Genomic DNA, 72089 nt, shown 5'->3' with positions numbered 1-72089 from the left:
TCTTTCGTCAGTCCACATCGGAGGGTGCATGTCACCTTGCCGTTGGCTTCTACTTTCTTTATCAGAGTTACATCCCAATTCTCGTATGGTATTGGCTTTCCGACGCTGTCAGTTGGGAGTTCCAGGCCAATTTTGACGATCATCCATACTTCAAAGTGCATTTGAAGGTACGACTTCATTCGACCCTTCTAGTAGCCAAATTCCTCTTCGGTGAAGAGAGGAGATCGGGCTGTACTGTAGCCTTCTTGGAGAGCCATAAAATCTTGGGCACAAAAAAAAATAGAGAAACTTATCCTAGGATTTGATCCTAGATTAGTAGTGCGGTTTAAAAAAAATAAACTATAATCTCGAGTGGTGTTGCACCAACTTCGAGGAAAATTTCGATTACGAAAAACTGGATCGGAAGGCGACAAGAATACCGATTCTGATCGACTCCGAAAAATTAAAAATCACCACAAAAAATAGGATTGACTGGTGGTTGTACCAAATTGAAGCGACCCCACTCTGATTCTAATTGTTGGATCGAGATGCGCTAGAGGGGGGTGAATAACGCTCGTGGCTTTCACTTTTTGTTCATTTCAAAAATCTCAAAATACACAGCGGAATGAAAAGAAACGCAAAGAATAAAGACACCAAGATTTTTTACTTAGTTCGGAGCATGTGGTGACTCCTTCTCCAAGGCCCGCACGTAAGAGTGCTTTAGATGGGCAATTACTAATCAATTCAGAATAGTACAGAGAATTACAATTGTTGTATAATAGCTTTTGAAATAAACAGAACACCGACAGCTCTTGTGAGAAATTATTCTAGAAGGATCGTCGTCAGAGCTTTCGAACGTCGTGGAGGCATTTTCTGAGCAGCTCGAAGAAGCGGAAGTTGCTCGTTGAGTCATTCTACAGCTTCTGGTCGAGGCTCCTTAAATTGGTCATTTCGGGCGTCCAGAACCCCTCCAGGCACCTAGACCACGTGGCTCGGCCACTCCACGTGCGCCACATCAGCTTCCTGATAGATTTTGGGTTCGGGGCGTCCGGACCAACTCTGGGCGCCCGGACCAACTGGAGGCACCCTGATCAGTTTCGGGTGCCCCAACCCCGGGTGCCCGAACCTGCTTTCTCCAGCAACTTTATTTTCTGCAAAACAAAGTTAGTTCAGGCATAAAACAATATAGAATATAAGAAATATGACAGCCTCCGACTGTCCGATTCTAACTTTGAGTTTCGTAGAAACTCTAGGTCGAACCGACGCTTAATGTTCCCTCACCGGGGAACGTGTCCTCACCTACTCTACCCAAGAGAGTCTACCTGTTGTCAGTTGATCCTCCATAGCAACTGGACTTTTGCTCGGTGCTCGAGTCTTCCGGTCTTCATACTGGGCATCTGCTCCACAACCCATCCAGACTTACACCTAGTTCGTGACACCAGGACTTTCCACCTAGGGTTACCGCCCTTAGGATTTTTTCCCCAAACTTCGACCCACCAAGACTTTCCTCCTAGGGTTACCACCCGCTAGGATCTAGGGTTACCACCTCTTAGGGTTTTCCTGCCTGCCTAACCACATCTAGGACTTTTACCTAAGATACCTCAGGACTTTTCTTGCAAGGCTCATTCAACATATCAGATAACAAAACACCTTAACTTTGAACCCTTTGACATAATCAAAATATAAGTTCGATCATCGATGCTTCCCGCACCAACAGGAAGAAGGTTGGCAAAAGAGGAGTCCGGGCATCGTGAAGGGATCTGGGTGCCCGAAGTCCAGGCGACCAAACTAGCTCGCCCGACAGGTGCCATGGGCACCTGGGCGGCTCGGGTGCCCGGAGTCGGTCTAGGTGCTTGGACCCGAAAACTCATCCAGAAGCTGAGGTGGAGCGCGTCGACTGGCCGAGCCACATCGGCTGGCATGGTCCATGTGCCCAGAGGGGTTCCAAGCATCTGGAATGGTTCTATATAAGGGTCTTCGATCAACAGCTTCAAAATATCAACAATTATGTCTTTCATATTCAAGTGATGCTCTGAAAAGGCTCCGATGATACCGAAAGGCTGCTCCAAAGTTTGAGGAATGACAGACTTCATTTTTCATTTCTGTTTATTGGTAACTTTGTTATTTTCAGTTCCTGTACTCAACTTTTGTAATACTTTTACAAACTAATAATGATTGCCCAACGAAAGCATTCGACGAGTGTGGGCCTTGAAGTAGGAGTCGTCAAAGGCTCCGAACCAAGTTAAACTACTTGTGTTAGCGTGTGATTTTCTTTCTTCTTCCGCTGCGTAATTCGCTCTCGATTTTCGAAAAATGCTATTCACCCCCACCCCTCTATCGTATTTATGGTCCTACACCTTCAACCTCCTCCAATGCGCTTCCATAAGCAAATTTTATCCCCTATCTTCGATGATGATAAAATTTACAATCTTTAGTTGTTATCCTCTAGAAAGTGCCTTCAAAGCTCTTCAAGGTGCCTCCAAAGCATGCGAGGCGCCTCCAACTACTGGTTTGACATAGCAATCTTCCGGAGGCTATATATTTTGACTCTGAACTCAGAATCAAGTTCTATCAGTTGCCTTACGTGCAAAATTCTGAGGTCTATGTTTATCTCTACAACATAGAGTTAGAAAAATATATGCATAAACAGTTTATATAGATTTATGAGTTAGATTCTATCTTCCTGAGACCATGATCTAGTGAGGGTTTCAATTTATGTTTCTAAAATGGATCTAAATTAGATTGACACCTATTGTCCCCTTAAACGGAACATATTCTCACTGAGTCACTCTTCTCCAGTGACTTACCTCCACTTACAAAATGTCAAGTTACCTCTTTGACGTCTAATCTGACCCACCAGGTATTCCTACCGAAATCACACATCTGGACTTCGCTCATCAGGAATCAAACATCCTGACTTCTTGCTGAAATCGCACATCCAGATTTCAATCAATCGGGAATCTAACATCCTGACCTCCTGCTAGAATCCCACATCTGGACTTTGCCAACTGGAAATTGCACATCTTGACTGAACTTCCTGCTTGCTATCTGGTCCTCTTGACCCGTCAAGTTAATCAACCCTGCACACACGGTAACAAGGTTAGATCAATAATACATCTAACTTTAATCCATTTTATAGGACCCCTGTGACCAAACACTTTTGAAATTAAATCAAGCATTACTCAAACTTTTGAAATAATTCAAACACTTTTATAAAAGAAATAGTAAGCTAACTAATAAAAGAGGCACAAAATTTACTTGCTTAGTAATCAGAAGAATGCTAATCCAAGACTATGAAAAAGCTCACTAGAATTCTCCTTCAGGCGGAATAGCCTCTTACAATGTTGACAGCTCACAATCAAAGTAGTAGAACAAAAAAGTAATTCGTGTACAAGTGATTGTTTGAACTACTAAGGCTAGGGCTCTATTTATAACCTACTAGTCGAATCTGACCTTTTGCTAACGTGGCAGCTCTCAGTGCCTGGAAGGGCTCTAGGCTCCTAGGTGTGGATAAAACTTTATCCACGTTGCAATAATTCGCAATGGATCATCTAGATAAAACTTATCTGGTCCGGGCGCTTGGAACAACTCCAGGTGCCCAGATCGTGTTGACCGACCTTCAAACAGGGCGCGTCGAGGAGGCGCCTTGGGCTGCCCCTAGAGGGTCCGAACTGTTCGGGCGTCTGGACTTGGTCTAGGCGCTCGGACAGTCAATAGCAGATTGATTGCCTGGATTCTCCTCTGTTTCAGCTTCGTTTGCTTGGGTGATTTCGGTCATCTAGAATAGGGCTCACCCAAACTCATTTTCTGCCTTTCTCCTCGAGCAACATTCCACTCCAACTTCTCTTCTCTTGGAAATATCGTGCGCTTCCTTCTTATCCGCCAATGTACTCTTCTGCAGCACCTCGTCCCTCAGACACACCGAGTCTGTCGACTCTCTCTCGTGCTGTCCTTCTCGCTAGCTACGTCTTTCGCTCGACTTCCTGTGATCCTAGGTTCCTGCACACTTAGACACAAAGCATTAAACACATACAAGACCTAACTTAACTCGGTTGACCACATCAAAATTACCTTGAGGTACCTACAATATTCCCCTTTTTATGTGCATCAACCCAAGTTATAGTTGAAGTAAAAACATATAACTAATAAAATCTAAATTAAAATTAGAATTTTGCTAACTTTAAAATTAAAAAAATAACCTTCCCCTAGACTTAAGTACTTATCATTCATTCTCCCCCTTTGATCACAGCAAAATAAAGCCGGGGAAAAAATAAAGTTAGATAAAAAAATTTGGAACTTGTTCTAAGGGTTAAGGAAACAAAATTCAAAGTAAAAAAAATTTACAAAGTATTTTTCTAAAAATATGAATTTCCAAGATTTAATAATAACCCTTGCAAACTTAATTTAAAAATAAGTTTAATATTTCAAAAAAAAATAAATTTTTTTCTTAAAGTTCAACCGAAAAATATGAATATCTAAAAAAAATTCACAAAAAATTTTTGTAAGAATTTTAGCATAAACAATAAATTTTGTATAGAAATATAGTTTTTGTAAGATAAATTTCAAAAGTTTACTTTTATTCAAATAAATCTCCCAAATTTGTCTAAGTATTGAGAACAAAATTCAAAACTAATAAAAAATTAAATTTTTCGAAAATAAGTTTTTCAGACTTTTTAGTTTTAAAAAATAAAGTTTTTGGTAAATAATTCATAACAAATTTATTATTTATCAAAAATTTATCAAAAAAATATTTTCAAGCAAAAATTCAATGATTCTATCACTATAAAAAATTTTGATAAGAATTTCAAACATAAAGATTGTACAAAAAATATTTTAAACATACATGATTATTTTTTAAAATTGGATATTTAAAAATAGTTTTATTAGCATAAAAATCAGACTGATTTTTTTCTTTATTTAAAATATAACGATAATTATTTAAAAAATTAGGTTTTTCAAAATACATAACCAAAAAATTTTAAATTTTATCTTATGATTTTTAATTAAAAATTCATTAAAAACAATTTTTAATAAAAAAATCTAAAATTTTTAATATTGTGAGATTTTTCATTCAAGCAACTGAGGAAAAAAATTTAGCAATAAATATTAACAGTAAGCATATGAACTTAACTTTGTAAGTAAAATTAATATTCCTAAATATAAGACATGCATAATCATTTATTTATACCAAGCAAGATTTTAGGATCCAAAATAAATTTTTACCTACAAGATTAAGAAGAAATTTCTTTAGAACATATTTTTATGATATTTTTCTAATTTAGCCTTTATGATATTTAAGATATCAATTTAGGCTTCTATAATTTCTCTAGGTATTTTGATTAACACATGCAGAATTTCTAGATTTTTTAATTTGGTCCTTTAATTTTTCATTTTTGTCCTTTAATTTATCATACATTTCTAAAGGACATGTATTTGCTAAAATTATTTTCAATTCTAAAATTTTATTTTTCAAATTATTATTTTTATACTTAAGTTTATATAGTGATCTAGGCATAGATTTGATACCTATATGTAATTGGTCAGGAGATAGTAAACATACTTCACTTACCAGATCCACTATGAAGTTTGTCTCTACCTCCTCGCTACAACTTTCTTCTGAGGAGCCTCCCCATTTGTCTATGCTCTTCTCCTGGTGACTTGCCATCGGTGTAAGTCCAGCGTACTCTTTTAAATCAGATTCTGATGGCGACTCGTCCCAAGTCACATTCAGGGTTTTGTGCTTTGTTGTGCTTGGACCTTTCTTGTTGTCCTTCTTTTTTAGCTTTGGGCAGCCCTCCTTGATGTGCCCCTCTTCATTACAGTTATAACATCTTATCTTCCTTGCTCTTCTTTTCTTCTCCTACAATTGATTAAACTTATTAGATCTAAAGAATTTTTTTAATTTTCTTGCCATATATGTTGATTTGTTATCGTCGAGGGAAGTGTTGGCATCTAATTCATTCTTCTTGGCTTTTAGGGTAATGTTGTTAGATTTTTCTATTTCCTGATTATTCACAATAAGACTCGAGAAATTCAAAAGTTGAAAATAAATTTTCAAGAGTACTTGTCTCGAGATCCTTAGAGATATAGTAAGCATATACTAAGGCTTACCACTCTTGAGTTCTTGAAAAGGTGTTAAGTGCATACCTTAAAGAGTCACGATTTGTTGCCTTTTCTCCAAGGTTGTTGAGCTAGGTGATCATATCTTTGATCCTTGCATGAAGTTGGGCTACGTTTTCTCCCTTGTTCATCCGGAGGTTCGTCAGTTGGCTTCAAAGGATGTCCTGCTTTGCTATTTTGGCTTCCAAAGTACCTTCGTGAAGCTTCAAGAATTTTTTCCAGAGATCTTTGGTAGAGTCATAACTTTCGATGCCGCTGGCCTCCTAGGACAGAAGAACACTAAACAGATGGAACTCTACTTTTCCATTAGCCACGAAGTCGGCTTGTTCCTTTTTAGTCCACGTGCACTCTTCTTTCTCAGCTCCGTGCTGATTTGAAGATGCTACAAAATCATATTTTATAATTTATAAGATTTCAAAATTGCTCTTGAAGAATACCTTCATACATTTTTTTCATATTGTGAAGTCTCTTAAATTTTGGCAGGTAGATGCTGGATCTGACCATTTCTTTTGCTTCGGATAGCGGTCAGTCCTTCTGAAGCAAACTTGGCTCTGATATCACTTATAGGATCCGTGTGGCTAGCAAGAGGGGGTAAATTGCCCCGAAAAACAAAATCAAATCTTTCTTGAACTTTTGAAATAATTCAAACACTTGTATAAAAAGAAATAGTAAACTAAATAATAAAAGAGACATCGAATTTACTTGATTTACAATCAGAAGATTGCTAATTCAAGACTATGAAAAAGCTCACTAGAATTCTCTTTCAGGCGGAGTAGACTCTTACAACGTCGACAGCTCACAATCAAAGTAGTAGAATAGAAAAGTAATTAGTGTACAAGTGATCGTTTGAACTACAAAGACTAAGGTTCTATTTATAGTCTGCTGGTCGAATATGACTGTTTGCTAATGTGACAACTCCAGGTGCCTGGGTGTGGATAAAACTTTATCCATGTCATAACGACTCATTTAGATAAAACTTATCTGGTCCGAGCGCCTGAAATAGCTCCGGGCGCCTAGATTGTGTTGGCTAGCTTTTGAACAAGGTGCGTCAAGGAGGCGCCCTAGGCTACCCCCAGGGGGTCCAAGCGTCCAGATAATCAATAGCAGGTTGATTGTCGGATTCTCATCCATTCTGACTCCGTTCACTTGGGTGATTTCGACCATCCAGAATATGGCTCACCCAAACCCATTTTTCGGCCCTCTCCTTGAGTAACCTTTCGCTCCAGCTTCTTATCCCTCAGAAATGTCGTGTGCTTCCTTTTTATCTACCAGCATACTCTTCCGTAGCACCTAGTCCCTCAAACGCACTAATCCTGTCGACTCTCTCCCGTGTCATCCTTCTCGCTAGTTGCGTCTTTCGCTCGACTTCTTGTGCTCTTAAGTTTCTACACACTTAGACACAAGTCATCAAACGCACACAGGATATAACTTAATTCGGTTGACCACATGAAAACTACCTCGCGGTACCTACACACTTGTCATTCGTCAAAACTTAAGTTTGATCATTGGTGTCAAATGCATCAACAATGTCTTACATTGAATATAAGTGGGATGGTTGAATAGAGAAGGGTGTATGTGATTGTAAAGTACATCTAAAACCTAAAGGGAAGTTCTACAAAATAACGGTTCAACTTGCTATGTTATATGACGTTGAATGTTAGGCTATGATTTGAATACATGAGTAGAAGATAGAGTTGCAGAGATGAGAATGTTAAGGTGGATGTGTGGACATACAAGAATAGACGAAATAAAAAATGAGAGTATTAGAGAAAAAGTCAGAGTAACGTTTATTGAGGGAAAACTTCGAGAGACACATTTAAGATGGTACAAACATGTCCTTAAACGTCTAATAAATATTTTGGTTAAGAAAACAAATACGCATATCAAATAAGGAAGAAAAAAAAACTTGGTTAGTAATAATCAAATTAGATAAAATTTATTTAAGTATAAATGATGATATAATAGAGGATAGAGCCCGATATCGTAGAAAGATTCATATAACTGACCACACCTAGTAGGATAAGGCTTGGTTGTTATTGTTGTTGTATCATACTAGAACAACTTTACCTGAGGATAGAAAGATATAAAATAATTTAGACAAGAACCCTAAGCAATTTAAACATATGCCTAGAAAAAGACATGATCAAGTCAATCATGAAAAATCAAAATTTGAGAATTTAATGATTAAAAATAAAGTCTTGAGATCAAGACTTAATAAACTAGAGATGACCCTTAGCAAGATGGAAAATATGTTTAAAGGGTCAAAGAAATAAGATTTAAGCTTAGATAGGCAAGAATTATCTAAGGACAAGATGGGTTTGGGATAAAACCTAAGTCCAAGGAAAGTGTATCCTCATACCATAAAGTTTCATATAGCTATGCAACTAACCCTAAGTATAGGAGTCAAGTCAAGGTTACAAGAGAAGTTATCCCTAAAATTGGCCTTGAGAAAATTAGTATGACTAAGGCTTAAAAGAAGCCTCGGAAAGTCATGAGAAAAATATCTAGGGAAGTTATCTCTAGTGAGTATCTAGTGCACCTAAGGAGCTTCAATAGGTATTAGGTTCCTAAGAGTGTGATATCTTCACACTAGATGGGTATATGATGTGTCAACTTTAATTAGAAGGATAGTTAACCCAACTATAATTAAGTTGGCATTTAGGGCATTGTGAGGTATAATGATTCTTTAATAATGAAATTTCAAATTTAATTTTGAGAATTTTATTGGGTGCCAATAAGAATTGAAATCTTAAGATTGATTAAAATTAACATCATAGGATAGAATCATGAAGTATGCTAAGTGAAAAAAAAAATAAGGATGAAAGTCTTTAAGTAATGTTAAATGAGGTTATAAACATCATTAGAGGTGATTAAGAAAAGTCAATGCAAAAGTTGAAAAAAAAATTACAAATCTTTTAGTAGAACTAACTAATTTACATGTTAGAAAAATCACAAATACTAGATTTTTATTTCCCAAACAACCCTATTCTTTATCTAGCCCATAAATTTTGTATTTTCAAATGAGGAAGTGAGAAGAGATATCTCATAATAGTTTAAGTAACAATTTTTATTGGTGGACTCGCGTAATTTAAAATATTTTGTAAGAATATTGTTAGTACCGTTATGAGTTAGGAGGGTAAATATCAAGTAAATTCTAGAGTTGTGCATTTGACGTCAGTATTGATTCAAGGTTCCATTGCACATTCAAATGACGAGCACAGGATCAAAACGAGTAACGATTGGAGCTATTCAACTCCCTAACCCGTCCCTCTATTTCACACAGGTCCTATCATTAATGCCCTTTTAAAATTGCTATTAAATTCAGCAAAGGGGAAGGCTCAAAGGATACCATTACAAATAGGTTAACATGGGGCAAATTTTATCCTTGTTTAGATCATCGTATCAAAGAAATATATAGTGGTAAGAGTTAAAATTAAAGATGAGAATAAGAATACTTAGAAAAAATAAGGATGAAAGGATCTCTAAGTAATGTTAAATGAGGTAATAAACATCATTAGAGATGATGAAAAAAGGCAATGCAAAAGTTGAAAAAAAAAAAATACAAATCTTTTAGTGGAACTAACTAATTTACTTGTTAGAAAAAATCACAAATACTAGATTTTTATTTCTCAAATAATCATATTCTTTATCAATGGTGAACTCATAAATTTTATATTTTCAAATGAGGAAGTGAGAAGAGATATCTAACAATAGTTTAAGTAACAATTTTAATTGGTGGACTCAATTAACTTTAAATATTTTGTAAGAATATTGTTAGTACCAGTATGAGTAAGGAGGTGAATAGCTCACTTCACTTCTTTAAATTTAATTGACAGCAAAAATTTGAAGTAAAACACAATGCTAACACCTTCGATTTACTTGATATTCACCTCCTTAAGATGACTAATCTAAGGATACACTCCTCACTCACAACTCCACTATACAACCTCCAAAACTTTTTGGAGGCGGAGAAGCTTCATATAAACTTTTCTTACAAGAACACAATAAGAAATGCAAATAAGATTATAAAAGAAATTGGAAATGATTTTACAACAATGAATCTTGCTTTACTTGCTCTTTTGTTGCTTTGGATTATCTCTTGGTAGTAGGAAATACAACAACATTTGTCTCCCAGACCCTCAAGAACTGGCATGTCAAAAACATCATGAAATTTCTTTTTTTAGGGTTTTTGTTGGGCTGGAAAATGCCTCCCAATTGATTAGCCTTTTTTCTAATCGATTGTCATGTCAAATCAACCGTTCAAAACTTGTAGAACGACTCTTTTTTGCCCGTCTAATCGATTGTGAGCTATACTAACCGATTACTAACTTCTAATTGATTCCAAAGCTTTCTGTTCTTCGTGAAAACACTCCAATCATTTGCGATTGACCTAAGCCCGATCCATTGACCAATTGATTCCAGCCCTTACTGTGCTATCGTGAAAACACTCCAATCAATTGCATCAATCGGTTAACCTATGCTCAATCGATTGCCCAATTGATTCCAGCCCTTATTGTGTTCTTGCAAAAAAAACTCCCAGTCAATTAGCCTAATTGATTGGCCTTGGGCTAATTGATTGAGTTAATCATTTACCCAACCTTAATGTCATCCATGATTCGTTAGGACTTCCTGTTGCCTAGCATCCAATCAACCTTACTTACCAGGGATTCTTCACTAAGTGTTTGGTTCTCCTTGATCCACTTAGACTTTTCCTTGCCAACTTTCCATTAGACTTCCGATAACCAAGTGTTCAGTCAACCTTTGACCCACTTGGACTTTCTCACCAAGTATCCAGTTCTCCTTGACCTATTTGGATTTTTCTCTTGCTAATCTTCTTGTTAGACTTCCCTTGTCTAATCTTCAGTTAGAGCTAGTCACTCGGTAGACTTCTCATCCTTATCTAACATCTAGTTAAGACTTTCCTTCCTAACCTCCAGTTAGGACTAGTCATTCGGTATACTTCTCAGGCTTGTCTAACCTCTAGTTAGAACTTTCCTTTACCTATCTCAGTTAGGACTGTCAATTGTCTAACCTTCGATTAGGATTTTTCTTTGCCTAACCTCAGTTAGGAATTTCCATTATCTAACCTCAAGTTAGGACTTTCTATTGTCTAACTTCCAATTAAGACTTCACAATCAAATAGCAGTCCTCCGTTGACCTACTTAACTTCTCTCTCATATATTATTAAACATCAACACTTAAGTTCAAGTCAATCTAAGAATAGTCAAATTAGTTAAGCTTGATCCGAGAATGATTGTATCAATAAATATATCTTCAATCTTGATTTAGAAAGGTATCTAAGAACACATGCATTTTGATATAATAAACATATCCAACTAAGCACACGAAATTTTCATTAATATTTTTTTATCTCAAAAAATGCAATAGTACTAATCTAGGGTGTTTTGAGTAATAGTCATAAGGCATGCATTTATATATAGATTGTAGTTATTTATGTAAAAATGAATAATTATTTTTAGATGTTTTAAATCTTTTACTACTAGTCATGTTTTTTATACTTGTCTTTTTCTTATATCGTTCATTTTTATGATATGAATTAAAAAAATATTTGACTATTATTTTGTAGTCAACTGCTTCATTAGGTTGAAACTCACAAAAGTTTTTTAGTTGACTAACCAATCGATTTCACTCCAATTGACTCATGCTTATATTCAATCGACTAGGATATCGTCTCAATCCGCTTTGAGTTTATGTAAGTACTTGCTTTCTAATTCCTTAGGCCCCCAAGGTACAAACCCTTCTTGTTAAGTTTATCTTGTTGATCACAAGAGGTTTTCCAAACTCCGAGACTTTCTCTATGCTAAGAGGTTCTTCACCTCAAGACTTTATTGACATGCCTACAATTCAATCCTCTTCAACTCATTGTGACTTCTCTTATGCCAAGTGTTTATTTATACTTTTTCATGCTAAGTCCCTACTTAGACTTCCATTGTGCCAAGAGTCTTCCTAAATTTTTGTTACTACATCAACAACTTATATTATGTTTTTCTATACATACACACTTAACACATATATATGAGATATCATATTGTTGTCCCCTTGGGATGAACTGTTGGCTAGCGTGTATACGATAGTGTTGTCATCATGAGATCTGAAGATCAAATCTTGACTAATAGTCGGATGTCTATTTTTGTCATGTGCTATTTAACTCTATAAGATTAGTATATATATATATTATCAGTAATATTGAGGAACAGGGATTAAATAAAAATCTCATTTATTAATTAATTGTACATATTAGCATTTAGTTAAGAATTCTGTGTAAAATAAATAGATTTTGAATTACATTATCTAACTATTATAATCTATAGAAAATGAGGATTTTCAATGTAAGATATAAAATATATCTCTTCATAAAAAAGGTAGATCCGCTACCTTAGCGGCCCCCCTAGTGCCGGCCCCACGGATATGGAGGGAGGTTCATAAAATATATCTCTTCATAGTACCTATGCTAAGTACTCTATGATATAGGTCTTTATTTCCAGAAGCTTTGTCATTTCCATTTTTTTATTCTAATTATTGATTATATAAAGAAATGAATAAAATCAGAGATACAATTATTACGTAACTCAAATTTCGAATTTCCTCTTTTTTTTCAATTTTTTTATTTAAGTTCTTTAGTTTTAGGATAGGAAGATAAATCCTCCTATCTTCTTTCTCGCGGAATCCTCTCTAGACTAGATTCACATTTAAATTTTAGATCTTCCAAATTCGATCTTCGATCTATCACATTTTTATTGAGGTTTCATACACTGCGTGTTGAACTTTTATGTTTACAGGCCCCCATGAAAATCGATGTATATACTTCATTCGATACAAACTCTATTTTTTTTAGAATCCACTATGATAGTGAGAATACTTTCTATATATCCGACCAAATTTATTAATAATATCACAATCCGTTAAATCGGTTCAAATTAATTTACTAATAGGATATCTAGATACGGAACAAAATTGAGTATTAAACAATGATTAAATAAGAGGCTAAGATACATTGTATGTATAATTATCCTTTAACTAATTTTTTCATTCATTCATTCCATGCTTTTTTATTTTTTTTATATTTATATCTTTATTTAGAGTTAAATATTTCTCATATTATAGAATAATATTTTATCTTGTCCTTAAGAAAAAGATGGGTTCGTGATATTGAAATACAAATTTAAACGAATCATTGTTAAGTAATTGAATTTATGATATTTTATAAAATACATATATTTGGACAAGGAAGAAAAATCATAATAAATATTTAAATTACTACTATGATTAGAAAAGTCCAGTAATAATCTTTAAATCAAACTAAATGCTAAACTTTTATGTTTACAAATACCTATGTACAAAGCCACAAACCATTCCAAGTGTTACATATAGCGAGACACACGTGCCTGACGTGACATAAACATTAAACGGATCATAATAAATAAACTGCGTAAACTATCTAATTTAATATCATTAAATTTTAAAAAAAAAACAGAATATATTCAATTTTATAATAAATTAAGTGTGTAATTTAAAAAATACAAAATAACTAGTTCCACATCCACGATTTGTGAGCGAAAGAAAGCCATAAAAACAAAGGGAAAAAAAAAGGAGGAAAATATTCATTAGAATTTACGAGCAGATTTATTATTTCAAAATTTTAAGGTAAGAAAAATGTATTTTGATCGGTTCATTCATTTATTAAAACAGTTTGAAAAAGGTCTGTAAATAAAAATAAAAAAATAATAATTTTCTGTGGAGGTGCTGTTTTAGTTGAAATTGTTGTGCGGATACCTGGGTGGCTGGGCCCCACCTTTGGATTTTGCGTTGGAAATTTTCAGACTTTTGAAGTGAAGTGTGCCCGTCCGATCCCGATCCACAGAAAAGTTCCTCTCACTTATCACTTTTCTCATCCTTAATTCGACGTCCCCACCATTTTTTCTAATTAAAATGTATTATTATTTATTCAGATTTCATAAATAAACTGAATGTTTATAAATAAATTTAATATTTAATTGGATATATAATTTAATTATAGATTTTTTTAATTTAATTATGCATTTTAAATATAGTAATCTCAATTTTTAGGTTCTTATATATTAAAAATAAGAAAAAGTACCAGTTTGATATATTAAATTAATATCTATCATGAGCGGATCCAGGATTTTAAATTTAAGAAGTGATGATAAAAATAATTATTATATGTTGTATATATATAACTTTCAATAATAAAAATATAATAATTTAAAAAATAAATAGAATATTAGTTAAAAAATTTGTAAAAGATATATTCAATTAAGTATCAAATATTGTAAGATACGGAAATTTTATAATAAGTGTTATTGGAGAAATAAACTTATAGAATTTTTTGAGAATTTTTAGAAATTTTCTGGGATTTAAACGGACTCCGTTTGACACGTTTGAGGAGATGAATCTATTGGGCTAGGAGAAAACCTATTTGGGATATCCTAATTAAATCGGGAGATGATTGGATTATTTAACCTACGTATATATTATTATAACCTAAGTATTCTCTTTATTTTCTCCTTATCTTCGTCGATCCCCTTTCTCCTCCCGATCTCCTCCCCTAAGCCACCTTCGTCGACTTCATCACCATCGCCCGACGTCGATCGTCGCCTCCTTGACGCTGGTACTCGAGAGCCCTCCGAGTACCGCCTCTCGAAGCAATGTTCTCCGTGCGAAGACCACTCAGCGAAGTTGTGGATCTATCGTCGACACCTCATTTGTTCTTCGATCGCGCCGGATCTTTGCTTGACGCCACAGATTTTCCATCGCGTCGGTGTCGTGCGACCACAATCAGCTAAGCCTTCTCATCTGCTAATCACAGCAAGCATCGAGCACCCGAGCTCCCTATTCGGTCGTGCCCTAGCCCCTCGTGCTCTAGCTGCGCTGCTCCAATCGCCACTGTGCGCCTTCATTGACATCGCTATCTCCTCCAGCATGCGCAATCGATAGCTATGGCCAGCCACTGCCAACGTTGATCCCTTCTCCCAACGAGCAGTCACCGCAGGCATGGAGTTTTGTCGTACCTATTGAGACGTCGTTGTTGAGTGTTGTCCCTCTCTTCATGGTGTGATCCCAGCACTCATCCGCATCTACTATAGTCATCATCTCCGGCACTCAGTCAGTGTAGGACGCTTTCCTGTTGCCAGAGGTCACACTCAAAGTAGCCAACTACCTCTAGTAGATAATTTGATTTGTTTAGTTGGATGCTTAGTTAAAGGTAAAACAGTGATATGGTTGATGCTGATTTTGGGGCATTGGATTGGTTGGACAGCGACTTCACTTGGTCTCGACCATCATTACCGATAGGAGGGTGTTTCGGTTGCGAGGCAACAATTGTGTGCACTAGAATTGGGTGAGTATATGGGATGATTATGTTAATTCAATTAGGGTTTTCTCACCCTAATTGGTATTGAGTTTGGTTATTCGAATTATAGTGGATTAGATTGATTGCATTCTATGTTGCAGAGTTTTGATTCGATTTAAAGCGGACTATTGGACTTGAAGATATTCAACACGACTTACATTTAAGGCATGTACTTTTTTTCTTGGTCTCTATAGTTCTTTGAACTTAGTGCATGGATTATTTGATGGATTAGGTTGCTTTACCTTGACTCCACTTGTATTTTATCTGCACTTGATACTTATATGCTTGAACTTTGAAATGTTATTTTTATTGTCTATACAGTCTCACCATTTGATATTCCTACTCTGTAGGGTACACACATGTATGGTGTGTACTGTAGGAGTCATCATACTAATTATGTTTATGTTAGTGTGCAGACGAGTATAGGTGTTGTTACCTATTGTACATCTTGTTGGTAGTCATGTTGGATCTTTTCATGCATACATATATATGTGGTTAATGGATCTTGTTTCTGGATATTTATGTGTAGTGTGTGCATACATGTTGGGTGAAATCTATTGGGAGTATCTTGTCGATTATATCTATTTTGTGTGTGCACACATGCCCAATATGTTGTATTAGAGGTATTATGTTGATTATACTCAAGATGTATGTGTATACATGTGGGGTGAGTATTATTAAAGATGTTATGTTGATTATACTTATGTTGAGTGTCCACATGTGTTTGGTATGTATTATTGGAGATATCTTGTTGATTATATCTATGTTATGTGTGCATATGAGTCTGGTGTGTATTATTGGAAGTATCTTGTCGATTATACCTATCTTGTTATATGCACATGTGTCCAACATGTTTAGTTGGAGATATCATATTGATTATACTTGTGTGGTGTGTGCACACATGTCAGGTGTGTTCTATTAGAGGTATTATGTTCATTATACCTGTGTAGTGTGTGCAAACGTATTTGGTGTGTACTATTGGAGAATCATGTCGATCATACCTATGTTGTGTGTGTTCACATGCCAGTTGTGTGTGCACGTGTGCTTGTTGTATTATTGGTAGTATCATAATGATCTTATCTACGTTGAGTGTCTACATTGTGTCGTTGGTTGTATATCATGTCAATTAAGTCTCCTATGAGTGGATGACTGACTATGATGTTGAGAGAGTTGATAGTGACCTGTCAACTAAGTCTCCTAGTGAGAGACCCACTATGATGTTGATAGAGTTGACAGTGATTGTGATATGTATACCCTGTCAATTAAGTCTCCTACGAGAATGTCACTGACTATGATGTTGAGAGAGTTGATAGTGACCTGTCAACTAACTCTCCTACTAGTGAGAGACCCACTGTGATGTTGAGAGAGTTGATAGTGGTTTTGATATGTTTGATGGGTTGTTATATCCATGGTTGCCCATAGTGATCTGTGGTAGAGTGATCTCTCGCATCCTGTAGATAGATAGCTACCTCCTGTCTGCCCACAGTGATCTGTGGTAGAGTGATCTCGTGCAGACAGGGACCCTGACATCTTCCGACTGCCCACAGTGATATGTGGTGGAGTGATCTTGCGCAGTCCCTAGCTAGATATCTAGATATCTTGGTCACTTGTGGTTTGTGGTGGAGCATTGCTCCCACATATTACAGATACATGTGATGGATTGCTAGTGGTGGAGCGTTGCTCTCACATATGTTGTATTGCTTGTAGTGGAGTGTTGCTCCCACATATGTTCTATTGCTTGTAGTGGAGCGCTGCTCTCACATACGATGGATTGTTAGTGATGGAGCGTTGCTCCCACATATGTTGTATTCTTGTGATAGAGCGTGGCTCTCACATTGAATGATCTATTGTTGTTTTTATTATACATGGTTATAACGTCATATATATTATCCAGTTGTTATGAGCAAGTATATTGCTTATCTATAGTATTTACTGATCATTATATCATATGTGTTAGATCGGTACAGGTATGTATGTTTATCATGTCATATATGATCATGCTCTTATTTCCCTACTGAGACTGTATATCTTTGATCGCCTTACACTTTTGTCCATGCACTACCATGTTCTTATTACCCATTGAGTGATCTACACTTACCACCCCTTGTACTGGTTTTCTTTTGTCAGGTAACAGGTAGAGGTCTGAGAAGTTACTTGGAGGATCCTAGCTGCCAGCCCCACATCACATCTGAGATCAGCTTTTCATGCTATTTGGTATTACGCTATTGGTACTCTATATTTGGTCTTGGTATTATGCTATGTTGTCTCGTTTATGGTTTTTGAGCCTTGTGGCTACATTTATTCGTTTTGGGTTTTGTATTGTGGTGTAAATCATGTCGGCATGCAATCAATGTTTTATCCTGCGTAGTTTGTGTTTGTACCAACTGTGTGGCTGTGTGGTTTTATTTGCTTCTGTTGTATTCTCTTTATTTCAACCGTGTGGGATGCCTATATAACTGCGTGGTTATGTTATTTTTGTTCCAGGCGTGTGGACTGAGTATATAACTGTATGGTTGTGTATGTTCCAGCCGTGTTAACTGTTGATTATTTCTTATGTGAGCTTGTGATCTTGTATACATGATTCACTTGTCACTGCTATAGGGGAGGTGCTGTCCGATTTTTGTCGGACAACCTTACTCTCGGGGCGTGATAAATATAATTAATTATGTGTTCTTTTGAATTTTTTGAAATTTTCGATGATAGCTTGTGAGCTCACATTCTAATAATTTCTTTTTCAATACCATTAACGTGTATGAGAGAGAAACATCCTTCATTTTACTCCGAAGCCTTATTTTCATGATATTTATTGTGGAAAATGATCATTCTATAATATCAGTGGAGACTAGAAGAGTATGCACAAGTATAATCATTCTAAAAATAATATTGTATATAACAAACTTGTTAGTCTTCATCAACCATTGACATAACTCTGAAATTATTGAAAAATTTTTGTAATCAGACTCTTTGACTACATTATACTTGTAATACTTTAATTGCACCTCCAATTGCTCTTTTTTATCTCTTGTAAAATCTTGGGCATAAAACTTTTAAATTAATTTATATATATCCATAATTCTAAAAATCTTGGGTATAAAACTTTTCAATTAATTTACATATATCCATAACTCTGAAAGACTCCTCCACGTTTTGAGGATTTAAAAAATGATGAATTAAGTAACACTGAACTTGGGACGACAGATTTGGCCCCATAGAAATTTTCCACCAGTTACCAAGGTAAATCGTAAAGCGCTCATGGTGGGCGGCCCAGAAGCCCAGCATCTCATGGTTGTGTGCTCCATGTAGAGGAAAAATCCCTACAAATGCACCGTAGTTGAGGATCGAACTGCGAGTGCCTGAGTGACAACTTGTGTGCTACATTTTAAGGATTTAAGACATTATTAAGAATGAGCAATTTCATAGCATTGTCACTAAAGCATCTATTAATTTCTTGCAATAGTGAATTTATTGAAGCATAAAAGAGGTCAACATTATAATGATGCTTCATAGTGAAATTGTCTTGACGATGATGGGTGCAACCTTGTCTATTAATATACGAAACACTAAAATTAAGAATGTCAATATTTGGAAGTTCACAAAAAAGATTTCACTTTTACAAGCAAATCATCTCATTAGTTATCTCTTATCTATTGAAGTAAATTCTTGGTAGATAATACAAGCTCCATTTTATTTATAATATCCTAAGACTTACTACAAAGCCTGACAAATTATATACATGATCCCCATAATCTCTTGTATAAAATGTAAGATGAATACAAAATAAAAAAAAATCATTTCATCATAAACATATGTTGCATCTACTCTTTGAGAAGGAAGTCCATCCTCCATACCCTAAGCAATATTGTACACGATACACTAAACATCTTAAATAGGTCTACCAACTACCTATTTGATTAAGTCCATGCTCTGTCTTAAGTTCACTAATAGTAATCAAATGTGCAATATCATCTGCATGGGCATTCTTCGATTCCTTACTATGCTTACATGAATAACTAACAATATTAACGATAAAAGTTAATCTCTCAAAAAAATGATGAATAGGCGTCATATCTTTTGATGCTGCAACTAAAGTCAATTGTAACCGATGAGCAAAGCAATGAACTTAATAAATACTTTTACAATTTTTATAATCAAAACTTGCAATCCATTAAATTCGCCTCTTATATTATTAGCACCATCGAAGCCCTAACCTCTAATATTTTGAACATCCAAATTGTAGTGAGACAAAGCAGAATATATAACATCTTTTAAAATCAAAACCACAGTATTAGATACATGAACAAGCCCCAAAAAAGTACTTAAATGAATCTATTAGTATCCACGAACCTTAATACTATAGATATTTGCTCTCTTTTTTACTCATCTCAGGCTTCATCAATAATCATGCAATACTCGACAACTCTAATTTCTTCACTAATTACATTTTTCACTCTTACTGAAAGCACATGAAGTATTTGTTTCTGAATATCGTGTCTTGTATACTTGGCATTTTTTTGGAGCTTTTGCGATTGTCTTTGAAAGTTCGTCATTGTGCATGGTTATCACATTCAAAAATTCAAGAAATTGCCACGATTAGATGAACTAGATTTCTCACCATGGTCTCTAAACAAAATTTCATAAAGTGAAAACAAATTTCCAAGATTAGATGAACTATATTTCTCCGTGAAAGACATGAGAGAAACAACTTATATCCTTGGGATTAAGATTTATAGAGATAGATCAAGAAAGTTGCTGGTTGTTCACAGTCTACATACATAGATAAGATACTAAAGCAGTTTAGCATGAAGGAATCCAAGAAAGGTTTTCTTCCCATGAGACATGAGATTCACCTTTCAAAGTCTATGTGCCCGAGCACACAAGACGAGAGAATACGCATGAGCGAGATCTTATATGTAACACCCGAAAATTCTCAAAACTATTTTAGAAATATTCTATGATTTTTCTGTAATTTTATAATATTTTTATGGAATTTTTAGAGTAGCGGAAGTAGCAAAAATAAATAAAAAACGAAAATAGCTTAAGCGGGAATTGAACCCGAGACCTATTGGGTCCTACAACTTATGGTGAACCATGGTAACTAAGTGAACCCAGCAGGGCCGTGCTGAAAGGAAAGGGAAATAATTTTATTTAAGTTGGAGTTGGGCCAGAATTATTACTTAATATAAATAGGAAATAATTAGGTGAAGAGTTATTTTTCTTGGATCGTAGCTTTCTCCACCCCAACCTAATTCCGCCGCCCACTTCTCCTCTCCCTCTCTCGGCGCCAACCATAAGGAAGGCTGAGGTTCGGCCCAAGGACACTTTCCGGCGACGACTTCGACACGAGGACGCTCCCCTCCGCGAGAGGAACGCATAGACGCGAGAAGATCGTCGAAAGGATCGTCTCCTCCGGAAATCCAGCGATTAGAATCGTAAGAAAATCCAAACAGGAGGTAAGAAACCCCTCACCTGCAGTATAAGTAGCTTCCGTGTGAATTCCATGTTTTAGTTTAGTAATATGTAGACTTTCGGCACAAGGATGCGAATTAGTGCATACTAAGTGTTCGATTAAATTATTTAGCACAGAAAAATACAACTTAGGCATTTTAATAGCTCAGTAAATGCAATAGAAGCATTTAAATAGTTTAGTTAGCCTTGCCACAGCATATATGGGACTACGGTCCAATGGGTGGGCACCCACAGTCGCCTCTAGGTTCAGATAACCTAGTAGAAGCAAGGTAAATTAAGTAGCTATGATTCAGTATTTTATTTTCAGTAGTGGCACTGTACAGGATTAGATATCCATTGGGCTGGGCTCCCATAGTCGGTCCCTAGGTTTAGATAACCTAGTAAACCTTGCTAAATTCGGGATTTGCAACCCCGGGTTTAATTGAGGATGCACGCATAACATGTACAATTGTCGGGCCTATTAGCAGTATGATTATGTATTTTAATCTATTATATTATAGTTTTTCAAAACTCACAAAGATCAGTTATGTTAGTTGAGTTTGAATTCAGTTCCAGACTAGTTTAATTCATGTTCAGCTCAGTTTTCCTTGTTGTTACACATGATAGTTATGGTTAGTTTTGTATGCCATGCTTTGGTGTTCATGTTCAGCTTTTATTACACATGTTTAGATGATAGTATGTCATGACTAGCTTTGATTTCTATGTATGATAACATGCCATGTTTCAGTCTAATCAGTGCACTTTCAAACAACATGTTTTAAAAGCATATTGCATCGAATGCATGTTTTAGCGAGGTAGATGATTTTTTACTAAGCGAAAGCTTATAGATACTTTCTTTTCCTTATACTGCAGATAAAGGTAAAGGAAAGATGGACTAGCGGAGGATGGAGGACAATGCTACGAAGATGTGTGTGGGCAGGAACTTGGAAAGAAGATCTTAGGGAACTCTAGCAAGCTTTGTTTAAACATTAGTACTTTTTAGTGTTTTAGCAATTTGCACTTTAGTATGTTGATCGCTATGAATTAGTTAACCATGCACTCTATTATGCTTAGAACATTATTCTTTATGATGTTAGAATGTTAGTTGTGGTTGTTAGAGTGTTTCCTAGCCATCTTAGAACATGTAATGTGATTGAGGCACGAAATAGTGCTGAAATCAAGGGTTCTGGTTCGAAATCAGAAACCCAGATCGATCTACAGATCGATCAGAATTGGGTTGTGCCACTGGATCGGTCAGCTGACCGATCCAGCCGCGAACAGAGAGTTAGGGACAGATGGACTAGCAGAGGAAGCTGGAGGTCAATGCAGCGATGGTGTGTGTGGCAGGAACCTGGAATGAGATCCTTACGGAGTTTAGCAGATTGAGAACTTAGTTTCTTATCTCAAGTAGCTTTATGGACGGTCAGACCTCTAGAGTTTTCTTCCTTATCATGTGGATCAATCACTGGATCGATCCGACAGCCCAATCGATTCATGGATCGATTGAAATGCCTGATTACAGCTAGCACGACATCCGAGAGGCATAGATTGTCTTCCCTAGCATGTGTACAACTCCTAGGTACACCTAGAATATTAAGTTCAGATTTTACAGTAATCAGTTTAGTAAAATTTTAATCAATCCAGATTTCCGTAATAGTAATTTAGCACAGCATAATGTAGCGATCGGCCTCACAGCCTAGTCAGTAGAAGGCGGGTCGTTACATCATATGCGTCAACTATAGGATTGATCATGTATGCTATGTTATGTATTAGACTCGATGTATCATACACTCTGAGTGTCACGAGCCGATATCAATTAGATCCAGACATGGATCATTAGGTGATCATCAAGGCAATCCTTAAGTACTTAAGAAGTGTAGGATTGATTGGATGTGAGAGAGGGGAGATAAATCACATGAATTTTTAAACTTTCTGATCAGAGATGAAAACCTTGTGGTTTAAGGAAGCCATCTTAAAGGTATCTCGACGTGAATACTAATAGAGGCTAGCCTTGTGAGGCTAGTTAAATGCTCTCTACAAGGTTCAATTACGAACTCGCATGTATATCTTCTAACGAAGTAATTTTGATCTATGGTTATGTTTTGCGCATATGTGTATCCTGTATGTATGTGATGTGCGTGTTATAATAATTTAGAAAATTATTAATCTTCTGCTAATTGTTTTTAAGCAAATTTTTAAAATACGCATCCAGAAACCCAACATGGCAGACGCAACACATGGTCGTATGAAAAACACACAGTTGGGCCTTATGTGATTCTGGAGATCCCATGGTTGCTTTGTTTTTGCTCTTTTCATCTCGAGCAATACGCCTGTGCCTTAGGACACGTCTAGAGTGTATTATTTGCTTGATGTCTTTGTTCCAAGGTTCTTTTAATTCCATCTTACCTCCAGTTCTTCATCCTATCAATGAAAAAGTACAAGAGTATATTTTCGAACAAGAAAAATAATAAAACAATACTAAAAGGGATAAACCATGTAAAATATGCTCCTAGAGTATCATAAGATTAGTGCAAAATACTAATAAAAATCTTATACGAAATGTACTCATCAATATATGAAAAAGGGATAGAAAGAGAAAGGGTTAAAAGTATAAAAAAATTATTTTATTTAAATTAACTTCTAAATTTAATTCCTTATATGATTAAAGGGGAGCAATAATTAAGGAGAAGTTGTATTTATTATATTTACGTATGATTGCACTAACTCAATTTTTAGTTATACATTGAATATAAATTCAAAAATCTAACTTTTATTATTATTATTATTATTTAGTAACTTTAAATTAGTTTTCATACTATTAACAAGGAGAGATTATTGGAACTAAGTGCACAACATTTAACTTAGAGTTTTGATATATGACTAAGGTTAAAGTTAGATTAGTTTTGATCTAACCAATTGAGTCAAGTTTGTAGGTTCATGTTACTTGACAAATGTTGAAGTCTTGGTTGTAAACTAGGCAGTGACTAAGTCCTATTAGATCTAAGCATCTGAAATCCCGATTGGAAATCAGGTATGAGCTAAGTCTTGGTTGGAAACCAAGCAGATAAATTTCTAATTGAAAGTTAGGTGAATCAAGTCCAAATGATTAAGACTTTATAGACAAATTCCTAGCCAGAGGCTAGGTGAATCAAATCTAAGTAATTAAGGTTTGACAGACAAATTCGTAGCTAAGAGGCTAGGTGAATCAAGTCCAAATGATTAAGGCTTAGCAAACAAATTCCTAATTAGGTGCAAGGTGAATCAAGTCTAGGTGGAGTTAGATGGGAGTTAAAGGCTTAGCAAACAAGTCCAAATGGAAGCAGCGGGGAGCTATGACTTGACAACTTAGTTTAGATGAGTCAATTAAAAGCTGAACATCTAGACCCAACGTAAGTGTGAATAACTTTACATTCTATATCCTACTTATTACGTGTAACAATTGTAGGAAAGTATATTTGATTGTTCCAGGCAATCGGAGGGGAGTCCGGGGGTGACTGTCGGGTGAAAACTCTCAACGAAGGGATTTTGAAGGGTCCAAGCAACTGTATTGAGTCTAGGCGACTGAACGATACGGGCAACCAGAGTAGCTTCCAAGTGTCCAAGAGATAGCGTTATCAAAAATCTGAGCGGGTCAAATCAAGATGAGATTTGACCCCTTTCCAGGCGACAGGAGGGTGTCTAGTCGGCCAGAGAGTTTCGTTAACATTATCGAATGGATAAAAGTTGTACCCACGTTAGCACTGATACAGGCGACTGGGAATGCTCTAGGCGATAGGAGGAGTTCTATATAAGAAGTTTCAAGGCAAAGTTTGAAATGACTCATCTTTATAGATCCACTCTTGTTCTCATACTTTAAGTGCTCCTTCGCCCGTTGTGTTATGACACACTACAACATGCACTTCATTTCAGATGGACAACACCTTAAGTACATTTTCATTTCTATTGTATTACTTTATTTTGTTATTGTGCTTCATTTTTATATCTCCACCTAAGAGAAATTTAGAAATAAAAATCATATTATTATTACTATTGTATGTGTTTGTTTCTGATTTGATTGATCAACTACTTACATGCTTAACTGTTAGCTAAATCTATTATATGCTTATTGTCTTGTCTTACTTGATTGAATCAATCTAAGTAAATTTTATTTTCGTTGTGCTACTCTGATTGATTTAACTATTTTATTTACTATCTTCTCATTTTTAAAATTCATAATAGCAATGTTATTCACCCCCCTCTAGCGTCAAATTCGATCCTATAGAATCATCATTTCTTGTAATTTGAAGGGCATATAAATTTATTAAATTTTTATTTGTGGCACTTTAGTACTACAAAGTAGATTGATACAGGCTGGACTAGTGGTGGATCCAGAAATTCAAATATGGAGGGACAATCATGAAAAACAAGGGGCGGTATCCTCCATCTCCACCGGTAGAACCCCATAATACTAGGGGTTCCACCGGCGGCAAAGGGGGGCGACCACCGATGCCTCCCTCCCTAGATCCACCCCTGGGTTGGACAGTTGGTTTATGTAAGGATATTACTATCAATAGGTCTGGGGTCAATTTCTAATGAGTATGAAATTAGTTGCCTTAACCCTAGGAAACCTCCTATAATTTACTTCTATTCTAGATAGTAGAGGATGATCCTAAAGGGGCTGCTATGGTGACTGTTTTATCTCTCTATTGCCAATTAATATTTTTCAAAATATTGGAAGAGAAAAACTTTAAATGAATTTGTTTATGGATATCATAGAACCTCTTGCTCGGCAAGTGGGGGCTCTCCCCATTTTAATTTTCGTTTTACACTAAAAGAGAAAATACATGTTAGAAAAATCTAGTTTTATTCTTGTGGCTTGTTATATATAAATATATAATTACTAACAAAATAGTAGTAGATGTTTAGAAAAGGAATTATTCAGAAGATGCTAGTTGCACGATAGATAAGTGACTACTTAATAAAAAAAAATAGTAAATCCAATCCGTCTATGATCATATGAATTTCTTTCATCGACTACTAGAATAAATCACACCACAAAGTGTTCATGATAGACAGCTAAGAAGTCTCGTATTCTTTGATTGTGCGTCTCATTTGAAAAACATATTTCTACAAATTCACTATAATTGAGAATCAAATTATGAGTACTTGAATAATAATTTAAATGTCCTATTACTATACCATAATCTCAGGAGCCACTCTAAAACCTAATAAGTATAGTTATTATAGAGGTAGTGATAATCAAGATCAAGCGTTCAGGGAACAAATAATTTAAAATATTAGAGTGAGGTACAAAACGATGGAAGCAATAATGATAGACATTTAGAATTTAGAAGAAAAAAAGTTTAAATTTTATAGAAAACAAATTTGGATTTAATATCATATTAAAAAATAAAAATATATTGAGATTTTAACTCTTTTATATATTAATTACATATTTATTCTTTCTAATAATTTTTAAAAATAAAACTAACTAAACTCTTTTAAAATAGTGAAGAACTCTATACTCATATTCAGGAGCAATGAGTCTGTATTAATCATAAAATTAAGAACTCTCTCTAGAAACAAACATCTAAATATGTTGCTCCTCTAATATAGAGTTGCCAGATGGGTGAGTGAGTTGGCTCATAAAAATTCATCATCTTACAAGGTGGGATAGACTGGGTTGCCATCTTATTAGACTGAGCAATCCTAACTCAGTCCAACCTAGAGTGGATTACAGGTTAGATAGTCAATCTATCAAAAATAAAAATAAAATAAAATAATATAAAAAAATCTCTACAATTCATTCAATTTGATTCTTAAAAAAGTAAAATCGTCACCTTTACAGAGTGACCCCACACTCTTTTGATACTTTCATCAATAAATTTTGATTTAAAGCATATTTCTATGTTGAGTTTTCTTATTTTTTTCTCCCATCTCAATCTCTCTTTACTCACAACCTGCGAACTAGTTTATTTAGGCCTATTTTAAATAAGTTAATAAAATTTTAATTTAATCTATTTAAATTATTTAGTGGGCTAGATCAGTCCAGTCCAACCCAAATTGAGGTATCACCAATTTTACAAGTGAACAGGAGTACTCATATTCACTAGTCAAATTATCAAATAGGTTTTCATATCAAGCGATAAAGCAGGAATTTTTTATTTTTATTTTTTTAATAGGAGGATAAATTTAAGAATGCCTAGATGGATTTTCTTCGAATCGGTCACCTAAAAAAAATTAACTGAATTTCCGTTTGTTTTTGTTTCGTTTATTTTCGTAACAGGTTGCCTCTATTTGATCAGCCGACTCTATTTGATATGCCGACGAACCGGAACGCTGCTTCTTTGCCCTACTCCTCTTTGCTTCTCTGTCCCGACTATGGACAACTACCAATCCTCTTCCAAGGGCGACGAAGCCGACGACCAGCGCTGGGGCTCACCTCTCAATCGCATTCCTTCCCCTCGATTACCGGAAACCGTCTCGCGGTCGCCTGTCGGCCTCCTCTCCCCTCCGGAATCAGTCTACGCAGAAGCATCCGGACCTAATCACGACATCGTCCATTCTTCGACCCTCCAGACCCCCCTGCACGCTGTCGCCTTGGCCGTCGCAGACGAACTGCCTCCCTCCTCCACCTCCTCTTCCGACGACGATAACGGTTCTGCTCGGAAAAAGCAGAGATCTTTGTCCTCCTTCGTGTCTCCCTCTCCGGCCTCCGCTCCCTCCACCGCTTCCCCGCTCCCGCCGCCGCCGCCTTCCGGGGCCGCCGCGGTGAAGAAACCTAAGAAGAAGGGCAACAATGTGTGGACGAAATCCACGTCGCGAAAGGGCAAGAAGAAGGGGAAATCTGGCAGTAATCACCACGGTGCTGCGGCCGAGGAAACTGTTGTGATGACCCCGATGCCCCGGTTTACCGACAGGACTGATGACACTCCCGACGCCGCGATCTGCCTCTCGAGGGTGTACAAAGCGGAGAAGGTGGAGCTTAGCGAGGACCGGTTGGCGGCAGGCAGCACAAAGGGGTACCGAATGGTGAGGGCGACAAGGGGCGTGCAGGAGGGCGCCTGGTACTTCGAGGTTAAAGTCGTTAGGCTTGGCGAGACGGGACACACTAGGCTTGGGTGGACGACGGATAAAGGGGACCTGCAGGCTCCTGTGGGTTACGACGGGAATAGCTTTGGGTACAGAGATATAGATGGCTGTAAGATACACAAGGCCCTGCGGGAGAAGTATGGAGATGAGGGGTATTGTGAAGGGGATGTAATTGGGTTCTATATTAATCTTCCGGATGGAGTTTCGTATGCACCAAAGCCACCTCATTTGATCTGGTACAAGGGGCAAAGGTACTCCTACTCTGCTGATGGGAAAGATGACCCTCCCAAAGTTGTGCCAGGTTAGCTCTTCTCTTAAAACTAGGTTGTTTAATCGCTGAAAGTTTTAACTTTTAATTTCTTGCATTCACTTTTCTATTTTGATTACCTACTTTGAATGGAAGATTAGCTAGAAGTTAAAAGGCACTTTCGTGTTTCAATTGACTCTATCTTAGAAAAACCTTAGGCATGCTTGTCTTCCAGCCTAGTAACTATTGTTACTTGTTTTTTCATTGGTTCCCAATCGTTCAAGTACATTGTAATCTAGCTTTGTTCTTGAACTTGTCATTGAGTTGCATAAATGATTCCTGTTGAAGTGCTTCTCTCTAAACTAAAGTTGTTTTTTTTTCTCTTTTGTTTTTCTCTACCTAGTGGGATAAGGCTTGGTTGTTGTTTTGTTTTTGTTGTTGTTTTGTTTTTCTAGCTTCATGTACTCTTCAGAAAACTAGTGCTGCACTCTGAGTTCAATTATGGTTTCAGCTTCATTTAGTCACATTCTTCTCGCTAATATCTTCTTATTATTTCTGCTTATTTGGCTTCATATGAACTTTATGCAGATGATAAAATATGCACTAAGTGATTGGGTGAACTGGTTTTTTTTTGCTTCATGAAAGGCTGTGCTAGAAATGTTGTTCAGATTCCTTGTTCTTTAATGATTTGTAGAGAAAAATTATCATGTGCTTGATGTATTGTTATCTCGAGCCTCTTGCTTTATTCATGCTTTCTATTGCAATTTTTACTGGAAATTAGCAGTTTGATTAGTTCAATTATATCTACTTTCTTTGTTTCAAGTTACAATATGTTTTAAAAGATGGAAGAGACTCTTTTTCCACATTCAATCCTCTGGGAAGAGTATACTTCTTCTTTTTTATTGTAAATCATTGATCCTATGGTGAGAAGTCCTGGCTTTCTTCTTGGTTCTGTTTTGTGATTTCATATAGCAAATCTTCTATAGCAATACTCTAAACATTTTTCAATTGAATGATGCATGATATTCATAAGAAATTATACATTTTTAGGGGCATTCGCTTGACATTTTTGTTTGTGAAAAGTAGCATTATTGTAGCATGAAGTCAAAGCACATAATTCAGTTTTTTTTTAAAAAAAAAACTTTTTATGGGTTATTCTATCAGCTCTTTGGTTTAGGATTATTTTAATCTGTACAGAAGACTACTAAATATAGTTAGCACCCAAGTTCCTAAGGAATGTGTTGAGGGAAATGGTTTCTGCTGTGGCAAAATTTTGAGAAAGAATGTGCAAACAGGATTATAATCTTATTGCTTCTAATGTTGAAGATTATATTGTTAGGTACTTGGAGCTAATAGTTGATGTAAACCTATAGTTTTAGGGAAATTGATTTTCAGATATGTTTGTTTCACCTATAAACCTTTTCGAACTCAATAAAAAATTTTATGATTTTTTCCCCTTTCTGTATATTTTTCCATGGTTGTCTCATTAAATAAATAGCATCCATGGTCGATCTTCTAGACACACTTAAATTGTTTTATAGAAATAGTTATTCCATGTCTTGTTTTCCCCTTTCACAAAATTTCATGTTATAAACTTGCCATTTTGACGCCTCTATAGCTTAAACAATTTGTATTGTTGTATATCACCTTTCTTTTCATAGATTGATATGACTCGTCAATTTATAACATTTGGTGCATTGTTTCCTAAAGTTAACTTTAGAACAATAATTCTGTATTCAACTTTCTTATCCTTATAATCCTTGCCTTACATAATTTCTATAGTTTTTTTAAACTTGTCCATTTTACTAAATTGTAAAACCTATATTTTCTATTTCTCTAACCTTTTCTCCAACCCATTTTGTTTACTGTCAGAATATTATATTAATTTTTAGTGTATTGTGTTTTGTTTACTGTAAGAATATTATATTGTTTTTTAGTGTATCGTGGCATGTATTATTTCTAGTTCTTTACCTGGAAACATTCCTATGTTCAAATTCATAGGTATGTGTAAGACTGGTTGAGTTGTTTCTTTCTGGTATTTAATGCCATATTTGCTCTTGTAAACAGTTCCAGAAAAAACAAAGATGCAATTTAATTGTGATTTTTCTCGAACTCCAAATGCTAAATATTAATTTACTCAGATTTTTTTACATTTTGTGCACCCTTAGATGATTTGCTAATTGTCATTACACAACTTTACAGGGAGTGAAATATCATTCTTCAAGAATGGGGTTTGTCAAGGTGTAGCTTTCACTAACCTTTTTGGAGGCCGATATTTCCCTGCCGCCTCAATGTACACACTTCCTAACCAGCCTAACTGTGAAGTTCGATTCAATTTTGGGCCAGACTTCAATAAATTCCCGCAAGATTTTGGTGGCCGTGCAATTCCACGGCCAATGATTGAGGTTGCTTACCATGGACTCGATTGCAAGGTTGAAGGTGCGGAAAATGGCTTCTCAGAGAAAACAAGTTAAGTGTTATTTTTTTTTCACCTCCACCAAATGCAAGTCTATGATTTTGGTGACAAAACCATGATGAATGATTATGAGGTCTGATTGTGCTGCTATTACTGACTCCAAAGCTGAGTACTTACGATATTCTAACGTTTATTATTGGATTATGTTGTGGTTTGGCATTGCTGTTCCATGAATACTGAGCTGCTTGACTCAGAGTGATCAGCAAACATCAACCTCTCTGATAGTACAAAGGTCTTAACATCTGCCACAATCCAGTGGGCGACAGATTTGGAGGTGCATTGGCGTTGTCCTAGTTTATTTTTTGCAACGAGTTCAGATCCAACTCGAAGCTTATTTAAAAAAAAGGTTTTACTTGCAATTTCTTTTCCCTTTCAGTAGCATGGCAGGGATAGGAGATAATCTTATGCCTAGTAAAATCTGTTGCGAGGGAACTAGATAGAGTTTAACTCCAGAACAAAATGTGTTTTGGCTCTCATGATATTATAATGTGGAGTGTTCTGTGTGGATCAATATGCTTTTGCTCTCACTGATACAATCTTTCAATTTTCTTGGCATATCATAACACGAACACGTGTTCTGTTTTGAAGTGCGTTATTTCTGCTGTTCATTCAAAGTATATGGTGATGTGTAAGGCTTTGCATTTAGTTTGAGCTAAATGTTATGGCATTATTTTCTTTACGATGTAACGACTTTGGATTTGCTCAACTAAGCATCCTAGAAATCCTAGTAGGGATTTAGCTTGTGCATCTACTGTTCACTGAAGTCAACTCGAACCCCAAAGTTATGAATAAGTCGTAGTATAATTTAAAGTATAAATGATGACAATGTTATGAATGAAAATCCATCTATAACTTGATATGAAAAAGTCAACTCGATCACAACTCTATTTTACAATTAATTTTATACAGTTGCAATTTAAAGTATCATTAATGATCAAGGATCTAGCACTCAATGATCAACGGTATGTCGCTCATTTAGTCGAGTGGGCGTGTTAAAGATCAAGGATCTAGCACTCAAGTCGAGTATAGGCGATGGGTCCTTGTAGAGGTCAGACTGTTAGATGATGTTTAATGGGAGTGTTTCTTGGATTTATCCGAAGGGTAAACCGTCTGTCCAGGAATAATCGGTAGGTATAGAAGAAGAAAAAATCAAGTAGTTTTAGAAAGAATTAATAATAATAATAATATAATATAAATAATACACTAGATATATCATCCTTTTACACTCTCCTCTGTCCATCTCTGCGCTTCCACCGGATCTGTTGATTGCGCAAGGACACGGAGCAGAGATGGGCTTCCGACCCCTCGCTCTCCATATGATACCGTGGTGCTTCCACGTGGCCGGCTGCGACGGCGCTACCGACACCGCCATCGACCCTCCGTCGTCCAAGAGATCCGTCCGCCTCCTGGGCGCTGACGGCCGGATCCGTCTCTACCACCTCCCAATTGCGGCCGGCGATCTCATGGCCGCCCACCCCCTCCACCTCCTCTGCCGCTCCGATGCCCTCGTCATCGGCCAGCCTGTCCCCTGCCTCGCCCCCGCCGAGTTCCTCCTCCCCGGACGCACCTACTTCCTCCTCCCCTCTCACTTATTCCGCCCCGCATCCGCCCTCTCCTTCGCCTCCCTCGCCGCCTGCCTCGGCGACTACCTCAAGCGATCCGGCGGGTGCTCGGCGGTGCGTCCGATCGAGATCCTGAAGACGTCCTCCGGCAGGCTCCAGGTCCGCGTGCCCGACGAGTCCCTGGAGCGGCTGGCGGCGGAGGCGGCCGCGGAGGAGAAGAGAGGGCGGAGGGTGTGCACGACGGAGGAGCTGGCCAAGGACTACAGGCAGTTGGTGAGGTGCCGGTCGTGGAAGCCGAAGCTGGAGATGATCGACGAGTCGAAGAGGAGCGGCGGCCGCGGCGGCGCGGTGTTTGGAGGGATCGGGCGGAGGAAGAGGATCGCCCAAGACTGACATAACCAGCGCATATCGTACATAGCATTCCGTTATACACATATATATCGGGTTTCTCTATCCTTTCATTTGTAACATCTCGTGTTACTTATACACATATAAATCACCATCTTCCTAGGTCTTTTTGGCTGTTACACGAGTTGAAAACTTGAAATCAGCCAACTGAAACATTTGAATGGAGAATACGATATACCGTTTCGTTCGTATCTTCTTTGTGTAACGGGAGATGGCTTAGGGAAGTGGGGAACTGTGCAACGGGAAGCGCGAGCGACTCCTTCGGAGAAGACGACGAAAGAGTGGTCAAGTCGCTGCACACGTGTAGGTGGACTCGGGAGGCCGAGGGCGACGGGTTTGGAGAATGGTCCATCTCTTTAATTTCCACCACGTGCGGGCGACGGTGACAACTAACGGAACGGAACGGAACAGAAGGATTTTTATTTTCAGATTTATCTATTTAATTTCAATATATATATATATATATATATATATTGAAAAAAAATGAAAATAAATAAGTATTCTCGGATGAATTTAATATACGAAAATAAGTATTTAGAGAAAGAAAGTATGAAATAATTAAAGCGGATGATTGAAGATTAATTATTTCTTGTTTAATTAAATTAAAAAAAATTGTTTCATGGAAATTTTAAGGAAAAACAATAGCTATTCACTTATTCTTTTGAATCACTAAAAATTTATAGGGAGAAAGATTTTGATGCTTATGTTTATGATCATGTTTTGTATATAACTTTTTCAAGTTTTATGTATTTTATTGTGTGTAAAAGGGAAAGAAAATTAAAATATTAAATTAAGAGATAAAAAAAAGTTAGTACCCTAATTCAAAGGGGAAGAGATAAGAGTTTTAAAAATATTTTATTACTCTTATTATTTTAATTTAAACGATTTGTTAACATAAAAATGATTAAAAAAAATATTAATACAATCATGGTGAATAAGTTTAACTTGGTTGTTTTGATATGGTTGGTAAAAGATTTAAATTAAGTTTATCTTGTGTTCTGATGATGGTATGTGTTATGTAAATGTTTGATGGGTTGAGAATGGAGCTTGTCAAATTGTTTTTGAGGTCTAAATTGACTACGAACTTGGTAGGTTACTTATAATAAGATAGAATTAATCGAAAGACCAAGAGATCAAGGATGATGAGGAGTTTAGCAGGACTAGCATGATCAAATGGGTTGTTAGTTTGATAACCAGCCTCCTTGGATGAGATGAACTCGAAGGCAAGGTGAATGATGGAGCAAACTTAGAGGGGTTAGTTCATATAGGAGATTGAAGGCTTAACCAGATATGTTAGTATCATATTTAAAAGGTGGTCTAAAGTAATCTGTCTTATGATTTGTACTTATTTATTGGATAAATAAAGTTTCATTAATTGAGTGTACGTTTTCTATGTGTATGATTTAATCTTAAATTCATTTACTGAATATCCATAATACGATTCATAACATGAGAGAACTTATGATTAAATCACAACTTTTGAACATCTCTACATGTGTAATTATGAATATATTGAAATAATCCCTAATCGATGAATTAGTGTTCGAACATCATTAATTCTGTGACATTATTACGGGTTATACTCCTTGGTCTAACCAAGCAGTTGTTCATCACTGGCTAGAGACATTGGGATGCTGAGAGTTAAACATGAATACTAGTTATGATAATAGTATTAATGCAGGGTGCACTAGAATCGAACTTGAGTTTTGACATTGTCAAAGATTCTAATTAAGTCTTGTTGTGATTTGATAAATTGACTAAGTGCACACACTGTTTACTCAACCGAGAAAGTCCTAGTCGTAATTAGGCAGAGAAGTCTTAGCAGATCGTGGAAGCCAGACATGAGAAGTCCAGGCGGGTCGAGGACCTAACATCTGGCAGTTAGACTCGATAGGTCTAGAGGATCGAATATCGAGGGGAAGTCCTGGTGAGCCAATCCGATGCTAAGCTATAGTGATTGCCTAACGAAAACGATCAACGATTGCTGGCCTTGGAGTAGGAGTCGTCACAAGCTCCGAACCAAGTAAAAGAAACTTTGTTAACATTACTTTTATTTTCTCTCTTTATTCCACTGCGTTATTCTGTGTTTTTCGAAACGAATGAAAAAACCACGAGTTCTGTTGACCGCCTAACACACATCGATCCTACACTTAAATCTAACATTGAGTTCATGTCAATTTTACCCAAAATATAGATTTTAGAAACTCACAATCACCTATCTAATATCTGAAACAAAGGTTGAAGGGTATGAATATATTCATAATACTTTTTAGAATGTATTGGTTCTTATTTAAATTTGATTCAGATCTGTTTAATGTCAAAACTCGCTAATGACTCATTCATTACCTTTAACTTATCAAATTTAATTCAATTTGACCAAAATATCTTTGGGACTCGTTTTTGAGTGTAATCATGCCTTTTAACCTTTATTCCATATCTTATTTAGCCTGTTGAATATTCAAGCTTATATAATTTTATTACAAAATTACTTATAGATTTAAATTTATTAAATTTATTCAACAACAATACCTATATTATATACTTCTAAGACTTTTACGATCATGTTAAATTTTTTTGAATCTGGATCCTATATAACTAACTATAATTGAATATAGACTCAGACTCGTTAAATTCAATCTAAATCATGGTTATTATATTTTTGAGACTCTCCCCTGAATATAATCATGCTCTTTAATCATGATTTTACATCCTATTTAGTCCGGTATGATGTTTTAAAATTTTTAATTTTTTTTATAGAGATAACTAGTAATTTTATAAAATATAATTATTTTTTAAAATTCTGAATGTATTTGAATGGATCGGATGAGTTGAATAAGTATGTGTAAAGATTTTTTTTTTTTTGAAAACACATAATTTAATAAATATAGTGTGTGATTCAGATATTAAATGTGCGGTTCTGGAAATATTAATAACTCACTTTAGAAGACTTTTCAAACATTGTATTTAAATTAATATATAAAAAATAAATTAGGAAGATCCGTAATTAAATAAATTTCTCCGTAAACTTCAAACTTAATTAATTACTAGCCTCATTCGTATGATTAATTTTTAAAAAACACATTTTAATTTTCATTATGACTCTTAAAACTCTTCCGTTTCTGACAATTTTACGTGCACGTTCTTATCTGAAGATATGCCTCGGGGTGGGACCCTGCTGTCTGCTTGGGCGCCTTCGCCCACTTCCAACCAGCTCATGCAGGCGCCCTTATGGGCCCCACTGTCGGGTCCAGTCTGCCGAGGAGCAGCGTTAGTGGGCCCGTCTTGGACCAACAAATGAAGAAAAGGGTAAGACTCGTGTCATCGACAGCCGCGCCAAAGAATAGGCCACCCTTTGCTGACATAATTGCGGGGCCCAGCGGTGTCGTTCCGTAAGAGGATAGAATTCTGTGGCGCTAAATATAACAAAAAAAAAGGTAATTTGATTACGGCACACGTGTCTCGGTGGCCATTGGTGGATTGATGGGTGAATGGTCGGGCATGGCATCTTTCACATCACATGCATCCGCGTTTTCCCGCGCGAAAATGGTGGGAGACTCTATCGTCGACATAAAAGGCGGCGAGAGAAACAGGGGGAAAGAAAAGGGGCGGAGAGGAGAGAGAAAGAGCAGGGTTTTGCGTGCCCTCTCTCTCAAAACCCTAGGTGGCTAGGTCCGCCGGGCCTCAATCAATCTCCGCTGGCTCCATTTCAGGCTTGATCCGGCGATCCTGCGACCTCGGTTGGCTTCTCGTTCCTGGATTGGGGAGTCGAGGAGAAAAGGTACCTATTTTGTATCTCATCTTTTTGGTTTCTCTGCCCCGGTTTTTAGATCTCTTTTCTTAGGCAAATTTGGATGATGGGATGGTTGGTGCGTTAGGGTTTCGGAGGGAAAAAGATTTGACTTGACAAGTGCCGCTTCTGGTATGGAAGACGTGAAGCCGTCGATTGCGTCGCTTGCGGACGACCGTGGTGCGATGGAAGCTCGATTTGCTGATCTGCTGAAGGTTTACCTGAATTTTATAGTCGGATAGATTGTCGTGATATTTTTTTTCTGCTCTACTCGAATTTATTATTTTCCTGTTTATTTTGATGATTTGCTGATTTATAATGCAGAGCAAGCTGACTCTTGACGAGAGTATAGTTAGGCAGGCAATAGTTCTATTCAAGGAAAGCAAACACATCCTCTTGGCAAATATGTCAGCAATAGGAAGTGGATCGGTAGTGACTGATTATTTAGGCTCACATTAGCCTCTCACTGTTTGATATGCTTGGTTATCAAAAATTTATGTTTTTGCTCTTTTTGTTTTCTAGCCTGAGGAGATCGAGAGGTTTTGGTCTGCATTTGTACTGTACAGTGTGACGAAGCTCAGCAAGGGAAGATTTAAGCAAGATAAGGATGCAAATTGCATCACCCTCTGTCAGATACTCAGAATATTTAAGCTGAAGTGAGCTTCTTGTCTTCTTCAATTGATTTGTATTTTTTGCATTTCTGCTTGTGGGGCTGATTTTTTTTTTCTACTTTTAGTGTTGTGGATTTCTTTAAAGAGATGCCACAATTTTGTCTGAAGGCAGGCCACATTTTAAGTGGTTTGTATGGCTTAGATTGGGAGAAGAGGCTTGAGGTATAACAATCTGTTTTGTACTTTAATTTTGGTGGCTGAACATCTGATCAATGTTTATTTTCCTGTATGTAGACAGGTCTTGTGACTCTGATTATTTTCTGTTCTTTACTAGGTAAAAGAGCTACAGGCAAACATTGTCCACTTGTGTCTTCTTAGCAGGTATTCAGTCGATTTGCTGGTATATTTCCAACTTGCAGATATTTGGTTATCAATTTAAATGTCGGAGGTTAATTTTTGACAGCAATATTGCATTGTAATTGATAGTAAACTTCTTAGTTGGTTATCATTGGCATTCTGCAAAATGGATAACACTTCAATACTATTTCTTAAATCCCAAAAAACAATAACAGGATCAAAAAGGAAAAATAAATCCTAAGCCTGTCCTTTAATATGTATTGCTGATGATGTGAATGTATAGGTTTGTTTATTTTCGAACACTAGCTTTTGTTGTGGTCGACTAATCAAATGTAACATGATATTGGAGGAAGATGTCTCGTTTTGGAACTTGCTTAATATTCTCACTGTCCATTCACATTTGGGTTTGAGTAAGCCGAGTTCCATCAATTGACTTTAAGTTCCATGTGCTAAGTATCAGTTGGGGATAGAGTATAACTGTATAGATTGTTTTCCCTAACAATTCAAGCTTTTGATCGAAGTGGTTATTAACTTTTAACGTGATAACAGAGACATGAGCTTTTGTGTTTGAATATTGCCTAATAATTTTTATTGTCTATGCATTTGGTTTGAGGAGGCCGTATCCTGTCTAGTCTTGACGAGTCTCATGTGTTCACCTATGTGTGATGAGAGTGTTAGGAATATAAATGTATAGCTTTGTTTCTTTCTTAATGGTACAAAATTTTGTTGTAAGCAATCAGCCTATCTAATTTAACATCAATGCAATCTATGTTGTCATGTCAAGAATCCCTGCTTAGTGTCAGGACAAGTTAATAACTCATTTTGTAATATCTTCTTTTCTCTGCTAATGATGTAACAATATGCCAAGTCTGATTGACCTTTGTACTAATTTCTTATTCAATGCTTGTTAAATTGTTTGGTTGGAAATAAATGATTCATGTTGTTGGAGGGGAGGCAGTAAATGAGTGATGCTTTGAGTTCTTTTGATGCCTCTGTGTCTTCAAGTTCTTCATGTGTCTTGTTACATTTTGATCCAGATTCATTCTGGAAATTTCTCATATAACATGCATAACCACAGAGGTGGATCATGCATCAAGTTATTCTTATTGTTGTATGCTATTTTATAAAATTTCACAATTAATTTTAGAACTTCCATTAGTTTACTTGGTTGTTTTTTTTTTTGTAATATGTTACTCATCTCCCAAGCTTTAAATATAGATGTTGGGTATGATATTTTGTTTCATGATAATTGTCTTAGTATGATGCATTAGTTGCTAAGGTTCAAACTCAGATCTAGTTCCATTTAGGAATATCCTTCAGATTCCCTTTTATGTATAACTGGATGTTCATGAAAATTTAGATTTTTAAATATGACCATCAGTTCTAGCCATTCATATTTTTTAAAACTTATCAGTCCAGTTGCAATGTTTTCTAATGCTGATACTACTTTGTTTTATGTATGTTAATTTAATCTAAATGTGGATCAGAATGCTACATTCAAGAGTCACCTGCTAACTATAATTCATATGTTCAAATTTTATAATTACTATTTATACCTTTATCATGGTGGAATTGAGAACATCTTCACCAGGTACTATAAACGGGCATACCAGGAGTTGTTCATGCAAACTGATTCAAATAATGGTCATGATTCAGCGATTTCTGCTGGTTCAAAGGGATGCATTTCTGATTACCATCAATTTGGATGGTTGTTATTTTTAGCTCTTCGTATGCATGCATTTGGTCACTTCAAGGATCTTGTGACGTGTACTAATGGATTAGTTTCAATACTGGTTAGCCCATGCAGCATCATTTTATCTCATATTTTGGTGTGCTTTGAATATGGAAATATTTGGTTTACCTCAAAGTTCCTTATGTTTTTGTTTTCCTGGTTCTTTAGGCTATACTTATTCTTCATGTGCCCATCCATGCCAGGATGTTTAGAATTCAAGATTCACCAATTTTTGGTAGACTTTCTAGAACTTTTTATTTGTCTCTGGTGTTGGGAGTTCATATTCCAATTCTATTTCCTATCTTAATTGTTCTCGTTGCTGCCATGGTCTCACACTTCAGCTAAAAAATCTGACAAAGGTGTCAACCTTTTGGCCTCTCTATGTGACAAATATGATGCTTCGGAGGATGAATTGAGAAGAATATTGGAAATGACAAATAACTTGATAGTGGATATCTTGAAGAAAAAACCATGCGCAGCTTCAGATGTAAAGAGTGAATGCCTGGCTTACATTGACACAGGTTTTATGCTGCCTTTAATCCACATTTTTCACTTCTTTGCTTAGCTTCCAATACTCAGATGATATTACTTTGTTTTGGTAGCTGGTTTGACCTATTTTGATGAACTATTGGGGGAAAAATCACTACAGTCAAATATACTTATCTTTGAGAAAAATTACAATGATGCAATCCTTAAAGGAGAACTGGATGAGAGAATGTTTGTTAATGATGAGGACAGTCTAATTGGCAGTGGAAGCTTGTCTGGAGGTGTCATTAACATGTGCGGAACAAAGGTATGCTGGGTAATTGTGTCCTGCTTTAATTTATTGGCTTTCCTCTTATTTTTCCCCTGTTAACACTTGTAGAGAAAGTATGACATATTTGCTTCACCAGCAAAGTCCATTACCGGCCCAATGTCTCCTCCATGTTCTCCTGGTTCACCCTTGAACAGAAGTCTTATTGGGTGCAGTAAGTTGGCTCCTGTTACGCCAGTTAGCTCTGCCATGACTATGGCAAAGTGGCTTCGAAACATTATATCTCCTCTTCCTTCAAAACCTTCAGCAGAGCTTCTACATTTCCTTTCAACATGTGACAAGGATTTAACGAGTGATATTACACAACGGGCCAGCATTATTCTTGGAGCAATTTTTCCATGTTCTTCATTTGGAGATAGGTGTACTTCGGGAGGTATGCAAAGTGCTGCTCAGATGGATAGCTTATGGGCCGAGCAGAGAAAGTTGGAGGCACTTAAGTTATACTACAGGGTTTTGGAGGCAATGTGTAGAGCAGAGTCACATATTCTTCATGGAAGTAATCTTACTTCATTGTTATCAAATGAACGGTTTCACCGTTGCATGCTTGCTTGTTCAGCTGAACTGGTTTTGACTGCACATAAAACTGTTTCTTTGATGTTTCCTGCTGTTTTGGAGAAAACTGGCATTACAGCTTTTGATTTGAGTAAGGTAATTGAAAGTTTTGTCCGCCATGAAGAAAGTCTTCCACGGGAGTTAAAACGACATTTAAATTCCTTAGAAGAGAGGCTATTAGAAAGCATGGCATGGGAAAAAGGTTCCACAATGTACAATTCTTTGGTAGTAGCAAGACCATCTCTCTCTCCAGAAATAAATCGTTTAGGACTATTAGCTGAACCAATGCCTTCTCTGGATACTATTGCTGAGAATTGTAATGTTTCTGCTGGAGGCTTTCAGTTACCTTTCCAGAAGTGTGAGCATGCCATTGGTATGTAGTCTAAATATGTGAAGAATTTTAATTTTCTTTTTTCTATAGTGGAAAACTAGGTTTATTTGGGAAATAAAATTAAGTTGGTTATTTTGGAGCTTGGTTAAACATTTAAATGAAGTAAAGCTCATCCAAAATTTCAAGTTGTTATCTGAGACATGCATAGATGATAGAAATCACATTGTTGGAGGATATGCACTGTGCAGTTGTCATTGCAAATTAAAACATTTTTTTGGCTAGTCAAGTCACACTACATTTGCTGATCTTGTATTTTACATTCAAGTGTATGTACCTTATAAGGTCATGAAGTTTATTTTGTGAGCGATGGAATCATATCATTCTCTCAATATGTGCTACTTGTCACAGTTGCATGTTATCTAATTTAGGCAATGTTAGCAATTCTCCATCTGTCAATTTCAATGTTGGACAAATGTCTATTTTTCCTTCCTTTTCAGTTGTCATAGTGTTCTTTTCTCTTGTGAACATATCAGATTAAATGAGTGGGACTGTTCTGCCTCAAGATTGAATTAGTGATTTAGCAAAATGCTTTCCCATCTCAAGATTATACATTTTATGTGTCATTCTTGAAGAATGGACTAAATTCATGTTCTTCACACATGTTATAGACCAAAACAGGGATCCCAGATCTCCCAAGAAAGCATGCAATGAATACAGAAATGTGCTTATAGAACGCAATTTCCTAGCATCGCCGTCCAAGGATCGTTCCTTCAACAGTCCCAAATCTAAAGCACCTCCTCTGCAGTCTTCTTTTGCAAGGTTGATGATCTGATATTTGTTTTTAATTTCCCTATTCAAATCCTGGTTACTTCTTACTCTAAAATTGTAAAATTTTGCATTCAGTCCAACACGTCCAAGTCCCACTGGAGGAGGGGAAACTTGTGCTGAAGCAGGGATCAACATCTTTTTTAGTAAGGTTATATATGAGCCTTGAACTAACATAGATGCATGTATGATTTGATGCACACAACAAAATGAAGCTGTTGTGACTTGTTTATCCTCCCAATTTTGCCTTGCCATTTTGTGCTTCATAGATCACAAAGCTGGCAGCCATCAGAATCAAAAGTTTGAGTGAAAGGCTTCAGTTGTCCCAGCAAATCTCGGAACATGTCTATTTTCTCATTCAGCAGATCCTTGCTCATCGTACTGTCCTATTTTTCAATCGACATATTGATCAGTTAATTCTTTGTTGCTTCTATGGAGTTGCTAAGGTACCTGTTTTGACGATTGGAAATTCCCATTTATTGTCATTTGTGAGTCACCTCAAGTGTGTTTTCTTTCATTAGATTTTTCAACTCAGCTTAACCTTTAAAGAGATCATCTACAACTACAGAAAGCAGCCACAATGCAAACCTCAAGTCTTTCGAAGTGTTTTCATTCACTGGCCATCAACTAGCCGAAGCGGAGTAATATATTTCTACTCTGTTCTAGTTAGTCATACATCTTCTATTATTTCATTGTGACATGTTTTGGAACAGAAGACAGGACAGGAGCATGTAGATATTATTACCTTTTACAATGAGGTATTTGTTCCTTCTGTGAAGCCCTTGTTGGTTGAACTGGGGTCAACCGGTGTGAGTAGCAGAAGCAAGAAATCCACTGAAGAGAAAATTAGTTCTGATAGTAAGTTGTATATATTTTATTGTAGGTCCATTCTATATAAAACATGAGTAACATTTCCCCATAAAACAGGCCAAATTCCAGGGTCACCTATGTTGTCCTCATTTCCACACCTTCCAGACATGTCACCAAAGAAAGTTTCTGCTGTCCACAATGTTTATGTTTCCCCTCTGCGATCATCAAAGGTGTGCAGTTCTCTTCTCATTCTTATGTAAATTTTCTGTTATTAACTGTCACCTTTTGCATATACGTCTAATGGTTGAACATGATTTAGAGGATTTTGTCTCCATCATGTTTTGAACCTTATTTTTTGCATGCAACAGATTCTCTTTCATTAATTTTAGGCATAATGGTAGGAATAGCAATGGAGAAACCGAATTAAAGCCTATGCATGTAGAGAATGAAGAATTCATAAAGATAATAGAAGTTTTTCTTTCAAAGATTAAAAATTGGATATTCACCTTGAAGAGACCATCTTTTAGTTAGGTAGACAATTTTGTCACAAGTACTTGTGATTATTATTATTATTATTTTTATTTATTTATTTATTTATTTTAGTTGGCACTAGGTGCCCAACTTATGCCTACTAATCCTGATTGGCACAGTTTCACAAAAGTTTTTCATCGGTCACCAGGGCAAATCAGGAAGTGTCCGCGTTTTTAGTCAACCATCCATTACGGAAAATTCATCCGTTAATAGTACTTGTGATTATTGATGATAGATAGAAGTTTGCCTACTCATCTATGTTGGACCTCAATCAAAGAAGTTGGCCAAAGGAGGTCTCAGGTGAGTTGAGGTTGGCCAGGTTGAAGTTGGTGAGTTGAGTAATAAACAGAGGCTCACCGAGCTAGGCCGAGGTGAATTAGATATATCCAAGGTTGACCTTGCTCAGTTCAAGACCAAATTGGCTCAATTGAGGTGGTGGTCTTAGAAACAACCCCGAGCTTAAATAAGGTAAAAAAATTAAACTGGAGTGTGGAAAACTAAAAGTAGGCTATTGTGAATCAGGCTAGGGGAAGGTGACAAGTTGTTGTTAGGGTTTTGCCTTTAGGTGTGACTCAAGGCCATAATGCACGACTAAGGAAACTTTGTTGAATTTAGAATAAATGAAAATATTGGACAAAAGTGGTGATTAAAATAATTTAACCTAGCAGAAATAGTTAGAAGTGATGATGCATATGTAATGTGATGACACATATTTGGTTCAATCTGGTTAACGATGCATGATCAAATGTTGACAGATTTACTCAATGTGAAAGAACAAATGTCTTGCTACACACTCACTTTGAAGCCTATGAAAGGGTACCAGGTACAAGTCATAAGAAAGATTGTCAGGATTGGGATCTTTCCTAGGAACAAGGAAGATGGATTGTAGGATCAGAGCTTAAGGTTGTAAGATCTAACTTTTTTATTCAAATATTTAGAACTATTTTTAACTTATATAATTTATCATATATCTTAACTTTCAATTGTAGTATTAATATGAAAATTTTAGACATTATCATTGCAATATTATAAAGCATAAATAAAATTATTATAGTAGATATATATAAAAATACAATACAATTCTCAATGTTATATATATATATATATATAGAAAAATGATATGCTCAAGGAAAAAATCTCAATGAAATGCTCAAGGATAGACACATAAAATGATGGGCCCACAAAAAGTGAAATGGTGGCCATGAATTTATGTGTCTATCCTTGAGCATTTCATTGAGATTTTTCCTTGAGTGTATAATAGCTCATATATATATATAATTTTGGTTATTGGGACTGTGGTTCTCCATAGGAACGAAAAGCAGCATCAGATTTTGTAAGTTCATAAGATCCTAGCACAATTGAAATCCTATTCAGGATCTATATTGTCTAAGTTATTTTGAATTGTAGGATCTAAGATTCTAAGGTCTGTAGCACAATCTTGACTAAGGAGTGCAAAACTTGATTGGTTATAATGACTGATGAAGTTGCATATAGAGGTGATTCCCCAATGACAACTTATTGCCTTTCACTAGCTCGATTCACTTTAAGCCTACTAGTAATGCGCTTGGACCACGTATCGTACCCCTATCAATCGTCTTCCTTAACCAAGCTCCGAGCTTACACGTGGAGTAGGTGGACTTATATATCTGTCTGAATAATGGATAACAGTGTCTGTCATATGAGTTTTAAGGTGTTCAAAAATATCAAAATTCCATCTTTATAATCTTTCTTATAGGCTCCAGCTGTCAAAAATCAAATTCTAACTCCTTTGGTGCTTACTGTACCAGCTTGCCTTATCAGCCACATCAAGTTAATGCTACTCCTTAGCAGGATGATTTAGTGGCAGAAAGTAACACGACTGCAGGCAACTATCATGTTACTGTGATTCCCTTAGTGATTGCGTATTGAGATTTGAAATTAAATTTGAGTTAATATTATTACTCTATTTAATCTAACTAAAGAAAGTTGGAGAATCAATTCATAACTTTAGTCCTCTCGGGACTTTGGGCACAACAACTAACTTAATATATTCAGTTTCTTGTTTCTGTGGTTCCTTCTATAAACACTTGTTAAAAGATTATTGAGTAGAGTTAATTATAACTATTCCCTTGAAGCTAATTGAAGGAAGGTGCAGAATCAATTCATGACTTTGCACCTTTGAGTGTTTGTGCTTTCTTTCATCCATATGTGCAGGATCTGATTTTGTAGGGATATTACAGAGTAAATAAAAGGTCATGGTGGTGATTTGCTCATCATTGGAAGGAGCAGTGGGGATTATGAGTAGTGGTCGAAAGAAAATTACAAATGAATTGAATAAGCAATTACCACTTGATGCAACATGAGCCGGATTAGTCGGCCCGAAGGATTGGATACCTGGTGCTAGCTAAAAAAAACATGAGTAGGAAGGTTGACAAATTTGTGTGCCTCAACTAGTGAATCTTATGGAATTGCACACCTTGGTGTCTCACAAGAAGAAACAATTGTTAGAAGCCAAAATTAAATTTAAAGATAATTTAACGTATGGGATTGGGATCTCTTTCAAGCACCCTAACTAAAACAAACTTGGAAATAAATCAAATGAACATAGAGAAATAATCTTATAACTAAAAGGACTTGAACTGCCTACATTAAAACTACCAAATTAAAAACTCGTTATTCCACAATACACAGCTTCATTATGACATTGTATTATTCCTTAAACAACGAAAATGCCTATAATGAAGGGTTTATTGCATATTCAATAGTTTAATATTTCAAGGTTTGCATAATTTGATATTTTGCAGACGTGCAGCAAGATTGATTCTTGATGACTTAAGCCAATCCCATAGTTTATCTTCAATTCATTAAGATTCCAATGGAGTTTCACCAGAAAAGCATGGGCTGCTAAGTTTTTTCTCCTTGGAATAAGGATCATCCGCATTATCATCAAGGCTTGTTTTTCTTAACTGTTTGTGGTTAGCTTCCCTGTAATAAAGGATGCCGAAGCTAATTATACACTAGTTGCACATTATTGAGATTGCACATAACTTCACATAAGAGTGAGTTTCTATTAGAAACTGGCTGAAATTATCAGTTTTTATCAAACTCATGAAAAAATAAGGGGACGGTAAGTGAAGTGGTTAGCTTTGTTTGCAAAATGAAGTGCTTCAGGAAATTGTTTTTTCTATTCCACTGATTTTGAGCATACACTCGTGTTACAGTTAGACAGTTAAATGCTTGTGACTGCTTTTCCTCTTAACTTATGCAATGCAAATGTTCAATGTTTCCAGATCGATGCCTTGCTCTCACCGAGTTCAAAGAGTTACTATGCATGTGTTGGCGAAAGTACACATGCTTTCCAGAGTCCTTCAAAAGATCTGTCAGCCATCAATAATCGTTTAAACTGGTATTTTGCCATCACTGTTTACCCGAACCATTTGACATCCCTATTGACAGCATGGATTCCTTATATGTACAATATGCCTACTGCAGTGGAAGAAAGGTCAATGGCAGACTCAACTTTGATGTGGTAAGCGACTTTGTTGTTGCTAGGAGTCTCCAAAACGGTGGTCCTGTCTCTCCAGGAACTGCTGCTCCAGCTCCTGTAGTAAACATAGCTGTAAAAGCAGAGCAACCTGATAGTTGAATTGCTTAGTTAATAGTCACTACTTTATACTAACCTGCCACACCATGGTCTTCCTAACCTTTATTATGGGGAGTCTGATGTGAGCAATTAGTATGCTGTGTAGAATAAATGATATTGTGCTCCTAAAGCTCCCAGTTGATGGACACGACTTGTCCTGCGTGCCACCAAAAGGTAGGATATTACAATGCCTAACAATGCAATGATTTGGTACCATGGATTTGTTGTTTAAATTTCTGCCCAGATTGTCACATGACGTGTTGAATGTGTATACAAATTGCTTTGCGTGTTGAAAGTGTATACGAATTGCTTGCTGTACAAGTCTTACAAAAGGGAGGGGGTTTAAAGTAATGCTCGCTAAGCATGCATGCTACTAGAGAGCAGATTCCACATCAAGTTAGACTAATTCCTGATGTAAACTTGAATTCCACTGTTCCTTCCCCTTTAATAGAATGGTAATCAAATTTCTTATGTAAATAATGTACTTGTAGTTTTTTGATCAAGTCTTTGTTGTTGCAAACATATTTTTGCAACCCTATGGGTTCGCACATGAAGATGTACCTTTGAGAATGGTAGCTTCAATCATATTTGTTGTAACACTATAATTTATGCCTAAGTTCTCCTTTGAATAGCTTAAATTGAAGATTTTTTTATTGAATTTCTTTTTTAACCCCACACTATCAGAAGTGCTTCTCTCTACATGGAAAAACCAAAAAACTCTATTTTCATTTGGGTCTTCTTCCAGCACATGTACCTTTAGACTTATTTTGGTGAGTGTGTTCCTTGTGCTTCTAATACTCTCTAATTTCAGGGTATTATCCAATTCATGAGAAAAATATGTTCTTGCTAATAATCTAAGGATTATCTATGACAGAAATCACTGGAAGAGAAATCTCAGAATTGTTCTATGATGCTATGATTATCAACTAGGCAAAATTTCTTGAACTACTCAAGCAACTCTGTGCTTACCAACATCTTCAAATATGCAGCGCATCTAAAAGTTCTATCCCAATCATAACCTTTTTAGCATTTCGAGAACAACACAGTAACACCTGAGAAACATAAAATTACTGGAAACACTGAAAGTGTCTGACCACAACATCACTTATTAAAACGCATTGATATTCTATTGAACCTCTTATGCTATTGAGACTTTTACTTAACAGAGACACCCATACACATTTAGATGTATTTTCAGAGTCCTTTTCGATGAACAATTTCTTTAAGCAATGGCCAAAGTTTCATATGCTGCATTCTTGCGTTTCTTCCACAGATAACAGATTCCAGCTGCTGCCAATGCCATCAACACACCACCTGCAAGCACAAAAGACAATGTGTGCTTTGGGAGCTCCATTTCTCCTGCATCAATCACAGGAACAACGAGAGTTTTAAAAGCAGGAGGCGCAGTGAACCAATCGATGAATGCACATAAACTTGAGATTGCTCATAAGAAGCTCCACCTGGTGCAACTTCAGCCACCAAAATGTAGAAAAGCCCCATGACTCCAGTATGAGCTTGGCTGCTGCTGTAGTTGGATTCCAATGTCAAGACTTCCCCATCCGTAACTCTCACAGAGCCTGGCTCTGGATAGCAGGTAGACATCCCTACAATGTATCCGACCTCGTCACCGACATCTTCTCCCTCTCCATACTTCGGATTGGAAGTGCACAAGACTCGTCCATCCTGTTCGGCAATTGCACAATGAATGATCACGCAGGCAAAGTCACTAAATAACATTTCAGACACACAGCACTGAATTCTCACCTGACCATAGAGAGCAGCACCTACACCTGCAGTGTGCTGGTGTGCAACACCATACACAATATCACCACCTTTTGCCATTACCAACTTAACCTTTTTACTATCCACACACTTTGCGTTATCATCCACTCTGCAAGCTTCGACTTGATACTCTATCTGTAAGGTAGCTCCTATTCCTGAGTTTTACATGCCAGAGATCAAAGCAAAGGTGAAGTGTTGCATACCTTGCAGCTTAACTTGAAAGGGTCCTCTTCTGTCGGATCAACTGGCTCACCTGAATCTGTAACATCAAAAATGTATATCTTGACAGGTACGAGATGGTTCTCAAGCCAGTCGAGCCACTTGACTGTGTACCTGAGATGCAAAGTCCTGGCAACATTACCATAGCCTTCCCTTACCCTGCACTGTGTCTGGTCATGGCAACAATACAGACCCCCCACATAGTCCTTCGGCAGTGGGGCACCGAACTCATCCTTAGTCACATTGTAGAGGCTGCATTTGCACTCGGTGCACCCGAGCCGGTCCACGACTCCCCGAGTATCAATTGCGTGAATGTTCAGCACCCATCTCTCCTCATAGCCATCTGGGACTTGGCTGGGGTTGCCAACCTCAATGCCATAGGGGTCAGGCACCCATGTGTCTGTGCGACGAGTCTCCGAACCGAGCCCGAAGTGCTGCCTCAGAGTACCGATGCAAATTCCGGCATTCCTAGCCCATATATAGCTCGAATTGTCTGATGATTTAATGTCTGAATAGTTTGTTTCAGTGGCAGCACCGCCCTTTCTCGCGTAGTATCGTTCCATGACCCAGTGATGCAGGTAAGTTTCATGCAGGGGAACAGGAGTGCCATTTCCATCGACCACCTCGCCATTGAAACTCTTGAGGGCAATGTGGCCCCTTGGAAATGGGACGTTGTAGTATAGTTTGCTGGCCACAGAACCAGGCCGGAGAGTGAGAGGTGGGGAGAGGAACACTGCAGATTTTACTCGTTGATGTTGTCTTTGTGATGCAATGAGGGATGTGAAAGATAGCTGCATGAGTAGCAATAGTAGCAGAAGTTTGTCGGACTGGATGTGTAGCATTGTATCTGGAAGGCATGAAGTCAGTGTATCAGTAACTTTTGGTAGAGTTCAAACTCAGACAGATGGTTCAGAAATCCGATAGAATCTAACCATAAGAGTTTGACGTAGGAATTTTCCTAAACCATGAATTGTGCTACCGCATATGAATCGTAAAGCATTCAAACAATTTTATATAGGATGTTGTATACTAGTTGCAAAAAATAAAATTAAATAAGAAAGTTGTAAATTTTAATCTATGTCGAGATTCAACGGGATATCATCCCATGATGTTAGTTCTCAAATATACCGTAATCAATGTTGCTGTAAACTTCGAAAATTTTGAATAACTTGTAGTCGGGATAAGAGTCATGAGTATTGAACTATTACCACTGCTTCACAACGTCTCAACCTTCGACTCGGTGATCTTCGACGGTGAACGATCTATTTCTCCGCAAACAATCAGCAGCCTCATGATCAACAACAATCTCTCTTCCACAATTTTTCCACACTCACCTCGCTTCAATGCCCCAAGACCCTTTACATGCTCATGCATATTATGGGAATAGTAGATCAAGGTTCTTGGAACCCAAAGTGAACCGTTCTAGTGAGCTCTTGAGTACTTTGACTTGAGTTTTTAAATTGGAATTCTCTTTCTCAAGTTGTTGGACTTGAGTTGAAGTTCTATCTTGAACTTGTTCAGTCAAAGAGCTCAGGTTAATCACTTCCTTGAGGGTTGTTATCTCCTTTTGGAGTGACTTGGGCCCGATATTGGATTTGGATAATTTTCTTAATAAGTATGAAATTAAATTTTGTAATTCATCTACTTGCGTACAAGTAACCAGAGAACTTACAATATTGTTTAGCCCTTCGGAAACGGATACAGATCCGTGGCTTCTTTCGAACTCGATTTCTGATTCAGCTTCAGTTTCGGACTCGGACTCGATTTCGGTAACGTAAGCTTGTACCGGTAGAGCAAGGAAGCTCGCTTGTTTATGTTCTTCGTTAGAGTCTTTCGAGGATTCGGACCACGTTGCTTTCAGAGCCTTCTTTCTTTTTGGACATTTCGGCTGGTAATGTCCCTTCTGGTTACACCCGTAGCAAGTCACTTTTGATTTTGGCTTCAAGGTTTGATTCACACTCGACTGCTTGCTCTTGTATTGGGTTACCATTTTCTTCTTAAGTACTTTCCGAACTAATTTCACGAGTTCAGCGGTAATTTCGTCGTCTTCTTCTGAGTCGAATTCACCTTTAGACTCGTGTTCAATTTGGTACTTCTTCCTAGACTCTTTTGTCTTGCTTGTACCTACAACCAACACAATACCTTTTTTGACCGGAAGTGCATTAGTCTATTCGTGAAGTTCAAATTCATAAAACAATTTGTCTAATCTAATTAAAGAAAGATGCTTAGATACTTTGTAAGCATCTACCATCGATGTCCACAAGGTATTCCTTGGAAAAGTATTTAACGCGTACCTTATTATATCACGATTCTTTACCTTCTGGTCGATCGCATGTAGTCCATTAAGTAGGTCTTGGATCCGAGTGTGCAATTAGCTTGCTAATTTGCCATCCTGCATTTTAACATTATATAATGACTTATTTAAAATTAAGTCTTGCTTGCTTACTTTAGTGTTGATGGTTCTCTCGTGCAATTCAATTAGCTTTTCTCATAATTCTTTGGCACTGTTGAAGGGACCAACCCGATTCAACTATTCTTTCGTTAAGCCACATTGGAGGGTCTAGGTTGCCTTGGCATCAGCTTCGATCTTCTTACGGGTTGGTACATACCATTTGTTGCAAGGGACGAGAGCTCCATCTTCGATGGGATATGCGAATCCCGTTTGGATAATTATCTACATTTCCACTTGTGTTTTGAGATGATACGACTCTTCTAGTAGTCGAAATCTTCGCTGGAGAATAGCGGTGGGCGTGCAGTGCTGTAGCCTTCTTGATATGCCATTTGAAAGAATCTTGCACGCAATAAAATAAGGAGACTTGTCCCAAGACTTGGTTTTGGATTAGCAATGTGGTATGAAAGAAAACTGAAGAATTCGAGTGGTGCTGCACTAACTTTGAGAACCAATAAACTCGATCAAGAAAAATTATTGGAAGGGACGATAACACCGATTTCTGTTGACTTCGAAAATTTCAAGATGAAAAAATTGGAAAAAAATGCAAAATTATTTTACTCAAATAGTGGTTTCACCAATTTAGAGCGACCCCACTTTGATATAAATTATAAGATCATTGCGCTAGAGGGGGTGAATAGTGCTGGTGGCTTTCACGTTCATTTAAAACATGATCGAATAAAACACAGCGGAATATAAGTTAAGTAAAAATAAGCAATTGTTAATACTTTGATTTACTTGGTTCGGAGCATGTGACAACTCCTACTCTAAGGCCTGCACGTGAGAGTGCTTTCGATGGATAATCCACTAGTAGTTCGAAGAAAGGTTACAAATATTATGTATAAGAATTACAATGATAAAACGGTAAACAAAACTGTACTGACAATTTGTAAAGATCTGAAGTCACGAGCCTTCAATTGTTAAAATAGCGTTTGGGCGTCGTGGAAGCATTTTTTGAGCAACGCGCAAAAGAGAAACTTCTTTAAATTGTTGTATTGAAGTTGCTGGTTGAAACCTCCTTTTATAGCCTCATCCGGGTGCCTGGATCCCCTCTCGGGTGCTTGGACCATGTTGGCATGGCGAGCTCTTGTCAAAATTTCATCCCTGGAGTTTATCCACATCCGGACGCCCAGGCCCCCTTTAGGCGCTTGGACTGCTGACGTGGGTCGGCCACTCATCAAGCTCCAGCTCAACATGTCGATGAAATTTTGGCCGTCCGGATGCCTGGACCAACTCCGGGTGTCGGGACCGCCAGGGTGCTTGGACAGGCACCCACCTGGGGGCTCTCCCTTAATGAAGCTAGTCTGGAAGCCCGGAGCAACTCCGGGCGCCCGGACCAACTCCGGGCGCCCGGACCAACATTTTTTCATCCTCTTTTCCTGCAAGATAAAGTTAGTCCAAGAAATAATATATGAAGCATACTAAGTTTTACATAGCTTTTGAACTGTCCGATCCTGACATTGAGTTTTCCTGAAACTCTAGGTCTGACTGACGCTTACTATTTCCTCTTCGGAGAACACATCCTCACCTACTCCTCACAGGAGAGATTACCTTTTGCAAGACTAGTCCTCTGGATTGTCTGGACTTTTGCTCAGCGTCCGAAACACCAAGATTTTATGTTGGACGTCCGATCCCCAACCTGTCCAATCTTCCACCTGGTGTCTGCCACCCCTAGGACTTTCACCTAGCATCCTCGACTCTAGGATTTCGCCCAATGTCCTCAACTCGCCAAGACTTTGCCTAATTCCCCAGACCAGGACTTTGTTGCCTAACCGTAGCTAGGACTTCCACCTACCTAACCACAATTAGGACTTTCCACCTGCCTAGCCTCAACTAAGACTTTCCTTTGCCTAAGATTACTTAGAATTTTCCTGCACACTCAGTTTAACATAGCTTAACTTTAAATCTTTGCCAATATCAAAACACAAGTTTGATTAGTTGGTGCTTCTTGCACCAACAATAGTATGGTTGTGCCTTTTCTTGAATGTAATGAACTTATAGGTCAACATTCTTATCTTAGGGGCTAACGAGATGCCATGATGTTCTTTGATAGCATACCATACCAACTTAGTAGTAGGATACTGCTCATACATTAAGATCAATTCATCATGCATGCTGCGAAGAAGGATCACCCTCGCTTGGCTATCTTTCTTTTTCCAAGCACGGTATACCTCCTGACCCTGTCTCGCTTGTAACGTAGTAGTTCTTGTTCCTCGAAGATAAATTAAATCTTTCGGTGTCAAATATTGTAGTTGTCACCGTTCAACTTGTCTCTCTTGACGAGATCCATTATGATAGATTTTGTTGCAGCCATATTTCTCAATCACACAGAAAAGAGAGATATTAGTGACAATTAATGTCTAGTTATACAATTTTGTGTATCTTAAGAATCATGAAGACTAGGGGTGAGCAAAAATTTGGTTAAACCGAATAAACCGATTGAAATTTAAAATTTGATTTGGTTTATTCATAAATTTATTTTTTTAAAAAAAAAATCAGTTAATTCGGTTCGATTTTAAAATTTCTTATTCAGTTAAACCGAGTAGACCGAATTAATCGAATTTTTGGATCAAATCAAAATTTTAGACCCTATTTTTAAAATTAAAACTGAATTTTATTTAATTTTTTTTTTAAATTGGTTAATTTGATTTTTAACCGAATTATACGATATTTTATAGGTTCGGTTTGTTCATTTTTTTTTAAAAAAATCGATCAGTTCATTTTATTCGAAAAAAATCAATTCATTTCAATTAATTCAGTTTGGTTCGGTTTTAACCGAATGCTCACCCCTAATCAAGACCCAAATGACTCGAGTACGGACTCTAAAATGAGTATATGAATCAACAGACACCATGCACCACAATCCATAATTGCATCTCACCATTTGGACTTAGATTCATTACACAAAACCCCACTATTAGTCACCTTAAGTCAAACCGACCAGTCAGGTTCAGTTACTCGACCCAGTTCAAGTCAATCCAGCTGGTCTAATTCAGTGAACCAGACCGGTATTTAGTTTTTTTTTATTATTAAGAAAAATCAAACTTTTTCTCATCTTCTCTTCCATGACGAACCATCCGTGACAGTTGTGGTCACCGACCACGACCGTCATTCGTCAACATCCCGACGCAATCGTCGGCGATTTCTGACGACGGAAGTCGATCGCTAGCCATCTAAAGCTCACCGAGGCTCACGATGTGCGGAAATCGTGCGACGTAGTTTTTGTTTTTTCCTCAACGAACACAGTTGTCGAGAATCGACCTCTTGACTTGGTCGCTGGAGCTCGTCGGCCATGGACGCTGATCACCAGCCTCCTCACAAGGTCGTCGGCGCCCATGATTTGTATTTCTACCTCGACAAGTTCTGCCACGACAAACATTGTTCGTTGATCCACGGCTCGGCACCGACGCGCGACACGGTCTGCGTCCACTACCCTTTTAAAGTTCAACGTAGAACTCTTAGCCAGGGAGAACATCGTCGAGCTTGACTGCAAAGAATCATTCCTAATCTGCGAGAATGACGATGACACCATCAACTCCAATGGTCTCCCGCTTAGGGAGCTTCCATTGAACTTGACTTTGAAACCAATGTTAAATTTTGTTCCGACATAGCAGAAGCATATAAGAGATTACATATACGAAATGAGTTGAGTTCTCGATATACCTCAATCGACGTTGCTGTAAACTCTGGAAACTACGAACAACTTGCAGTCGGGATAATAGTCACGAGTATTGAACTATTACTACTACTTAACAACATCTCAACCCTCGACCCAATGATCTTTGACTGCGAACGATCTACTTCTCCGCAAGCGATCAACAACCTCACGATTAACCTCTTCCACAATTTTTCCACACTCACCTCACTTTAATGCCCCAAGAGGCCAAGACCCTTTATATGCTCATGCATATTACGAGGATAATGGGGATGGGAAGGTTATAAATAATGGGTTATGATCCTATCATCCACTTTTACATGTTAATATACCCCAACATGGGTAAATACCAACACAACTTATAGATCAAGACGAGAAAACCACAAATCAGATGGATGGATGTAGTATCTCCTCACTGAATGGTAGAAAGAAGAACCGTACTTGATAATCGATAATGATTCTAAAAGGACCACAACTATATATATATCAAATGAAGCACTGTTCATTTTGATTATAGTGCCAAGGAGAACTTTTCAAGATTGAAGCTGTAAATCAAACTGTCTTTGACATATGAAGAAAAATTATTAGTATTTATTGGAAATTTGAGAGTACTTATCATTTTCTAGAGAAATATGATTGAAAATATTTCGATCCTCTATATTCATAAACTTACAAAGATTGAAATCTTATATTTCTATTCAGCTTTAATTTGCAATTGCTTTCAAATATGCAGAAGACGGATTGATAAAACCTGACAGCAGGATTATTAATCCAACATAACCATGTGAAATCAATACACATAGGACAAGTACTGGAGGACTAACTTTTTTTTATGTTTCATAGACTCCAAATGAACCGATAATCTGTTTCTTCAAGAACAAACGCTATAGATGAAAGAAAAGAACAGATCAAAACCAAAATATCTGATCGATTAACACAGGAAAAGAACAAAAATAAATCATGGATATTCTAGTTCTTCACCTTCTTGTTCTTGGAATTGGAGTTGTGGTGCTAGTGGGGAGAGTCAACCTACCGAGGAGGACGAGAGAGATCAAGACTCAAGAGAAAGGATAAATTAATAATCCAGGCCTCTTATAAATAAATCAATAATCGAAGCCTCTAGGCCTATATTATCAAATCATATATTTTTCTTTATTATTATTTTTATTTAATATCAATAATTTTAAAATTTTCATTATTGTTCTTAAAATAAAATTTTCAAATCTCGCATCCGTAATTATGATTGACTTTTTGTTGTTTAATTTTTTTTGTTTAAAAAATTCTACATTGAATAAGCAGGTGGCGTGGCAACTTTGACTTTTGGAATAAATGATCATATAACAAAAGAAAAGGTGAATAAAAAATTCTCTTGTTTGGGATTTCAACTGGGCTTCTTGGTCATAGTAAAACTCACATGGGTTTACCTCCTTACAAGTGGATTCAGGGTTAAGAGGGCACCAAGCTATCAAGTTTAGAACATTAATTAATGCCAACTCTTGTTCATCAAGTGCAGAGATTGAATTTCTGGAGAATGGCAAGCAAGAGGTGCTACAATTCAGTGAATTGTAACATTTGATATAGATGAACTTTGAACAAGAGGAGCTTTTGTCCACTGTCTACTGCCTGTAGAGGAGCCTTAGCAAGGCATTCAATCTTGGTTCCTGCAATAGCAGTGTTCATAGTCCTGATTGCGACCGACTTGCTATATGAACTCAAAATCATTCATGGCTAATCTCCATAAAAATGGACATGGATACTTTGGAGGATGGCTTCGGCTTCGTAATTGCGTTAGCATTTTTACTATATTGTAGCACCCTCAAAAGAAAGCAATATTGGTGAGAATTGTACCATTGTAGCACCTTAAGAAATCAATTTCCGACGGACTCATACTCTCAAGAAAAAATCCTTTGTAACTAAGAATTAGACAAGAATTTTTGTATTCAATTTCTAGTCTTTTCTGAGCTTTCAAAATGTGTAAGAGGTCACTCCACCTTTAATAAAAGAGTCATTCTAGTAAAATTTTTTATTGACTTGGATTAACAACCACCTATATTGTAATCAAGTAAGTGACCTTCTTACTTATTGTTTTTAAATTGTTTCTTTTATGTTATTAGATTAATTAATATGGTAACCTTTCTTAGTTCAAAAGCAATAGATTTTAACTAATTTCTTTTCAAGGCTATTCAAACCCAACCCTCCACCCACTAGCATTACAGAAGAAATTATATACCTAGCTGATGCCTTTGTGATGATGCTAACTAAACCACTCTATTAACCTGTATTATGTCATCTATGTGGATCCCGCTGATGTGACTAACTGATCTCTAATTTGTGCTATTCTTTTGAGGAGCAGAGAATCAGTGTATTTTATTTGCCATTCCCATATTTTTTATCTACTAAGGTACATGTGATGAACCCACTAGACCAAAAGTGCATCCTGCTTATCCTGTATATGCCATAATACTTTTGCAAGCAACACATTATTCTAGACCTTAAGCTCCTTAAATCTCATGCCCACTTCTTTCTTTGGCTTACATTGTTAGTGTAATCAACTTTTGATATTTGATAATATGTTTAATGGAGTTTAGTCAAGGTTGACCTAGTCAAGTGTGAAGTCTAGTCAAGTCAAGGTTAACCAAATGACTGACGAGTGGTGAGCAGTCTACCGAGTGACTAGCAAGTCCAAGTAGGTCAAGGTAACATGATGCTTAGCAAGAGGAAAACTCTAGGAGAAGATAACCCTAGGTAATGAGAAATCTTGAAGGAGTGAACTCCAAGTAAAAGTCCTAATGAGTAAAACTAGATCTTGGTGAGTGAAGTTAGATGGTGAAAGTCATAGTGAATTGATGCTAGATAATGAAAAATCCTAAGGGAGGTAACCCCTAAGTAATGAGAAACCTTGGAGGAGTGAACTCCAAGCACGTGTGATCGAATGATTTTTGGTCGACCACGCGTAGTTGATCGAACCAACACATTTTGGTAAATCTAAGTATAATTTTACCAACATAATTTTACATTACTATTATTGTTGTTGTGCTTATTTAGTATTTCATAAAAAATCTTAGTAGATCAGGCGATCAGACATTGAGTAGAGAAAGTTCAAATAGGTCTGGAGAATCAGATGTTTGGCAGGTAATATGTGGTAAGCTCTTGGAGGAAGTGCAGTGATATCGTGTCCTAGTAGGGGTAAACCTTAGGCGCTGATCTGATGAGAGAAACTGACGGAAGTTTCTAAGTTGAGATCAAGATAGCCCTTACTGTCTTATTCATGCATTAATATACCTATCTAACTTTATTTTGTAGGGTCACTTTTATTATTATTATGCTAACTCTGTTTTGTAGATGAAATAAAGTTTCAGGCTTACCAAGGGTTCGGTTAACTGAATTGGAGGTTCAGTCGACCAATCAAGCCAAATTGGGATAGATCAGTACGAAGCTCGTAAACTTGATATCACAGCATAATCAGTCGAATGATACATTTAATTAGTTGACTGATCCATATTTGATAACTGCAGAAGACAAGAAAGGAAGTCATTTTCTGTCAACTGATCAATAGGATCAATCGAGTGATACAAACAAGCAAAGGCAGTCAGGCCGATTCGAATCACAGCAAACAAGGAAAGGCACGGGATTTAGTCGACGGATAAAGTGTTTGGTCGACTGAACACATAAGTCCACTGAACAATTTTTCAGTCAACCGAACTGTGTCTATAAAAAAAAGCCTCAAGCTCTTACCCAAAAACAACTCTGACCTTTGATTCATTCTGTTTCTACCACGACTGTTCGTTCAAGCGTCGACATTTTTGCTCAAAGAAACTCTCTGACAACTATGCTCAATCTTCTATTAGTGTTAGTGGGAATTTATTTGTATCTTGCACTTATTCTCTGAAGATAATAAAATTGTTACTATCATCATATCATTCTTGTATAATTTGACTTCTTCGGAGGAACTATATTAGAATTGCCCAATGAAAGAAATCAAGGATCGTGGGCTTTGGAGTAGTAGTCACTAGAAGGCTAACCAAGTAAAAAATAATTGTGTCTTTAAGTTTTGTTTTATTCCGCTGTAAACTATACTTTGATTATATTTTACTTTTATGAAAAGAAAATATTTTTAATCAAACGAGATTCACCCCTCTCTCATATTTCATGATCCAACATACACATCTCTAACCAAGCTAGGGGGTGTTTAGTCGTCCGCATAAAACCACGACAAATGTCATAAATGCACTCCATAACTTCACTAAGTAGTGGTAAGATAGACATCCAATAACATTCCACCCCCTGTAAGACTAACTTAATCAACTGAGTTTTTCCTACATATGATAGAGTATTTTTGGGCCACACATTGATCTTCTTACTTAGGGTATCTATCAGTGACTCATAATCTTGTTAGAATGTATACTAAAAGCCTAGCTTTTTATATAAGCATTTATTTTGAAATAAGAATCACGTTGGTCAAATATCTTCATTTATGTTAAATATAGTTGTTCATTTAATTTATAGATAACATGGTATATGGTGTCACACAGAATATCATGTTATCAGTTCCTTATAAATTATAAATAGTAGCTCACGACTAAAATGGATAGGGGCGAACCATTGGAACGATCGTAGTGTGATTTAGTATTAGTTTATCTTGACTATAAAATTATACTAGTACACTCTGAGTGTATTGAGCAAGACCATTTGAGGTTGTTCTTTTTATACTAATTGCATAAAAGAACAGGACCTCTGTTATTATGGAAGTACGTACTCTTAATCCCAATATAATGACAACACATATATTTAGTATTTATTTCTTTAATTTATCAATGGGTGAGATTTAGTTCATTAAATCAATAGGCCGGATAAGTTGGAAAATAATATTATTTATATAGTGTGTTGTTGATTATAGAAGGAAACTATGTCTTAGTTATCTAAGTTGATCATGTCCCCTTAAGGAGCTCATAAGGATTGTCATGTAAACCCTACAGGTGGACTTGGTCCGGCATGACAATAAAGTTGAGTGGTACTACTCTTGGAGCTATATGTTAATTAAGTGAGTGTCAGTAACTCATTTAATTAATGGACATTCGATATCTTAAATACAGGGAGATTAACGCATTCATGATAAGAAGGATCCCGTAATATAATTTGGGATTGGTGCGGTAGTTCAATAATAACTTTTAGTGGCATGAATTATTATTGATGAACTTGAGTTGGGTGTTCGGGGCGAACACGGGAAGCTCAATCTCATCGGGAGACCAAAGTCAATTCCTCCTCTAGGTCCCTATTGGTGCTCTGAAAAGGCAAGGCTTCTACCATGGGGCTTCTGTTGGCTATTATCAAGGGGTATGGAAACATATTTTTGTATAGTCCTTTTGATTGATTATGATGTTGATGGACTTTCAATGCAAGGGTATACATGCTTTGAGGGATGACCTTATGGAGCTGAAGCCAACTCTCTTCGCTGGGGTGCCTAGGGTTTTGAAAAAATTTATGAAGGTATTTTATATATCAAAAAACTATAACTGATCTTCTCAATTAATTAAATCTTAAGCTTAGATCTTCCTAAAGGTAAGGATTTGGAATTCAGGTGTGCTAAAGGTATTGTCAGAACTCCTACCACATAGAAGGATGATCTTCAATGCTCTATATAGATAGTAATCATTTTTTCTGTTCAAACTTAATTTCTAAATAAACTATATTCTTTTTGCTAACATTTCATTTTTCTTGGAATTGCTTGAATTTTTAACTCATTATACATTCTTTCAAACAATATGTACTCTACAAGTTCGCATTAATGCTTAAGATTATGTTGGACTTGTTCCTTGTTACTCTCTGATTGGTTGAGATGTGATGTGTATTTTTATTATTAATAATTATTATTTATGGATACAAATGTTTGATTTATATTGAATTTCTTTTGATACTTTTAAATCATAACTAGTTGACTGTAACAATCATCTAGTTCCTTGTTCTAGGACATTTTCTAGTTGAGCTTGCTGGATTATGGATGCCTCAGATTCTTGCCATCTCTAGTTTTTTTAAACTTTAGTTGTCTTTGTTTCTAGATACACCATTGATGCAAAAAGTCATCTTTGGGTAAGATAACTACTTGAGATAGATCTATGTCATAACTATATTATGGCAAGAACTAAACTTTCTTTAATTTGTAGAGCAAGAAACTTACTGAGTGCATTCACTATAATGGAGTAGACATGAAGGATTGCATCTAACTTTAAGGGTGTCATTGACAAGTACTTTGACGATTGCAATGAGAAGGATATGAGTAACCATGCTAAGTATGAAGAACTAGCAAGAAAGCTTTGGGATTTAAGCGAGAAGATAGTTAAAGTTAATAAGCAAAAAACATTCAAGGCAAGAGGATAAGTAGCATCTACCAAGATCCTTTAAGTCTATGCAATAAGATGTAGTTGAGAGGATTAGTTTTGAGTGTCTTCTAATTAAAATTCCTTTGGGTACGAGTAATTATATTTGTTATAGAAGTGTAAAGATGATAATTTATATACTTATATTGGTTGTTTATTTAATAATATGTTGTTGATTGAAGTAGATTTGATTTTCATTCGTCTTCTATTTGTCTATAGTATTAAAAGACAACAGTTTAGAATCGTTGCAGAACTATTATCTATTGCATTTAAAGGACAATAGTTTTTAAATGTTGCAAAACTATTGTTGTTAATATTAAAAGACAATGGCTTAAAAACTGTTGTCGTTGAGGGGGGTCTTTAACAACACCATCAGTTACAACGATTTTGGAAGGATAGACAATGAATAAAATTTGTTATCTTTTAGATTTTTTGTTGTAGTGATCTTTAAACAAAAGAGAGGCTTGGAGTTCATATCTAACTTGATCATCAAATAACTCACGAAGTGTTGGTGCAATTTACACTAATGATCTAACTCATATTTTGATGAATGACAAGGGGTCTAAAGTTAGAGTGCTTTGTTGTCTAACCTTTCTACCAAGTGTGCAGGAGTTGACTAGTCTGAAGGGTTTGACACTAGGCTGAAATCTAGCTAGGTCCGCTAGACCCGATAGCTAGTGGGAAGTCTAGATAAGTCCGTGGGGCCTGATATCTGGTAGGAAGTTCGATTGCATTCGCAGGACCTGACAATCGGCCCAACTCCAGTTGGGTCTATAGACCTGACAACTATCAGGAAGACCTGGTAGGTCAGAGGCAAGTCAAGTGACTGCAATTGGTAAGTAAAGGTAAGCAACCAAAGGAGAGATCCAGTGAGGACGCGTTCCCATTGAGGGAATTATAGGCGTCGATCCAGCTTAGGTCCATTTAGGAAACCTAAGCTGAGACCTTGACTAGATCTTGGTCTCGGGGAGACAGGATTTAATTACTACTCATATTTTATTATGTTGTGCTAACTCTGTTTTACAGGGTAAATGTTTTTTCTATTGCCTGGACTAACCATTTCTTGCAGGGAGGAAACTGCTGAAGAAAAGGAGTCCAGGCGCTCGAAAGGGATCCGGGTACCCGGACCAAGCTCGCTTCAAGCGGGCCGCGGGTGCCCAGGCGGTCCGAGCTCTCGGACTCGGTCTAGGCGCCTGGACCGAAAAATGATTCATAAGATTACGCGGAGCGCGTCGATTGGTCAAGCCACGTGCTCCAAGTGCCCGGAGGGGTTCCAGACCCCCGGAATAGACCTATTAAGACCTTCAACCAGGAGCTTAAAAACAACAACTGCTACGACTTTCTCTTCTACTTGGTGCTCCGAAAAGGCTCCTGCGATGCTGAAAAGTGTTGGTGCAGGAAGCACCAAAAGGCCAACCCTATGTTTTGATAATAACAAAGGATTCAAAAGTTAAGATGTATTATTATCTAACAAGTGTGATTGAGCTTGTAGGAAAGTCCTAGTGGATTCTAGGTAGGTGGAAAATCCTAGGGGGAGGTAACCCTAGGTCCCAGGGGATGGTATCCCTAGGTTATGAAAAATCCTAGGGGACGGTAACCCTAGGTTATAGAAAGCCCTAGGGGGAGGTAACCCTAGGTCATAGGGGGTGGTAACCCTAGGTAGAAAGTCTTGGCGGGTTGAGCGCTTTGGGAGAAATCTTAGAGTTGGGGACTCTATATGAAAATCCTAGTGGCCGCAGACCAGGTGAAAGTCTGGACGGGTCATGGAGCGGACATCCAGCATGAAGACTTGAAGTCTCGGGCGCTAAGCAAAAGTCCAATCGGTCTGGAGGACCGGCCTCACAACAGGTAACTTCTCCTGAGAGGAGTAGGTGAGGGTATGTTCCCCAAAGAGGAAACAGTAGGCGCTGGTTCAACTTAGGGTTTTCGGAGGAAATCCGAAAGTTAGAACTAGACAGTTTAAAGGTTGTCATAAGCTATATATTGCTTGCTATTTGTCTAATTCTGTTTTGCAGGGAAACTAACATTTTGTAGGTTAGAGTTTCAGCCTAGATCGATCGACCGAATCGGGGATTAGTTGACTGAACCTCCAAGCAAGTAGAGTAGACTTCTAAGCCAGCTGATTGGGTTTGACCGAAGGATCGGTTGATCGAACCTAGGATTCAGTTGACCGATAGATGAATAGGCGTCAACATGGTCAGGCTGGGTGGATTGGATCAGATAGGCCAGCGAGGTCAGCGTGATCGATCGACCAAACAGTAGGATCGGTCGACTGAATGAAGACTTCTATCCGAGCAAAAGCACCTAGACGTGAAGCTAGGCAGGTTTAGAGGGTTTGGTCGACTGAACACCTGGATCAATCGATCGATTAGCTTCCCGTCAAAGACTGATCTCGAGATCAGTGGATCTGGATCATGTCTGACTTGGCTATAAAAGGGGGGGGGGTCCACCAGCAGCTTTAGAGAACAACATAATTTTTTAGATCAAGAACGAACAACTGCTGCTCTCTTCAACGTTGCTTCGACAACTGACAAAAGACTTCTAATTCTATTATTGTTAGTAACTTTGTTATATTGTACTTAAAGTTTTGTAATCTTTATTCGAATCTATAGTGATTGCCCAACGAAAGCGATCAATAATCATGGACCTTGGAGTAGAAGTCATCACAAGCTCCGAACCAAGTAAAAGAAAATTGTGTTAGCGTTGCTCTTGTTCTCTTTTGTTATTCCATTGCGTATTCTATTTTTTTCGAAACGAGTGAAAAAACCAACAAGAACTATTTGTTGGAGCAATCTGGGTACCCTAGGTTTTGATGTTTAGGCAAAGGTTTAAGTTAGGTTTATTGTTGTATTTGATATGCATTGTGAGTGTGCAGGATACAGGTACAACAAGGAAAGTCCAAGGGTGAGTCTTGGCGGTGTAAGTCCAAGCATGTAGTCTTGGCAACATAAGTCCAAGTGTGATCTTGGAAAAGGAGAAAAGTCCAAGGATGAGTCTTGGCGGTGTAAGTCCAAGCATGTAGTCTTGGCAACGTAAGTCCAAGTGTGACTTGGTAATGGATGAAGTCCCGGAGGCGCGACCTCTTGGCAAAGGAAGACCCGACAACAATGACAAGGCCGATGGAAGCTCCAGAAGATAAGACGTGAAGGATGGGGAGGCATCCGAGGGACGCAAGGCTGATGGAGGAGGCTAGAAGGCTAGGTCTAGGTTGGTCGGGTGAGAACGAGTGCTGAGTGAATGTACTCGGGGTAAAATCCCAAAATTAGGGTTTACTATAGCAGTACTGTAGCGTTACTGTAGCAGTCGACTGGTGGTTTCATCAGTCGACTGGTGCAGTCGACTGGTAGCGAACAGAGGGTTGGTATCGAGCCGTTGGGCTGCAACGGTCGAATTTCTACGAAGGACAGTCGACTGCATGTTTTGGCAGTCGACTGGTAGGCGGGGTTTTCTAACGAGTGGCCTATATAACCAAGCATTAGAAGCTTGGTTGAAGTTGACGAAATTAGTGGTGGTTAACCCTAATTAGAGTCTCCAAGTGCCCAAGTGATCTAGCGTGCTTGTACAAGGTTGTGGCGAGGTTTCTCCACCCACAAGGAGCTACGCGAGCTAGCCGGAAGTTCTCCGGGGAATCATCCACCGATGGATCGGGATCGTCCACCTTACGGACAACCGTGGAGTAGGAGCTTTATCTCCGAACCACGTTAAATCAACGTGTTAGGTTTGCTTTCTATTGTTAGTGTTTATCTTGTATTTCCGTTGTGCACACTAACCATTGTAGGAAGCGACGATTTGGGTGAGACGCTATTCACCCCCCCTCTAGCGGACGTCAAGGTCCCAACAAGTGGTATCAGAGCCAGGGTGCTCTTCTACGGACTAACCGCCAAGAGAGCAAGAAGCTAGAGGAAGAAGAAGATGGAGTCCAAAGGACCGCTCGGATGGGATATCCAAATTCCAACTCCGTATGACAAAGAAGACTCCAATTATTGGAGGAAGCGGTTGGAGACATGGTTCCAAATGGATTGGAACCAATGGGTTGTCTTGAGTGACCCATTTGAAGCTCCTACGAACAAAAAGGGGAAGCCCCTCCGACCTCGACATTGGACCGAGGAACAAAGGGAGCAAGCGGAGGCGGATAAGGAGGTAACAAAAATTTTGTTAAATCTATTACCTTCTAATATCATTGTGAGTGTAGGTGAATGCACAAGTGCATGTGATCTTTGGAAAAAGATCATTGCCTATCATGAAGACTCGTCACAATTCCAAGGAGTGGAAGAGCCCAAGGAGAAGGGTTCATTGGTTCAAGAAGAGAAGGACCAATTGAATGTTGACACGATCTCAACATCTGAGGAGGAGAAGGAAGATGAGGAGGTATCATCCACATCATCAAGGGAGGAAGAAGTGGAACCGTCCACATCTTCAAGTGAAGAGGAATAAGAGCAATCCAAGGAAGAGGAGATCTTGGAAGCTCAACCCTCCACCTCAACTACCAAGAAGAGCACAAAGGACCACATCAAATGCTTTGAGTGTGGTAAGATGGGGCACTACAAGAGTAGGTGTCCTTCGCTCAAGAAGGTAAAGGAGGTAAACTCTAAACTCACTAAAGTTAATTTAGAAACTAATGTGAGTTGTAGGAAGAAGAAGAAGAAGAAGGAGAAGAAGCACATTAGGTGCTTTACATGTAGTGAGTGGGGTCACAACCACACAAAGTGCCCAAGGAGAGGAGAGCTCAAGAAATTGGCGCACTTGAAGAAGTGGGAGAAGAAGAGAGCTTCAAGGGTAAGGGAGGTAAACCCTAATTTGAATGCTAGTTCAAATTTAAATCGTTATAATGCTATTTATCATGAAAATAGAATGCATGATAAACCTAAGGACAAATATATACCTCCTCATGCTAGATCTACAATACCTAAGGTTAGGAAGGTAGATAACTACTTAGGCAACAATTCTAAGGACTTTAGATATAAGCCTAAGGCTAGCAATGCTCATAGGAATCAACAAAAATCCAAATCTATGGATTTAGTAAGGGAAAACCAAGTCTTAAGGTCAAGACTTGATAACTTAGAGAGAACCTTAGCAAGAATGGAAAACTTGCTTAAGGGGCAAAGTGAGCACAACCTTGGAAAAGCTAGACAAGAGTCATCCAATGACTATAGAGGTTTGGGATACAAACCCAAAGCCAAGAAGGATGTGACTTCCTTTCATAGGGTTCCATATAGCTATGGAACCAAACATAGGACTAGTGGTCAAGCTAAAAGTACAAGGGAAGGTGTCCCTAAGAGTACTTTTGCAAAGACCAATGTGACTAAGACTTCTAAGAAGTCTAATAAGGTCACAAATAAGGTTACAAGGGGAGTTAGCCCTAGAAGTGACCTAGTGGAAGTGACCAAGACTTCTAAGAAGCCTAGAAAGGTCCTTAGGAAGGTATCTAGGGAAGTCATCCCTAGTGAGTACCTAGAGCATCCAAGGAGCACCAATAGGTTTTGGGTTCCTAGGAGCATAGTCTCTACACCCTAGATGGGTTTAGAGAGTGTCAACTCCAATTGGAAGGGTAGTTAACCCAACCTTGATAAAAGTTGACACTTGAAAGCATTTTCAAGGTTATTGTTAACCTTTGAAAATAAAAAGGATTATTAAGTGTACTCTTTAAGAAGAGTAAATTGTATCAAAATTTGAGGATTTGAGTTTAACTTAAATTGACATAAATATGAAAATACAAGGAATACAAGTCGGGATCTTGGTCTCCTTTTGATGGGTTAAGGGAGATTTTTAACCTTAATCCAAAGTAATCACTATTTGGAAGAACAAAGTATGTCAAATCTTAAGGAATTGAAATACATGTAAATTGGCACACTTGAAAAGGATTAGAAATGGCTAGTTGAGATCTTAGCATGTTCTTAAAGGATTAAGAGCAAAATTAAGTTTCAATCTAAATGTTTGATCCTTAAAGAGAATAATATGTGGCAAACAAATATTTGAGAATTGAATTCTTAATTTCAATTGGCACAAATAGAAAAGGGATAAAAGAAATGCCAAGTTGGGTTTGGGCATTCTTTCAAGAGATAAGCAATCTATGCTTAATTTTAAGATTTTAGCTAAGTTTTAAGGATACTTAGATTATCTAGGTATATTTTATTTATGCTAAAATACCATGATTGATTGCATATTATATGTCATGAAATCATGTGTTGCATTCATTTTATTATGAAAAATATAAAAATATCATGTTATGTCATACATACATCATGTAGCTATAGCATGCTTTGCTTTTGAAAATTGCTTATTTTGATGTATGCCATTAATCATCATGTAGTATGTCAATTTCTTTATAATTAAGGACAAAAGGCATTTATTATGTATGGAAGTGCCCCAACAAGAGGGATCATATCAAGTGACATCCTAGATGGATGATCATGATTTTTACAATGCCTAGATAGAGATGCATGATCCCTTAGTTTAGGGCAAGACCAAATATACATCTCACAAAGAACTATAAGGTAACTTGTATATGTTTTAATACACATTAGATACAAGTGAGATGTTAAGATGGCGAACCAAACTCAAGATGTTGATCTAGTGTATCTTGTTGAGTTTTAGGTTCATCAAAACACATAGTTATGTGTCTTCCAATTATTGAGAAAGCTAATGTACAAGCCATGTGTATTGAGCCCAAAGAACGTGGTTGGATATTGGTTTTGAAAAAGATTTCAAAATATTTTTGAAAAACCTTGGTGAAGACTATCTTTTGATAGTAATCATCATTGGAAAGTTAGACACAAACTAGGAGAAAACATTGAAGTTTTCAAGAGTTTTCAAATTTGTGTGAATCTTTGAAAATAGGAAGTATTTTCATAGAAAACTATTTTTTCCCTGATAAGGTACCCTAAATAATGTATACATGAGTTTTCATGATGAAAACAAGTATGGATTGGTTAAGAAAAATCAAAGTGAAGTTTCGGTTGAGGTTTAGTTTCATTATTGAATTTTGAACCTCAAAACTTTGAGTTTTGATTTTCCTAATTATTTAGAAATCCTAAGTCATTGTTAGTGCAATGATAGAAGTTTGACCATATTTTTAGGGGGAGTTACTCTTTGAAAACATAAAAATCTTTTCCAAGACCAAAAGGAGGTCAAGTGTTAAGGTAGCACATGACATTGGTATGGGAGGTGTTACCAAGGATAAGGGAGAGTCATCCAAGGCCAATAAGAAGGAATATGCTAGGGTAGCATATAATTATAGCAAGGATGAGGTGTCTAAAATTAAGGACAAGAAGAAATTAACCAAAGACAAGGTGTCTAAGGTTAAGAAGGTGAGTTTAGTAGGCCAAGTGTCAACCGAGATGCACCGAAGTGGCCTAGCCATAGTGGATGAGTCACCAAGGGAGGTGACTAAGGTTAAGATTCCTAAAGTTAGGAAGAGCCTTTGGGACCCATGGTAGATGGGTTATCAAATGTGTCAAGTGGTTAGGAGACGGGCTTAAGTCTCTAACATAGTGGGTTGGCACAATTGAGTTGAGTTTCATGCATAGAAATATGAATTGAGTTCATATTGCATCAAAATTAGTTTTTGATGTATAGATGTCATATAAACTAATGCTAGTGATGCATTATGGTTGAGTATGGACAGATACATCAAGAGGAAGCCAAAACTAGGACTTTAGGTCAAGGTTTAATGAACCATTTAGCTAGTTTTAAATTTTATGTCAATCTTAGGATCTGTGATAAATATATTTTTATATATATTTTTTCCAAGTAGACAAGGTTAAAATAGACCTCTCCACAAAATTTGGGAATTTTTGGAGGTATGTGGAATTTCTGGTGCATTTCTGAAGTTAGATTAAAAAGGCTGATTTTTGCTAACATAATGTATCAGTCGACTGGTACAGTTACCAGTCGACTGGTAACAGTAATTTTCAGCACAGAGGACCTCTGTAAGCTCATTTTGACGAGGCCAGTCGACTGCTGGTTTTACCAGTCGACTGGTAACACTGTTCATGAGCACAGAATGTCTCTGTAAGCTCATTTTGACGATGGCAGTCGACTGGTACTTATATCAGTCGACTGATACGGTCTGAAAATGTTTTTCAAGCATTAAAAAATGACCAAAAGAGTGGTGAACATGTATGTAATCTTATGGGGGATTAATACATGATGTTTATGGTCATTAGAGGTCAAAGAATCCAATAATTGGGATATTGTTGGAGCTCTTTTTGATGTATGGCAAAGGGGGGGAAGTTTAGGTTTAAGTGGGAAACTTACATACCTTTGCAAGAAATCCTAGCTCAAGGGGGAGCTTAGGTGAAGGGGGAGCCTAGGATTAGGTTCCATGATTTATGCATGTGTAGATTACATATATTTATTTGCATATGTATTGCTATATTATTTCCCTAACTTAAATGGGTTGCCAAACATCAAAAATGGGGAGATTGTTGGAGCAATCTGGGTACCCTAGGTTTTGATGTTTGGGCAAAGGTTTAAGTTAGATTTATTGTTGTATTTGATATGCATTGTGAGTGTGCAGGATACAGGTACAACAAGGAAAGTCCAAGGGTGAGTCTTGGCGGTGTAAGTCCAAGCATGTAGTCTTGGCAACGTAAGTCCAAGTGTGATCTTGGAAAAGGAAAAAAGTTCAAGGATGAGTCTTGGCGGTGTAAGTCCAAGCATGTAGTCTTGGCAACGTAAGTCCAAGTGTGACTTGGTAATGGATGAAGTCCCGGAGGCGCGACCTCTTGGCAAAGGAAGACCCGACAACAATGACAAGGCCGATGGAAGCTCCAGAAGATAAGACGTGAAGGATGGGGAGGCATCCGAGGGACGCAAAGCTGATGGAGGAGGCTAGAAGGCTAGGTCTAGGTTGGTCGGGCGAGAATGAGTGCTGAGTGAATGTACTCGGGGTAAAATCCCAAAATTAGGATTTACTATAGCAGTACTGTAGCGTTACTGTAGCAGTACTGTAGCAGTCGACTGGTGGTTTCATTAGTCGACTGGTGCAGTCGACTGGTAGCGAACAGAGGGTTGGTATCGAGTCGTTGGGCTGCAACGGTCGAATTTCCACGAATGACAGTCAACTGCATGTTTTGGCAGTCGACTGGTAGACGGGGTTTTCCAACCCGTGGCCTATATAACCAAGCATTAGAAGCTTGGTTGAAGTTGACGAAATTAGTGGTGGTTAACCCTAATTAGAGTCTCCAAGTGCCCAAGTGATCTAGCGTGCTTGTACAAGGTTGTGGCGAGGTTTCTCCACCCATAAGGAGCTACGCGAGCTAGCCGGAAGTTCTCCGGAGAATCATCCACCGACGGATCGGGATCGTCCACCTTACGGACAGCCATGGAGTAGGAGCTTTATCTCTGAACCACGTTAAATCAACGTGTTAGGTTTGCTTTCTATTGTTAGTGTTTATCTTGTATTTCCGCTGTGCACACTAACCATTATAGGAAGCGACGATTTGGGTGAGACGCTATTCACCCCCTCTAGCGGACGTCAAGGTTCCAACACTATTCACCCCCCTCTAGCACGTCATCAATCCTACAAAAAGCTCCTTTGACAACTGGCGATCAAGATCCTTTTCTTTTGTTGTCGGTAACACTGTTTTATAGTTTTTGTACTTAAAATCTGTAACCATTTCGAACTATTAGTGGATTGTTAAAAAAAACACTCGATGATTGCAGGCCTTAGAGTAGGAGTCATTGAAGGCTCCGAACAAAGTAAAAACATCTTGTGTTAGCATTATTTTTTTTGCTTCCATTTTCCGCTCGTAACTTAATTCTAAATCAAATTTTCAATGATCGCTATTCACCCCCCCTCCCCCGCCTAGCAAATTTTCAATCCTACACTAAGATGATAAATAATATCATAAGCATTTAAATGCTCATGTTGTTTTTATAGTTCAGGAGTCATAGCAGCTAGCATGATGTAACTTGTAAGTACAGAATCATCCTTATGCTTCTAATGGGCTAACAATTGGTCTGCAGTTGCATCAGCATCAAGACTTATGGGAAGAGTCTCATCAAGGACATAAGCTTGCTTATCATCTTTAAGAACAATTCTCGAAATTCAAAATTAGTCCAAGAAGTTCGGCCCAGTTAGTTTGTTCGAGTCCAAAATCGAACGTAGATTAACAGAAATCATAATTAAATTATTACCTTTAAAATGCAAAAATGAAAATATATTAGAGATATGATTTCATTTATGTAAATAATTTATATGTAATAAAAGTCCGCTTATTTATTAAATTTAAATACCCATATTTTGAATTTAGGAGATGGTAGATTTTCTCCAAGTAGGTTGATATCTACCATAGATAAAAACAACCTTGACTTTGGCCAACAAGTCATGCTTAGCTATATCGATAGGTAACAAGTTTACTGATTACGTATCGCTTATATACAACTATCACATTGTGCTAGAAACTAATTGATTTTCGCACAAACATTGGGTTGTTAACACATTAACAAGTATATATCAAATGCATATCACCCAAATTCACCTCTATCTACATTGATCATGACTTTGGCACAACAAATTAACGCTTCAAGTTTAAAACCAATCCGTTAATCATGAGATTGCATCTCCATAGTTTGAACATATTTAATTTCAAGCTGAGGTAGACTTTGACCAACAACCCAAACAAGAACTTAAACTTTGATTCTTACCATATTAAAAAAAAGGTATAGGTTTTAATATTGTGTAAGCGATTTGGTTTCATCCGCATCATGTAAAAATTTTATCTACATGATCTTATATGCATGACATAAATGATGGCATTACACATAGCACACATGACATAGATGATGACAACACTTCGCACGCATAGCATAGCATGACACATCAAACATACGGCAAGATCAAATCACATCACACACATGACAAAATTCAATCATATTATAATTAATGCATCTACATGGCATACAATATGGCATAAATTTTAATATATTATAATTC

The 72089-nt window shown here is 37.2% G+C and overlaps 4 protein-coding genes across 7 annotated transcripts; 3 read left to right on the top strand and 1 right to left on the bottom strand.

The window, feature by feature from the left end:
- Positions 1 to 27216: 27216 nt before the first annotated feature.
- Positions 27217 to 31240, top strand: LOC122025035 (protein TRAUCO-like). Its single transcript, XM_042583792.1, has 2 exons — positions 27217 to 28307; positions 30456 to 31240. The coding sequence occupies exons 1-2, from the start codon at positions 27296 to 27298 to the stop codon at positions 30725 to 30727; spliced, it is 1284 nt and encodes a 427-aa protein (XP_042439726.1). The 5' UTR covers positions 27217 to 27295; the 3' UTR covers positions 30728 to 31240.
- Positions 31241 to 32018: 778 nt separating this feature from the next.
- LOC122023303 lies at positions 32019 to 32684 on the top strand. The gene has a single exon (XM_042581360.1). It carries the CDS (start codon positions 32019 to 32021, stop codon positions 32682 to 32684), a length of 666 nt encoding a protein of 221 aa, XP_042437294.1.
- A 3553-nt stretch (positions 32685 to 36237) lies between these two features.
- LOC122022654 (retinoblastoma-related protein-like) lies at positions 36238 to 46922 on the top strand. 3 transcript variants are annotated; one of them, XM_042580706.1, is made up of 19 exons: positions 36238 to 36477; positions 36575 to 36701; positions 36811 to 36915; positions 37009 to 37142; positions 37223 to 37319; positions 37432 to 37478; positions 39046 to 39247; positions 39355 to 39421; positions 39528 to 39707; positions 39789 to 39979; positions 40052 to 40496; positions 41552 to 41702; positions 41787 to 41859; positions 41978 to 42154; positions 42230 to 42349; positions 42422 to 42566; positions 42636 to 42748; positions 46319 to 46434; positions 46521 to 46922. In XM_042580706.1, exons 2-19 carry the CDS (start codon positions 36621 to 36623, stop codon positions 46672 to 46674), a joined length of 2598 nt encoding a protein of 865 aa, XP_042436640.1. In that variant the 5' UTR covers positions 36238 to 36477; positions 36575 to 36620; the 3' UTR covers positions 46675 to 46922. The 3 variants fall into 3 exon arrangements, with proteins under 3 accessions (XP_042436640.1, XP_042436639.1, XP_042436638.1); XM_042580705.1 differs by having other exon boundaries at positions 40052 to 40925; positions 42425 to 42566; XM_042580704.1 differs by having other exon boundaries at positions 40052 to 40925.
- Positions 46923 to 47717: 795 nt separating this feature from the next.
- Positions 47718 to 55861, bottom strand: LOC122024906. 2 transcript variants are annotated; one of them, XM_042583643.1, is made up of 6 exons: positions 55758 to 55841; positions 55601 to 55660; positions 48657 to 49519; positions 48436 to 48588; positions 48132 to 48354; positions 47718 to 48030 (listed from the first exon to the last, which is right to left on the bottom strand). In XM_042583643.1, the coding sequence occupies exons 3-6, from the start codon at positions 49512 to 49514 to the stop codon at positions 47894 to 47896; spliced, it is 1371 nt and encodes a 456-aa protein (XP_042439577.1). In that variant the 5' UTR covers positions 49515 to 49519; positions 55601 to 55660; positions 55758 to 55841; the 3' UTR covers positions 47718 to 47893. The 2 variants fall into 2 exon arrangements, with proteins under 2 accessions (XP_042439577.1, XP_042439578.1); XM_042583644.1 differs by lacking the exon at positions 55601 to 55660 and having other exon boundaries at positions 55758 to 55861.
- Positions 55862 to 72089: the final 16228 nt, after the last annotated feature.

This window comes from Zingiber officinale, chromosome 9B, assembly GCF_018446385.1.
Source record: "Zingiber officinale cultivar Zhangliang chromosome 9B, Zo_v1.1, whole genome shotgun sequence".
NCBI lineage: Eukaryota > Viridiplantae > Streptophyta > Magnoliopsida > Zingiberales > Zingiberaceae > Zingiber > Zingiber officinale.
This window is presented reverse-complemented; position numbering and strand designations above follow the sequence as displayed.

What these genes read in the sequence shown, in the direction of transcription:
- LOC122025035 (XM_042583792.1), top strand. Translation starts at nt 27,296, where the DNA reads ATGGACAACTACCAATCCTCTTCCAAGGGCGACGAAGCCGACGACCAG. An exon ending in CCCTCCCAAAGTTGTGCCAG is followed by an intron (nt 28,308 to 30,455) that starts GTTAGCTCTTCT and finishes ACAACTTTACAG; the next exon opens with GGAGTGAAATATCATTCTTC.
- LOC122022654 (XM_042580704.1), top strand. Translation starts at nt 36,621, where the DNA reads ATGGAAGACGTGAAGCCGTCGATTGCGTCGCTTGCGGACGACCGTGGT. An exon ending in CACTTGTGTCTTCTTAGCAG is followed by an intron (nt 37,479 to 39,045) that starts GTATTCAGTCGA and finishes CATCTTCACCAG; the next exon opens with GTACTATAAACGGGCATACC. An exon ending in TCAAGATTCACCAATTTTTG is followed by an intron (nt 39,422 to 39,527) that starts GTAGACTTTCTA and finishes CTCACACTTCAG; the next exon opens with CTAAAAAATCTGACAAAGGT.
- LOC122023303 (XM_042581360.1), top strand. Translation starts at nt 32,019, where the DNA reads ATGGGCTTCCGACCCCTCGCTCTCCATATGATACCGTGGTGCTTCCAC.
- LOC122024906 (XM_042583644.1), bottom strand. Translation starts at nt 49,514, where the DNA reads ATGCTACACATCCAGTCCGACAAACTTCTGCTACTATTGCTACTCATG. An exon ending in GTGCTGCTCTCTATGGTCAG is followed by an intron (nt 48,355 to 48,435) that starts GTGAGAATTCAG and finishes ATTGCCGAACAG; the next exon opens with GATGGACGAGTCTTGTGCAC. An exon ending in GGTGGCTGAAGTTGCACCAG is followed by an intron (nt 48,031 to 48,131) that starts GTGGAGCTTCTT and finishes TGATTGATGCAG; the next exon opens with GAGAAATGGAGCTCCCAAAG.